We start from the raw sequence: 58,897 nt of genomic DNA, 5'->3' as shown, positions 1-58,897 counted from the left end.
TGGGCATGTGCAGAATCTGTCAGGGAGAAAATTCCAGAAAGAAGCCAGTTGGAAACTGCACGAGGAAAAGCAATTCTCTTTGGAGGAGCATGGGGGCCAGGGAATGGGGAAGGGGAGAACAGGAAGGTAGTGGAGGGTAACGTGAACGGGCTTGGCATTCAGGAGCCCTGAAATCTGATTTCAGCTCTGTCAGTAAGTCACTCCACCCCCACCCCCCAGCCTCAGTTTCCCCATTGGCAAAATCTAGGGGCTGGACAGGTGCTCCATCATCTCTATAGTTCCCTTCAACCCTGATTTTCTTTCATCCGAATGAATAGATGATTCCCCATAATGAGATGCCACGGAGGGACCCCCATAGGAAACGTTCGAGAGGTCCGAGGGACCCCTGGCCGCGGCCTGGTCCAAGGGCGGGCGCCCCCTTCTGGCAGCCCAAAGCCTCACCCGGAGAACGTGCGGGTCTGAGAAAAGGGGTGGGGGACCCCCGGGGGCAGGAGGGGGACCCGGCTCCAGGGAGCCTGAGAAAAAGTCGGGGGAGCTGGCTGTGCTGAGCGGAAGCACGGAGGAAGAGACAGCGAGCCCGGGTGAGACATACCTTAAAAAGCCTGTCGTGTAAAGTGTTGGCGGCACCCCCGTTCCCACCGCGCGCGCGCCCACGACAGACACTGGCACGTCCGTGTCCCGTTGTTCCCGCCCCCCGCCCTGTGGCACCGGCTTGGTGCCCATGCTGGCTGCCGGGGGGGGCGGGGCCTGCAAGCGCCGGCCCTGCCTCCCCTCCCCCGGGCTCCGGGGGCGCTGTAACCCCGGGACTGCCCCTCCCCCCGGGGGCACACACGGAGAGCCCCAGGGCTTCTCTAGTGAGAGAGAGGGAAAGAAACTTCCTGTCCGGGGCCTTCAATGCTGTGTCTGGTTTCCGCCTCAGAGCCGGGAGATGAAGTAGGGGCTGTTTTTTCCGTTTGGGGCTCCCCCACCCCAACTACCATGAGCCAGCCTCAGCGACCTTCCTGCTCTGGGCCCAAGCTCACTCCTCTTGGCTTCAGAGAAAGGAGTTCAGGGGCCCAGATGAGAGGGGGGGCTGCCCCCCCCCCCCCCCCCCCCCCCGAAGTTCTGGAAGGCATAATTACGCCAGCCCCACAGCCAGGGGCAGCTGGACTGCACTGCGTGTGCTGGGCCTGGGAAGGGCATCTGGGTGAGGACCTGAGAGGCCCAGGGTAGGAGCACAAGGATATTCTGGAGGAGTGTGGCTGCCCTGTGTGGGGCCTGGACAGGGAGAGGACGAGACTGTCCTATAGACAGAACTTCTGGGGCCTCCTGCCCCCAGGGAAGCCTCTCCTTCTAGGAACTGGAATCCGGGCCCAGTTGAAGAGCTGCAGGGAAGAGGAGCAGGGAGATGCCTTAGGGAAAGGGATCCAAAGTAATATTTATTGAGCACCTACTATATGCCAAGTCCTGCTCCAGGCACTCGATGTTCCCAGTAACCTAAAGATTTTAGAACAGTTGGCTCTATCTTGATTCAGTGAGAAAACAGGCTAAGAGAGGTTACAGAGGTCACACGGCAACACCTGGAATCCAAGTCTTTTAGAATAAAGGTTCAGAGACCTGAGACTGGGGTGGGGAATGGCGGTACAGAGGCAGGTATCAATAACAGAACCACAGTATTGAGAACTGCAGAAGGACCCTAGAAATCATCTCCAGCATCATTATTTTCCAGATAAGGATGCTGAGCCTCAGAGACAAAGTTGCTTTATCAGAGTCTTGCTGCAGTGGCCGTGTACCCCATTGCCCCCCAGGACATCTCTGCCTCACTCCATAGCAGCATGCAGCTCCCTTCCAGGGCAGGGGGAGACAGTGCCATCTAGGCCCCTCCTCTGGGAAGGGAGCTGTTCCTAGACGACCCCATTTGTGTGCCTGAGACAGAGTCAGTGGGCCAGAAACCGTGGCCCTGGCTTTCCTATCGTTCTTTTGGATTTGGGCCTCCGAACCTGCCCCAGTCTCTTCTCTGCTCTAGGCCATGCTCTGAGTCCTTGGGGCCAGCATGGTGCCTAGCACATGGTGGGCTATCAGGTTTGACACATGAACAACTGAATGGTTGGAGGACCCCTGTCCCTGTGGCAGGGACCCCAGGCACAAGGTGGGGCCTCTGAGCCACTCCCGTAACTCTGCCGACAGTCCCTTTGTTCTTCCCTCTCCACAGGCAAAGAACAGAAGGAGACCAACATCGAATCCATGAAAATGGAGGCAAGTGTTTTGCTCAACCCCCAGGGGCTCTGTGGATCCTGATTCTAGAAGAAAGCCACCTCTCTGACCAACTGTGGCGAATGTGTGTGAGGGGATTCCTGAGGTGGTCCCGTCCCCTTCTTTATATGTCCCCGTGTAAGGAGGAAAGGAGATGGGTGTGGAGGTTAGAAGCCCCCCAACAAGGCAGCCAGCTGGTCCCCGTCTGAGACCAAGCGCCTCCCCTCATGGTTCACGTCCATGTGCCCCCCTCAGCCCGTGGCTCACTTCTCCAGCCCAAACAGGGCCTTGCCCAGCACTTGCAGGGTTGACATCTCTGGCCAGGAGTCAAAGCTCCTGTGTTCTGTTCGAGGTGAGTGCCTCCTCAGTTTCCCCTCAGGAGGAGCAAACCTTGCAGTGGGACTGTCAGTGCCCATCTTAATGCCAGTCTGTCTCTCTGTCGTCTCTCTGTCCTAGGGCTCCCGGGGCCGGCTGCGGGGTGGCTTGGGCTGGGAGTCCAGCCTCCGCCAGCGGCCCATGCCGCGCCTCACCTTCCAGGCGGGGGACCCCTACTACATCAGCAAGCGCAAGCGGGACGAGTGGCTGGCACGCTGGAAAAGGGAGGTGAGGTGCCTTCTGGCCTGGGCCCCAGCCTGTCCCACAGAATTGGAAAACCAGAAGTTAGCTTCAGCCACCCTCTGGAGCTGTTGTCAGGCCCCGGCTGAGCCTCAGTTTCCCCTTCAGGTTAACCTCTTGCACTTACAGGGAACTGCTTAACTGCTAGGCAGTGACTGGTTTCTTTTTTTGTTCAACAAACGTTTATTGAGCACTTAACTGTGTACCAAGTAGCGTACTAGGCTCTGTGCATATGTAATTCCCGGCCTCGTGGAGCTGACATTCTGATGGAGGAGATAGAACAAGACAGAAAAGTAAAGGAGGGGCTGAAATAGAGGATAACAGAGGCCTGCTTTAGGTGGGGGTGGTCAGGGGAGGCTTCTTGGAGGAGGTGGCATTTAAGTTAAGACCTAAAGGAACAGGAGAGCTGGCTCTGGTCTGGTCGCTCCTTGGTCTTTCAGTTCTCCACTGCCTCAATGCCTCTTGCTGCTAAATCCCTCTACTAGCTAGCTTCCACCCTCCGACCCTTGCTGCTCACGACCCCCATGGAAGGTATCTGGTGAGGAGCGGGATGGGGTGGAATGTTCTAGGCAGAGGAAACACCACAAGCAAGACCCCAGCTTGTTTGGCAAAATGAGAGACCAGTATGCCCAGTGTGAAACAAGTGAGGGAGAAAGTGGGGTCAGACAAGGCTGGGAGGTAGGCAGTGGTCCAATCACGTGGGGCTCTGCAGGTCTTGGCCAGAAGCTGTTATAATTCTGAGTACATGGAAGGTTTCTGTGCAGAGGAATGATTTGATGTGGATTAAAGGGGCAGCAGTGGAGACAGGGCAGATTCAGGACGTATTTTGGAGATAGAATCAGTAGGGCTTGCTGATGGATGGGAGGGGTGAAGGAGGGGAGGAAATGGAAGGACCCAAGGACAACTCGGAGGGGTCTCACTTGAATACCCGGTGATGGTTGTGCCATGTCCTCAGATGGGGAGGGCAGGTGGAGAAGCGGGTTTGGGACTGGTGGGAATTGCCAGTTCAGTCTGAGAGGCCGAGGTGCCTGGAGCTCGGGGGGTGGGGGGGTCTGCGCTGCAGATTCAAAGGTGGGAGGATGTCAAGAGCAGAAGCTGGTGTTTAAGTCCAGGGAAACTGATAAGCTCATCTAGAGACAGGGAGAGAGAAGAGGCCAAGTCCCAGGATCGCATCCACAGAAACTCCACCGTTTATGGGCTGTGCAGAGAGGCCTCCAGGGGCTGAGAGGCATGCCCATCGCCTCTGACAACCTGGAGGTAGCCGGTGACTTTTCTTTTTTTTTTTTTAAGATTTTATTTATTTATTTGAGAGAGAGAGAGAACGAGAGACAGAGAGCATGAGAGGGGGGAGGGTCAGAGGGAGAAGCAGGGAGCCCGATGCGGGACTCGATCCCGGGACTCCAGGATCTTGACCTGAGCCGAAGGCAGTCGCTTAACCGACTGAGCCACCCAGGTGCCCAGCCGGTGACTTTTCTAAGAGAAGCTTCCATGGGGGTGGAAGCCAGCCCATGGCAGGCTGCAGCAGGGACAGGAGGTGAGGCCGTGGAGACTGAAAGACCAAGGAGCCAGCAGCCTATCAAGCCCGATGTGAGGGGCTGCTCTCCTGTCTGACCCTCAGAGACAAGGCAGTTGACCTCTGGCACCAGGAAGTGAGCGGAAATGTTGCTGAGTTGCCACCATCTGGGGCGTTTACCCCAGGCCTACAAAGGAAGGCGTTACATTGTGTGAGAGCTTGCTCTAGAAAAAGGTCAGAACAAGGTAGGGGTTTGGCTACTTGACTGTTTCCAGTTCCTTCGGGATCCAGGAAGGCAGAAATTTCTCTCCTGGAAGAGCCTGGAAAAGGAGCAGCCTGTCGAAGGTCCCAGAGAAGAGAGGCACTTGACCCTGAACACAAAGTGTGGTCTTTAGGACGAAATTCAGGAGCTGGGGCTGTTCTTGCCATCTGGTCAGTTGCCCACTAATCAGTCCCTGGCGGCCAGCAGGGGGGGGTTTGCTTTTTCCTGCTCTCCCTGAGCCCGGGGGCCGGAAGTGTAGGCATGGTGACTTTTAGACCTGGAACATTTATAAGTTCTGTGGTTCTCAAACTATGGTCCCCTAGAGAAGCAGTATGGGAACCTGCTTTCAGCTGCCATAGCAAAGGGGATCTTCTCTCAACTCGCAGGAAAAATTGAGAGTCGATGCATTTTATCGATGTTAAGATTCCTACTAAAATTTAAAAAGACTTTATCATGCACCTCTTGTAGTATACGCAGAAGTACATACAGTAATGTGCTGAACAAACCCCCACGTACCTTTCACCCAGCTTCAACAATCATCAAAAGCTTTTCTAGTAAACTTGAAGTGTTTGGCATCCGCTTCCCCAGCCCCAGCCAAGAAAGGTAATCAATGAGCATTATCAGAAAAACTTAAAAAGTTGATTTAATTGAAAGTGTTTGAGGTATATGTGACTTGAGATATAGAGACCTGCCCCTGCCCCCAAAATATATTTTCTGGGGCACCTGGCTGGCTCGGTCGGTCAAGCATGAGACTCTTGATCTCTGGGTCATGAGTTCAAGCCCCATGCTGGGTGTAGAGCTTACTTAAAAAAAAAAAAAAAGTATACTTTTTGCCAAACTGTTCCTTCCTTATTTATATTCTATGACTAAAGATGTCCGTAGAGAATTCTGTGACTGCCAGCACAGGTGTCAGAACTGCTGGTCCCCTCCCTCTCAGGCTTGGGGGGCAGGGGCCGCACTTAGGCGCTGGCCACGGGCCCGGGCTCCATTCAGGCTTCCTGCTGCCCTCCGAGGCCTGGCCCCAGTGCTGTACCCGCCCGCCTTGGGCTGGGCCAGCGGTCTCGAGGAGAGCTAGCTGCAGGTAACAGCAATGTTGGGGAAACACGGGTAGCTCTCAAGACTGCCAGGTTCCCTTCAGACTAAAGAGTAGTAACTGTCACCAGCAGAGTAGCTTACCAGAGGTAAAGAAACCCTTCCTCCTCTCGTAACCTCACCCCGTTCCCTGGCATCGACCCTTTCTTCTTCTTCTTTTTTTTTTTAAAGATTATTTATTTATTTATTTATTTATTTATTTATTTATTTATTTGAGACAGAGAGAATGAGAGAGAGAGAGCACAGGAGAGGGGGGAGGGTCAGAGGCAGAAGCAGGCTCCCTGCCGAGCAGGGAGCCCGATGCGGGACTCGATCCAGGGACTCCAGGATCATGACCTGAGCCGAAGGCAGTTGCTTAACCAACTGAGCTACCCAGGCGCCCTCGACCCTTTCTTCTAACACCGCCTCCCTCGGCCTTCCTGACCTTGGCCCTGAAATTTTTTTTTTTTTTTTAAAGATTTTATATATTTATTTAACAGACACAGTGAGAGAAGGAACACAAGCAGGGGGAGTGGGAGAGGGAGAAACAGGTTTCCCGCTGAGCAGAGAGCCTGATGCGGGGCTCCATCCCAGGACCCTGGGATCATGACTTGAGCCGAAGGCAGACACTTAACAACTGAGCCACCCAGGTGCCCCTTGGCCCTGAAATTCTTCCCCATTTCCTCCAACTGCATCTGCTCAGCCTCCTCCTCTGCCCCATGACAATGGCATCCCCAGATCTCTGCCTGCCACTCTTGATCCCCTTACCACTTACGTGCTCTCATAGATCCTACTACCTGCCTTCCTCCCAAAAAGACACCTCCCCTCCCAGAAGCATGGTTCCAGCTGTTTCCTAGGCAGTGTCACTTGAAGGCCCAGCCAGCACGTCCTAACCTCAGAATGCAACACCTGCTCTTTAAAACTTCCTCCAGGGCACTGTTACTGGGCGACCAGAACCCTCCATGTCTGAGCGCTGGTGGGTACTGGCAGTACCAGAAGCCTGGAGAATTCCTAGTTATCACAAGATGGGATGAGGTTTCAGGGCACCTCGGGAAGAGCATCACCCCAAGGGGCTTAGATCTCAATTCTGCCCGGATCATCCATGCATCAGCAAGAGGTAGCTTTTGGCTTTTGGCTTTTAAGGGATGAACTAGAATTTCGGGAGTAGGGAAGAAGGGCATGGCAGAAAGGTGTACAGCCTGTGCAAAGGTCCTGGGGCACAAGGCAGCATGGCCTTTTCAGCATCAGGAAGGGAAGTTGGTGGTGGGGCATAGGATGTGGGGCCTGAGGACTGTGTTGTCCTGTTGTGGGGTTTCCACCTGACCCCAGTCTGCACCTGCCCCTTCCCTGGTCCACATGCCCCACCTGTGGGGCCTGCTTCCCTCAAAATACTCCGTCAGCTAAATTTCTTTTTGCCATGACACCCTTGTCAGTCCAGTTATTGAGTGAGGTTTACTTTTGACTTTTACATCTGAGATTACCGACCTCCCCAGGCTTTCCTCCCCCAGAAAAAAAATGTTTAAGAAGGTTTAGAATATCACAAAAGGAATGAAATTTAAAATAACCAGGTGAGGAAAATGAGACATTTGCTCCTTCCCTGGGGCTGAGGTGGGAACTCCGGCTGGAGGTGGGGAGGTGTTATCTTCTGTCTCTCCCATCACGGATTCCCTTCACTTCCTCACTAATCCTTTTAAGGACTAAGCTCTGCTTGAATCATGACCAGGCCCTGCTCTATAATGTACAGCGGCTCCCCATTGTCTCCCTCGTGGTGCCAGAAATCCTCCGGCTGTTTCTCAAGGTGTCAACTCTTGCTGTGACTTCATCCCACCCCGCTTCACTATCATTCTCTAAGAGAAAGGTCCTCTAAGAGGGACCAGTCCCTGCTTTATATTTGACTCTTCTTTCCTCCCTGCCTCTGTTCCCACTGGGCTTTCCTTGATCTGTTCTTTGGGAGTGAGTCCACGGAGGCCCTCCGGCTCACAGGGACCTCCTTCTCGCCACCCCGTAGCCCTTACTGTCAATATTTTTGGATTTAGCACTCCGTGATATCTCATAGGGTATTTTTCACTATTTCTTACGTGTTAATCGTGTCTTCCCCCATCATGCCCAGTTGGATGTTGGGCAGGGGAAATAGGCTCAACAAATGGCTGTGGGTTGGCCATGCGGTTGACAGGTTGGTGAATGTGGGACACCCCCTCCGAGAGCTCAGGCTGGGGATTTCTGCCTTGAGGCCCCAAGCCCTTGGTTTCCATATGGTTTTTTCCAGAGGCGCTGACAGTGTATCTGGAGAACAGCACAGAGCCAGGGGACCTGTGTGGTTAGGTTCTCATGGATAAGGTGGGGCCTTGATTCTTGTCCGCCCTGTGCTCCTGCTGTTTCTGCTGGGCCTCTGCTGTGCTTGAGCCCAGGACAACCTGCCCCGCCCTGGTGGGCAGAGGGGCCTGGGCCCTGGCAGCGGGGAGGACAGGTGTGAGGCAATTCCTCCTTCCAGGGAGGGCGAGGCCTAGGCTCCTCTTTCTGACAATTAACGGAACAGAAGGACCCACGGACTCTGGGCTTAGGAAGGGCTTCTCACATGTGGTACTTCCTTGGTTCTCGCCACTGTGAGGAAGAGGGGTGAGGAGGGCTAGTCAGGCAGCTGGAACAGTCATCCAGCCAGAGGGGCTGTGGACTCCCCTCTGCTTATGGTTTCAGGACTCACTTGCAGCTGGGGGATGTTGTGGCTCTGTCAATAGTGTCTTCCCTGCAGCCTGATTCTAAGTTCTGTCAAGGCAAGGATACCATGTGCTGCTGATCTAGGATCTGGTCTCTTTCCTGGCTCCCACTCTGAAGGGAGGGACTTAGGCATCCTTACACTTACGGGATGCTTCGTACACATTCAGTAGTGATGATGACAAATAATCTGTGGCTCAAGGCTAGTCTCTTGTCCCCTTCCATCCCCCTCCTACATCGGGCAGCTCCCCCATCCCCTGCCTCCAGGCTGCCCTACAGGTAGCAAAACTTTCATATTCCTGAAGGGAAGGGTGCCTTTGGAGGCTAGTTCAGATGGCACTTGGCGACTTACCAGAGGTGGGACCTTCAGCATCACTTTTAATCTCACCGAGCCGAGGTCCCTCAGCTGTCGCTGGCCTTGGGCTATGCTGGGCACTCCCAGGCATATCGCATGTCCCCGCGAGCAGCACTTGCCCGTGCTTGCTTTCTGCCTCTCCCCAACCCGAGCCTGGTAGATGCAGGCACTCTAGGCACCTCTGTCCCCGGGGCTGGCATTCAGAAGGAGCTGGGTAAAGGTGTGCTGAATGAATCAATAATTCTAATCTCAGAATTGTGTGGCTTGATAAAGTAATCCTTAATATCTAAAGCTCCTAGGGCAGGACTAGCATATAACAGGAGCCGGGTGATTTTTGAAATGATTCTAAATGACACAAGTATTACCCAAATACGTTCTTCTTGTAAAAAAAACTCATCCCTCCCCCATGGTTTTAATTCCTCCAGCAGAGGTGCCTGATGTTAGTTTGGTGCATATATGACGTGATTTTTTTCTATCCATCTATCCAAAAAATTGTATAATTTTGCTTCACAGTTGCTTTTGTTTCTTTTCCTTTTTTACATAAATGGAACCACATTTTAGTTTCATTTTACAGCTTGGTTTTTCACATACGATAAGTATCAATAATCTAGCCATGTAATTACGGTTCTATCCCACCGTATGGATTACCATGATTTTACTTAACCGCCCTGAGTGGGGAGCGTTCATGTTGGTTATAGTATTTTGCTGCTTGAGTACCTGCAGCGGTGAACATCCTTGGTCATGCCTCTTTGTGCATCTGTGTTTCTCTAAGACAGACACCCAGGAAGAGAAATGCTAGGTCGAAGGGAATGTGTATTTTGCTTTTTGTCAGATCTGCCAAATTGCCCTCCAAAAAGGGCAACTGCCAGTTTATGCTCCCATAAACAGGGTATGAGAAGACTTCCACCTTTGCCAACATCAATGTTTTGCTAATCTAACGGGTGGGGAAAAAACGCTTTCTTGTTATGATTTTAATTGGCATTTCCCAGATACTAAGTGAGGCTGGACATCTTTTCATATGGTTATGGGCCATTTGTCCTATGGCTTCTGTGAGCAGAGCAAATGTTGCTTCCTCTTGCTTTATAACCCTGCAGTCTCAACAGACTGTGCTTCCTGTCTGTCCTGGGAAGAACAGCCTGTGAGTGTCCAGAGGGTCATCTCCTGCTGTGCTATATTCCATTTAATAAGCAATCACTAAGCACCTACTAAGCAGGGGGCCATTGTGCTGGGGGCTTTGGGATGAATTAGGTGTGATCCCCTGGGCTTTAGTACAGGAGACATGAGAAATGGTGGCAACACAAAGTAGATCATTAAGCACTAAAACCAAATTATTAGCAAAGTATGTGGCTAGTAGATTTAGGGTGTTCTGGCCAGTAGGCATTCCTCACTTATCCACCATATATAAATGAATGACAACCTGAACTTTTGCAGGATGGCCTCAAAAATAACATCTCCCTTCAAGGAGGTGAGGCCATTTGGGGGCAGGCATGACAAGAATACTTCACCAAAAGGCTGAGCACGTTTTTAAAGGCATGCCTGTGACAGCCTGTAATCAGAGTGACTTTCAGGGCTGGCCTTTAGCATGGGCTGTGAAATTGTCATCCTAGCGGCTCCCATGGTCTCCCAAGTGGGTGGGCCATTTGCACACTGGAGGGTTCACTTCATCCCCGGGACACAGAGAAGAGCTTTGAGAACAACCCCAACTTTTTAGGGATGAGAAAGCAAGCAGCGGGGCTGGCCATAGTAGTGGGCGGGGTCTAGCGGGGGCGGGGGCCCGCACCAACCCTGGAACCAGGCTAAAGGGGTCGGACTTGACTGAGCACCTATTTCATGCCAGGCACTGTGCCAAGAGCATTCACTTTCACCCCAGAGCTAAGTGAATTTGTGTATCGGGACCCACAAAATTGAGTCCGCTCCAGGGGCCCAGCCCAGGGCAGAAATCTAAACCTCGGTCCCTCTGTGCTTATGGGAAACACCTGTCCCCGAAACCTCACAGGCACCAATCACAGTTGTCCAGCTCAGCTTTCACGCTAGCTCACCTTACCCTAGAAATCAGCACCTGCCAGCCTTTTAAGGAAATTCCCAACGTCCTAGCCAATCGTGCCCTGCTTCCGAGTTGCCTCTCCTAATATTCTGTCAAGCTCGATCCTATCCAGAATCCCTCAGGAAGAGTGCTCCCTTTCTTGTTAGGCTCTGTACTCCCCAAACCGTGGATTGTTCTCCCTTGAACAAAGGACATCAAACTCATTACTAAATTGTATTATTTTTGTCATTTGACAGATATATTGTCTGCAATTACTATAAGAACTATTTTTATCCCTGTTTTACTCGTAGGAAACCAAGATTTCCCCTAGATAAGGCGGTAAGAGCCACATGGATATGCTTGTAGAACATTCCCAGGGGCAAAACTGATCTCAGGCTGCTTCTGTTTTGCACCCAAATGACTCACCTAGAACAGGATCTTCCTGGTTTGCAGTCGTGACTTCTCCTCCAACTAAAGTATGGGGCTAAAAGAGGGATAGAGCTAGCTGGCCCAGCAGCCCCCAGCTGCCTCCGCTCCCCACCTCCTGGGCTGCCCACGTGCATGCAGGCCACTCCATCTTTCCAGGTTTGGGTCCTTTTCAGCCCTCCGGACTGGTCCCCTGCTCCGCTCCTTTGGTCCTGAGCCCTTCCTTCCCTTGAGTTGCTGTTTTCTTGTGACTATCCATTTGACATTGTGAGATTGGATTAAAACAATGTTGGGATGCGATTCAGGAGGCCTGGTTTCTGGACTCAGCCTCTGCCCCTGATGCATTTGAGAAGTCTTTCCCCTCTCTGCACTTTAGCTTCCTTATTTGTAACGTGACGGAAATAGACGTGGCTGATCCCAGAGATTCTAAAATTTTATAATTTGCGGGGAGGAGGGCTGAAGTCATGCTCCGTAGCGCCTTTGTCTCCCATACTACCTTGTACGTGAATTCCAAATTAAATATCCGAGTGCATCCTCAGACCTTACATACATGCCTCTTCAAGAATCGCACATGTAAAGTATCCTGATAAGGATTCTTATAAAGACTTCCGTAACATTTACGTGTTTGGTGCTAGAGTCTAGCTTTCCTTTCCTCTTCACTACTATCCCTCTTTCCTCCTCTGCTGTTATATACCTGGATCAGAAATGTTGACCGTGGTGCTCATCTTCAGGCACTAGGCCCAGGCCGGAGAGGGGCTAAAAAGGCCATGTTGCAAAGCGGGCCCTCCTCCCCACAGCGGTTGACACTCATGTCTTCCTGGGGCATTTCCGCAGCTCGGGCATTCACGTTCCAGCTTCTGGCTTTGGTGGCCATCTACTTAGATCTGCCCCTTATTGTTAGTTTTCTTTTCGTGAATCACATAATCATTCATTCATTATTTTAAAGACTTGTCAAACCTTAACTGAGCAAGGTTCAGTTAAGGCGTGCCCAGGCTTTAAGATAAGACCACATGTGTTTGGGTATCTACTGCATGTCAACATTTTCTAGACACTAAGGAAACGAATGCGAAGGAAAGCCAGAATCCCACCCTGGGATTCCCCTTCCCCCCAGAGAGGTAGGCACGTAAGGGAGTACCTCATGCTGTAACCCAGTAGGACCATTTTAGAAAAATGAGCAAATGGGCCATGGGAGCAACTAACTAGCCCTGCCTGAGGACCTTGGGGCCGGCTTGCCAAAGAGAAGAGACAGCCTGCAGGCCTTCCACGGGAACCAGGAGTCTCCCTGGCAGGGATGGTGGGGGAAGGGCATTGAGGGGGGATCCTAAGGTAGGTGCCGAGAAATCTCTGGCAGTTTGGAGCCTAGAGCACATCAAGATAGCTTGCATCGTTAGTTCAACTTTGAGAAGAATTCTCGTAGTACTTTCTATGAGGCAAAGGAGAAGATACAATGGTGATGTTCTCTCTGCTTTGCTTTAAAGACCAGCCCATTTGTCCAGGGGGCCCCAGGGATGTTCAAGCATGGGGAGGGCGGCTGAACTGTGTGACGCTAGTAAGGAGCCAATACGCTAGACAAAGGGGGTAATGGGCTTGAATTCGGTTATTACTGAACACACAGCACTGTGCTGTGTGTTGGAGGATTGCACATCCCAGAGGCGCAGGTGGCTGGTGGAAGAGCCTGGAATGTTCACCGTGAACCTCGGTGTCAGGTAGAGCGTGGGGCTTGTTCTGTGCTTCTGGCACCAAGAGTCTGGTGAGCTACCAAGGAGCGGGAGGGCGCTTCCTGGTGGAGGCATCCTTTGAGACTTCTAGTAGGGATACACAAGGAAGGTATTTCAGGGAAAGGATCACTGAGGGCAAAGAGAAGGAGGCATGAAGCTTCTGGGTTATTTAGAGAACAGCAAGAGATCTGGTAACTAGGGTGTGAGAGTCAGGGAGGAAGCGTAAGAAGAGATAAGACTACAAACGAAGATGATCAGATCGGCAAAGGCCTTCCTGTCACGGTGAGAAATTTAGGCTTCATTGTGCAGGGGAGAGCAGGAATGTGAGAGAAGTGAATGTGGATTTTAGGAAGATAGCCCTGGCAGCATTGCAAGGGAGTCCAGAGTGGAAAAGTTGAGAAGGAAGATGAGTTAGGAGGGCATTCCATTTGGCTTTGACTGAGGGTCCAGGTAACAGGAGGCAGACATGATAGAATTGTCTCCAGTTGGAGGGCAGGGAGAAACCTGCTTCCTATCCAGGGGCTGGGGGTGATGGTCATTATCTGAGCTAGAGAATCCTGGAGGAAGAGCAGGTTTGGGACCAGAAGGTGGTGTGGGGCTTTTCATTTCCTTAAGGATGTATTCTGATCAGCAAGAGCTTTTAATTTTAATAAGGTCCAGTTTATCCATTTTGTTTTACTTTTATTAGTTCGTGTGCGTACCTCTAAGAATTCTCTGCCTACCCCAAGGTCAGGAAAATACTCGCTTGGGAGGGGCTGGACCTTTGAGTCAGGCGTTAGACAAGCTGCTTCTTGGCAGGGTGGCTGTGCACAGGGAGAGGTGTAGCAGGCAGCTCAAAAGGTGGGTCGGGAACCAGAGTCACCGTTGTGGAGGGCAAGTGCATGCTGCAGAGCGGGGAGGGGAGGGCCCGGAGCATGGAGGGCAGCCCGCATTGACAGGACCCGGATAGGGAGGGGCAGGGACACGGAGCGGACGTCCGGGACCTGAAGGAGTTCTGGAAGCCATTAGAGGACCATTCAGGCCCCCCTTTTCCGCCAATCTGTGGAGCCCTTTCTAATATCCGTGTAGTGTCTGGCCATCCTGGTCTTCCACCTCTCCGTTTATACTCTCCCATGGCCACCAGGTCGTGTGTGTGTGTGTGTGTGTGTGTGTGTGTGTGTGTGTGTGTAATTTTCCCAGTTTTCGGACTTGCCATTTTTTAATTACAACTCTTTGCAGATGCCTTATGACTCTTCCCCTATTCCTCTTTAGTCAGTAGAGGGTGGGCAGTATAAATAATTTTTCATTTCCAACTCAGATGGGTTGAACAAAAATAGGGATGAAACAGCTCAGTCTCCTGTGTATTTGCATCTAGATGCTGTTTAAAGGGCAACTTTGTGGGGGTAAACAAAAACCAAAAATTGAGTTGGACTTGCTTTATACGTAACAAAAATGCGATCAGAATTCAGTGTGTTTTGAAGGGCGAGTTGGTGTAATAATACTGCATCAGAATCACCTGTGCCGTGCATTCAAAAGGCACATTCCCAGGCCCCTTTTAGAACCTATGGAGGCAGAATCTTTAGGGCCGTTCCTGAGAAAGCTGGTTTTCTAGCCAGCTCCCCAGATGATTCTGTGGCTTACAGAAGTTTGAGAACCACCAAGCTTTGGATGATTCCAAGTAAACTAAACTCGGCAGAGAAGTGATTCCCTGAAAGATGCATTTATTGTAGCACCCACATTGCGGGCGGGGGGGGGTGTCTCTGTGCACATTAGGATCACTTGGGAGTTTTGTTTTGCTTTAACCACCACGGCCTGGGCCCCTCCTCTGGATTCATTCATTACATTTAGAATTTAGTGATGGGCCCTGGCCCACATAGTTTCTGAAGCTCTCCAGGTGATCCTAATGTACAGCCCAGGGTGCGACTCTGATCTGGGACCACTGAGCTGGGAAAGAAGTGCGGCCTCTAAGCAGGCAGAGCTAGGGAACTGTTTCCAAACATGGGTGGGGGAGAGAAGACCGGAAAGGACTTGGTACAGGAATTCAAATTTTCCCTTTGGGATGGAGATGGTAGGCGTTCCTGCTGTTTTCAGCAATAGTTTACCGCAATGCTGGTCTGCCGGGCTCCTCCTGGGGCTTCTCTTAGGACTCTGAAACTTGAGAGGGTCTGCATGCCTGAATCTGAATGGTGGTCCCCAAGGCCCCTCCCTTTGACCCCCAGGCCTGGAGCAGGGGTGGGGGGAGGGGAGAGCAGCCCAAGCAGTTTGGGTTTACCAGGTTCCTTTTGACCCGTACCCCCCAGGTATGAAATTTACACTTCTCTCTAGGGTCAGGTTTCTAAAGCAAAGGGACAACATCGACAAGTCCTCAGGCCAACTTGTCATAGGGTTCTTTCCACCTCTCCAGTGCTGTGCCCCCCCCCCCCGACTTCCTTCCGTCCTCCCTGCAACATTCAGCAGATATTCGTGGTCCCATCAGACTGATTAGGGAACCAGGATCCAGAGAAGCTAGGCATTTACAGAAGGTCCTGGCATCCGCTGCTCAGTCCCTGCTCAGTCCGAGACCTCATATCCCGCTCCTTGTGCGGACGTGGTGAGGTATGGGGACCAGCCACACGGCCACCCGCACCCCTGCTCCCGGCCCAGACCCCGCCCCCCACTCACTGGCGGAGCCCTGCACACCCAGCAGCTCTGGGCTAGGGGATGAAAGTGATCCAGAGGGGAGAGCTGGCTTTGCGGGGAAGCCTTCCCCTTACGGAGCAGACCTGGAGCTGGAGGGAAGGAGAAGGCAGATGGGGGCAGTGAGGAAGGAGGTAGCAGCTGCGGCTCCGGGAGCCTCAGGGATGCTCTGGAGAGCTGGGGCTTCCAGGCACATGGCATTAGCGAACGTGCAGCAGTGACTAGAGAATGACGGGGACTGGGGAGGAGTGAAGGCTGCGGGCAGAGGTGAGGCGAGGGGTCAGCCAGGAGGTGCCGCCCCCACCCTTTCTGTGGCTCTCTGGGTCCGAAGAATGCATGTGAGTGATCGGAGTGCGTGGATTGTGCAGCAGGTGCCCCGGGGCGCCTCCTCTCTCACAGCTAGGCAGACGCTGTGCTTGCGCCTTGCACCCCTGCCTCCATCTGCTGGGGGGCCGATGCAACTGCACACACCCCCAAAGATGGGGCCGCTCCCGTCTGAAAAACCTGGGAGGTCGTGCCCACTCCTCGTTCACCCTCTGCCATGCTCCCACTGCTGCCCTTACGGATCTCGGTCTCCTCCGATTTCCTTCAGCACATGGAGACAGCATCCCTACCACATAATTTACCATCTAATTGCATGCTGCCTTGGATGAGGGCTGTGGTTCCATGTGCGGTGGGTCTCGGGCACACGATTAGGCTGTGAGTAACAGAAGGGTGGAGGCCCGTCTCCCCCACCTCCACAGTGCCCTCCCCTGGCCCAGCTACTGCAGGTGCTCGGGACGGCTGTGCTCCCAGATTGTCGGTTCCAGAGCACAGCACAGCCCCCCTGCGGGTTCTTAGACTGGCGGGGGGGTGGGGTGCCCCTGGCCCCCAGCGTTTGCCTGAACGCTGCACCTCTCCTGGGCCCAAGTTTGGGAGGATGGCACGGAGCCCAACCAGGCCAGAACAGTGCAGGTTGCCATGGTGACCCTTTTGGTTTCCTTTCCGAAGAAGGATAGTTTCTTTCAGCCCAGATCATCTGCCTGGGCTGCAACCATTCTCTGCACTCTGGGAACCAGGCTGCCCAGCCCCATTACCTCTGCTTTGTGCCACGGGGGACGGCTTGTCGAGAGAGGCTCGGTTCTAAGTCACGATCCAGTATCAGCTGGTAGCGTGTTCTGGCTTGAAGGGGAGCAGGAGGGAAAGGCCCCGGAGATGCGGCCCCAGTTCAGACACGGGCACTGGGGGAGCTTACCTCTGCATCTCCTTCTACCTCCAGACCTCTACCCCCTCCTCTCTCCAGACCGCTTCCTCTTCAGTTAGTGGCTCTGACCCTTTGGGTGGGCTCAGTTCCTGCAGGGTTTCAGTTTTCTCATTTGTAACAAGGACAGCCGGGGCCTTTAGTGGTTTCCACACCTGGCAAGAATCAGAATTACCTAGGGAGGTTTCGGAATAGATTCCTGGGCCCTGCTCCAAGCCTGCTGATCTCCATAGGAGGGCCCAAGAATCTGTATTTAAAAACCTCCTTGGGTGATCCTAATACAATTAAACCCGACCGACTTTGGGATTCTTCTGGCAAGATGATCTGTGGGGCCCTTGCAGGAAGAAAGGGAAGCTCTGCCCTGTGCTGAGGACTGACCGGCCTTTCTGGGTTCTCAGGAGCTTCTGAAGAGCCTCTCGCAGGTTACTCTTGTCAGGAAGCGGGTGTTTCCTGGTCATGCTGGCTAAGCCAAGACCAGGCCCCCACCTTTCCCCCACAGGAGAAGCCCGGAGAGAGAGAGAATGACAGGAAGGGGGGGGGGGGAGATGTTGCCATAACAACCAGCTCTAGGCAGAGGCCTTCCTTCCAGGGGCTGGTACTTCACCCCAGTAATGGTGGTTTCCATGGAGATGGGTTACTGAGGGACAGGGGGAACATTTGCCCCACTTAGAGCATTAGTCAGGAGCTGCCAGAAGGCAGAACATCTCTAGGTGGGAGCCTTGGACCCCTGTCAACTTCAAGCCGCACCCCACCCCCCAACTATGGCCTCTGCTCTCCAGGTGCAGGTCTGACACTCTCCTGCTTAGTTGCTCTCTCTGCGATTGGTCTCCCTAGCAACAAGTCCTGCCAACTCCTTGCTGTTGGCTCCGTGGCTATTTTTAGCTTCACCGCCAGCAGCCCAGTCCTGGTCATTCGCTTGCAACCTCCATGTGGATTGCAGGGGAACAGGCAAAGATTCCTGGCCTCTTTGGGGGGCCCTAGGCCTGCACCTCTTAGCACCTATTAGAAATTTGCTCTGGAAAGTATCTGTCCCCCACTGGGAACTTGGGCAGTGGATTCTGGAAGAGGCTCCCAAGACAATGTTGAATTCAGTTCAGCAAACGCTGTTTAAATCCTCTACAATGTGCAAGGAGCACTAGTCCTCACCGCTTCCATAGGAAGCTGAATAAGGTCCAGGCCCTGCCCTCTAGGAATTTTTAATCTTGTGGAGGAGAAAGATGAGTACACAATCGCCTTAGTGGGCAAATATGGGCAGGTGCTGAAAGAAGATTACAAGGTGCTATGGGAGTAAGGTGGAGGAAGGGCAGGGTAATTTTTCAGTGAGGGGAAGGTAAGGGGAGAGGCCAGAGCAGCGCTGTCCCCACAGAACTTTCCGCAGCGATAAAAATGTTTTAAAATCTGTGCTGTCCAGGACAGTAGCCCCAGCCACGTGTGGCTCTTGGACACTTGGAAGGTGGGCCAGTGCAACTGAGGAACTGAACTTTTCGTTTTATTTCATTTTAATTAATTGAAATAGCGCATGCAGTGAGTGGCGGCCCTGTTGGACAGTTTGGGTCTAAAGAAACTTCCCTGGTGGAGGTAACTGGTGAACTGGGCCTGGGAGGACGATAGGATTTGGGCTGGTGGGAGTTGAAGGGGAGGAGCAAGGAACAGCATGAGCAAAGGCACAGAGGCAGGGAAAAGGGCATATTTTGGGAATAGCAAGTGGGTGGGCAGAGTGTGGGCTGTGTGATGTAAGCGCTCTACAGATTGTGGGGGCCTTGAATGCCACGCAGAGTGTTGACTGTAACCAGCAGGTAGTCAGAGTCTCCTGCACGGCACAGAGGCTTTTGAGCTTGTAGGTAAGAGAAGGGCAGGATCAGAATAGACATCCATTTTGATCTCATGGCCTTTTGTCTGGCTAAAGCCTCCCTGGCCTTGGGATGGCTGGGAATGCTCGTGTGGCAAAAAAAATACGAGGTGCCTCCTCGATATGTGCCTTTGCAGATGGCTTCAGAGGGATCCTGACTTCTCTGGTTTTGAGTAAAGGGACTCTGGTGGTTAAATATACTGTTTCATGGAAGCCACATAACCTCCCCCCTCATTCCAGCACTGGATTTCATGTCAAAGCAGACCACAGAACACCCAGCCCAGCTGACATGGCATTCCCACCTTGACATGTGGGAATTCCTGCTTGGGGGGGGGGGGAGGCTCTCAGTTCTGTGAGCTGGAAAGTCAGATTAACCACACTTACTGCGATCGTGTTCTTCAGAAACACAGGAGCACGACATATACCAGAATGTTAAATTTACCAATTTCTAACAGGACGTGACCTCCTTGCCACACAGATCCTACTGCTTGTCCTGCTGCCTTTGGCAACTTAGTGGTATCAGAGTCACTGGGAAATGTCATTAAGATTAGAAGTTTGCTTGATGAATCCAGGATCAGGGCAAAGAGTCAGGTGTCCTGAAAAGAGGTAATTCATCAGGCCTGCTCTCTGCCTGTCAAACAGAAGTGTGCCCTCTCTTTCAGGTCACCCTCTCTTTGAGGCCATCCTGGATACTTCCTCTCCAACACTTCTTTTAGGCTCTTGACATCCACCAGATCTTCTTTTCATCCAGGAGTTCCCCCTTTCAGCATACTTTTATCACGTTGCCAAGACCCTGCCTGGATTTGCATGACCCTCCTACTTCAGGCTGACTATCTTTATCACAAAGGCCTGTCTGCGGGCACCTGGCTGGCCTGGTTGGAATTGATCTCGGGGTCGTGAGTTCAAGCCCCACGTTGGGTGTAGAGATTACTTAAATAAATAAACAAACTTAGAAAAAAGATCTATCTCAGGAACCAGCCCAAAGGGTTACTTTGGACGGTCGAGGACATACATGACCTGAGGATCCTTGAAGCCTGCCCTATTTTGTTCCTGACCTTTTGCTAAAGTCACCTCTTGTAACTCTGAGGTCTTTTCTGTTTTGGGGCCTGTCTCTGCCCGCTGAGCATGAAGAAGACACGAATCTCTAAGTGACTCAGGCATTGTACAGAAGAGGGGGAACCCTTCCTGTCCACATAGCTACAGGAGAGGGACGGTGTCTGAGGTTGGCGAGGGGACAACCTTGAGTTTGGGCTTTCTTTTGCTTCAGCTGGGAGCTGCATGTAAGACATAAGATTTGAGCTTAATTTCAAAGGATGAGAATAAGGAAGTTTGGCAGCTGGAGGGAAAGGCTACTTTATAAGTGCGGCAAGAGAAAGTGAAACTGATGATGGCCCTGGTCCACTCTGACACCTTGAGTCCTGGCTGTGTGCATAGGCGTCATTACTTACTGTCTGAAGAAGTCCCAAGACCAAAGAGTTGTAGAGTCTAAGGTGTTATAGCCATGTAGTAATGGAAAAGGAGATGTCAGAGAGGAGACAGAGTATCTTTAAAAAGAGCCAGCCAAGCCAGATCAGAAACTTCATTTTGAGAAGAGGCTGGGGGTGTGGGGGGGGAGGTCTACAGGTCTGCTCAGCATCCAGGTCTTGTTTACCAGCCCTGGATGCTGAGCAGACATCAGGGAGAGAAGCAGCAAAGCAAGTCCTATTGCATTCCTTAAAGGAGAGCAGGTGAGAGGTACAAATTCAGGGCTTCCCGTCTCTGCTTGGGGCTCTCCTGAAAAATTGTACCAGATACCTTAATAGGGTTGAAAGATGGGTTGGAGCAGAAGAGCCTGTGTTTTGCAGAACGGCTCCTTCTCCTGGCTGTATGGATTCTGGGCCTCCCTTGGGGTTGGGAGAGGGAAGTTTGAACTCCCCAAGTATTATCTGGAGAAAGCCCTCTCTGATTTGGCGTCCTCCTCCCTCTTCAGGGCTTGCTTGCTCTGATGGCCCTCAGAAGGATGCTCAGCCCCAGGAGGGAAGGTGGGCTGTCCTTCACAGCACATCTCTTGACCTCATTCTCCGGGCATGGGTTCCAGCTGGTATGTTCCCAGCTGACTGTGGCTGGAAGCCAGGCACCTGGGGCATTATCTCTTTTAAGAGATGCTGGTATTCCAGGGCCTGGGAAGGCAGATGTTATCACTTCTGTTTTGCAAATGAGAAAACAGACCTCTTGGGGTTAAGTGACTCGTTCAAGGTCATGGTGGTGGAACCAGAACCCAAGTCCAGCTCTTCCAACAAGTGCTGCTGGCTAAACAGCCGTCTGCTGCTGAGAGTGATGGCCTTCAGTTCCTCTGCTCTTCCTTCCAATTCATCTTGCAAACTGTCTATGGCCATACCAGCCTGAAGGCGCCGGATCTTGTCTGATCTCATCTTGCAAACTGAAACCAGGCTGATCTTTCCAAAATACCCATTCATCTGGTCTTCTCAGAAAGTCTGCCGTTATCCTTCGCTGCTATAGGATGTATCCATTGACCTCTTTGCACCCTTTAGCCTTAGTTGTATTGGGAGGTGGCAGGTGGAGGTGGGCAAGATTTTACTCCCATTCCAGCCTTACCTCTCTTTATTTCCTTCCTGTCTGACCTCATTCCAAATTTGATTCATCTCTGCTCCGCATTGCCCTCCTTAACCTCATTTATCATTCCTACTAGCCATTTGGTTTTTGTTGGCTTTGAAGCCAACCAGGTCGGTGGGGCTTGGTATTTGTGGTATAGTTATCTTTACAGATGTTTTTCAATGACCTTTTCCTACCTCTCCAGGTGTAGTTGAATCTGTCAACTCATTGAAGGCAGGGCCAAGAGGGTCTGCTTCTTTATTTGATGTGGGTGCAGACTGTGAGTGTGTGTGTGTGTGTGTGTGTGTGTGTGTCTCCGTGGGGGGAGGGGCCTCTGCTAGGGAGGAGGGAGCTTGAATCGGTTGAGGCTGCACCTGGGGGCTGCACCTGGAGGCTCCAGGAGATGAATGAAGTCTCCTTGAGCTGCAGATGGTTGTGTCCAGGAATGAGAAATTGCAGAACTTTTAGAGTGTGCCCTCCCCACCACCACCTTGCACAGAGGAGAATGGGACGTTCAGCGCAGATCCTGACTGACCTAGGGGACCCAGGGACTTGGCCAGGAAGAGGTTTTCAGAGCCTGAACTCAAGCCACGCTTTTAAGGGACCCCTCTCTATCCACCTGTAGCATGAAGAGGAGAACCCTCTCCCCAGCAGTTCTTGCTCTGGAGCGCTCCCAATTTCCGCAGGCGCCTTCTGTCCGCCTCTGTGTGCTTTGAGTTTTCCCTACAGCTTCCTGGGCCTCTACGCTCATCTGTAAGCTTTTTCTTGTTTTCTTTCCTTTTTTTTTTTTTTTTTTGGTTGTGCTGCCGAGAGACTGACTTTTAACAACTTTCTCCTGGCTCTCCCAGGCTGTCCGCAACCTCCTCTCTTCTTTTGCCGGCGCTCCTGGCTCTCTCCGCGCTCCCGGCTTACCTCCGCCGCTGCACAGCAGCCCCTTCCCTCCCGGTCCCCTTCCCTGCCTCCGCGGGCTCCCCGCCTCGCCCCCACGGCGCCCCTCGGAGCTCTGGCAGAGTCGGGGGGAGAGGGGGCGGGAGGGCCAGCCCGGAGGAGGGGGTGGTGCCGCCTCCAGCCCGGCCTGGGCGGGGTCCTGGGAACGGGCGGAGGCCCAGCCGCGCCCCCAGGCCCCAGCGGCGGCCCGCGCCCCTCGGACGGGAGGAGAGGGGCTGGCCCACTGCCAGCGTCTGAGAGCCGGCCCCCTCCCCCGGCCCGCTTGCAGCCAACCAGGCACTCCAGCGGGGCCCACGTGACCTGGAGTTCTAGACAAAGAAAATGTTCAAGCCCTCCCCCCCACCGCCCCCCTCCCCCTCTCTCTGGCCCCCTCCGCCCCCAGCCCCATCGCCCCCTTCCCCTCCCCCCAGACGGGCAGCTACTTACAGAGCTTCAGGGCCGGGGCTCACACCTGAGCCGGACCACAGAGGGGCTGCACCTGGCCTTATGGGTAGGTTCCTGGACGGAGCCCTGGGGAGACTGGGGGCGGGGAGGCGGCAGGGGCCGGTGGGAGGATCTCTGGGCCGCTGCAGCCCTCTGGATTTGCGAAGAGTCAAAGTATGCCTCCCTGGCCCGCAGGAGCTGGTTGCTCTGCCTGGCCCGAGTTCTGGAGATGCTGAGTTAGTGCTGTCCCACCCACTCCCTCCTCAGGAGCCCCAAGCCCCGCTCCTCCCAGCGCTCAGGTGGGACCTGGCGGTGCAGAGGCCAGAAGAGCAGCCCCAGCGTGTGAGCCTGGGGCAGTAGTCAATGAAGGCTGGGGGGCAGGCCCTGGCCCAGGGGGAGCTGGGAGACCAGGAGTTGGGCTGCAAGGAGCGCCCCTGCTGAGCTGGCCGGCTCATGGGCTGTTGGCATTTCCTTGCGGACCTGTGCTCCTGGCTGGTGGACCATGCTGTCCTTGGGCCATGCCCACCTTGCGGCCTCTTGGGAGGGACAGTTCCTCCCGTGCGTGTCCCTGGGAGCCAGCGGGCAGGCCCGCAGAGAGAAGTGGTGCTGGGTGGGAGGGAGCAGTGTGACCCTGACAGGGGCTGTGGCACATCAGCGGGGGCCGTGGGGGGTGGGGGCAGCCTGACGACGCCCGCCTGTGATGGGAGAGGTGCCTGGGACAGCCTGGGATCCACTGCACCAGCGGGGAGTCCGCATGGGCGCCCAGACCTCTGACCTTTGGAACGGGAAGCAGCCTGTGTCGCAGAGGAAGGCGGAGGCGGGACAGCCGCCCAGGAAGATGGGACTGGTCGGGGAGGCCTTGCCTCTACTCGAGTGGAGTTACCAATGGCTTTCCAGGCTGGACAAACTCCAGACGAAGTGGCTTCCTTGAGCCACGGTAGTGGGGGCTGGGGTGGTGTCTCCCTGGGCCTGCCCCATCTCTGGGCCGCTGTGGAGTAGGACCTCGTAGGACCTCGAGAACTGGGGGTAGGAGCCTTTAGCCCAAATGCCAAAGCCCTGAGTTAACCCTTCTTTCTCCCATTGTTTGCCTGGGGAGGAGGGTCGGAGTGAGCGTGGAAAAAAGGCATTCCCACACTGCCCTAGGCAGACTATTCTAATGAGGCCCCTCCCCCACCCAGCCACCATCTCTGCCACTTCTTCCCCTTTCCTCCTGCCTCCCGCTGCTAACCCACCCCCTTCCTCCTTCCCCCACCCCTGCTGGCCTCGTCCCGACGGAGGCCCCCTTCTTCCTCCTCCTCCGCCTGCCAAAACCCTGCTGGGTGCGTGTTCTCCTGCACCTAGTGGGCTGGGGGCGCTTAACAGCCGTCAGCAGCAGCGTCTGACAAGCTGGGGGAAGTTGTGGGGGAAGAATAATGTTTAGGAACTCGCTGTGGAGAGGTTGAGAAGAGAGACAAAGGGGCTGTGGGGGAGTGAGGAGGGTGGCATCAGGCACGACTCCCTTCTAGACCTGGGGAGCCCGGCACCCGCTTGCTGTGCAGGTGACTTCACCTTTCCTCAGAAGGCCCCTCCCGCCCTCTGCCACCTGCACCTTGTTCTGGCCGAGGGGCCTCATCATCCCTGAAGCGGGGTCTTGGGGTCACCCATGGCAGCACTCTGGTCTAGGTCAGTCAGCCATGCCTGAATTTCAAGGAGGTGTGGAGTTTCTCTGTGAGCGGATCTGGGGCTTTAATAGTGCATCCCTAGAAGAGGATGGGCTTGAGAGCACACCTAGGTGCATCTTCTTATGGGGGAGGGGGTGGTAGATAATTGATAGTGGGAAGGGGAGGGCAAAGTCCCAGCAGGTGAGAGAAGGGGCTTGGGAGGGAAGAGCAGTTGCTCTGTATTCTCCCACCACCGGCTTCCTGCTCCTTTGCCCAGCTGTTTGTGGGCTGGGGGCAAAGGATGCATTATCCCATCTTAGAATTTGTTGAATCACGGAAAGAACTAGGATTTCCATCCTCAGTATTCAAGGACTCTCCCGGAAGCAGGTTTGGTTGGTGGCCTGGAGGCAAAGACATGAGACTGAAACAAAAATGACTCTACAACACAGTAGACCTTGAGCACAACACAAAGGTTCTTAACCTGGGGCCCTGGGATCTGGGAGTCCATTGGCAACTTGGGAGAGTCCTTGGCATTCTTGATACTTACATACATCAGATTCTTAAGCCAGTCAGAAAAGTGTAACGGAAATCCTTTAGATGAAAGGCTTTTTTAGGTTGAAGCAACTTGGAAGAGCAAGGACTGCTCCAGAATCTGCTGTTCAGTGAGTTGCAAAGCGAAGACAGGAATGCAGATCCTCTGCCTTCTAGCTTAGAGTTTTTATACTCCCAGTTACTTTCTGATGTTCTTGTTTAGTCTTGAGGGTGGGCTTTGCATTCCCAGCTCTAAACTCTCTGGGAAAGCTTCATGTTGAAAGCCATGTTGAAGATGGGAGGTTTTTCACTGAATGTGGTGGAAACAGGTGCAGAGCCTTAAAGTTTGAGTTCACGGGTCCCTCGGATTCAGTCGCTGGGGTGAGATTAGGTTGAATGATTCTCAGGGCTAAGGAGCAAGGATTTCATTCTCTTCTGTAGGGTGATGGGAATCCTGGAGCAGGCTTTGGGAAGGATGAGCGTGAGACAGTGAATGGATGGAGGCTGCCCAGATGGGAGCACGATTGGGTGTGGATTGTTAATTTATCAGGATAGCAGAGAGGATGTGTGGCCTGTAGTGTGTTCTCAGTAAACTGTTGTTGAAAGAATAAATGTATTGATGGATCTGAAAGGTGTGTGTAGAAAGAATGGGTGAATCTGATAACATATATTTGATAGAATCCTAAGATTCCAGAATGGCGTGGGAGCAGGCAAGCTCTTTAGGGGCTTGTGGTGGTGTTTGAGCAGAGGGGGACATGGAGCAGTGATTTCATCACTGTAGACATCACGACCAAACTGGATTTGTGGTCTGGAAGCCAAGACCAGGAATAGAAGGGGTTGATTGCCCGGGAAAATTGTGAAAAGGACGAGAGGATCCAATTCGTGATTGGGAAGTAAGATAGGAGAGGACGGAGCCAAGATCTGTGCCTAAGCTAAGACGCACGATTACTCTTTGATTAGAATTACTCTTTCCATGTCAGAGGGTGGGCAACTGATGGAGGCTGACCTATGGAGGAAGATTTCGGGAGAGGCACAAGAGAAGGTTGGAAACCAGCCAAATGATTTGCGTTCACCGACCAACTTCAGATTTTCCCATTTTCCATGGGAAGCCAATTGAGTTGATGAGCAAAGAACTCAGTCCTTTACCTCCCGTCACTGTCTCCAGAGCACAAAGAGATTGAGAAGAGCAGACACCCCCCCCCCCCAGTATCAAGCGGCCTTGCTTGCTAATACCTGGAGAGGTCAAGGTAACTTCTGTTCCTTGTTCCTCCAGGCTGAGAAGAAAGCCAAGGTGATTGCAGTAATGAATACTGTGGAGGAAAACCAGGGGTCTGGCGAGTCTCAGAAGGTGGAGGAGGCCAGCCCTCCTGCAGTGCAGCAGCCCACCGACCCTGCATCCCCCACCGTGGCCACCACACCTGAGCCCGTGGGGGCGGACGCTGGGGACAAGAACACCACCAAAGCAGCCGACGATGAGCCGGAGTACGAGGTGAGCGGCTCGCTTCTTCAACTGCCTCGTCCAGCTCTTTCCTGGGTCCTTCCACTACCAGCTCTTCCCGTCCTGCTCTCCTCTCTCCACCTGACCCCAGGCCTCTTCGTCTGCCCAGTCTTGCTCTGTCTCGGGCGGTTCAGATGCAGCTCCCTCCTGGCTGTCCCGACCCTCAGATGCCCAGGGCTGGGGTTGCCATGGGGGGGTCAGGGTGGCAGGGCCTCGTGACCACCACGTAATGACTTCTGCTCCTTGGGGCTCCAGGACGGCCGGGGCTTTGGCATTGGGGAGCTGGTGTGGGGGAAACTTCGGGGCTTCTCCTGGTGGCCAGGCCGCATTGTGTCTTGGTGGATGACGGGCCGGAGCCGAGCAGCTGAAGGCACCCGCTGGGTCATGTGGTTTGGAGACGGCAAGTTCTCGGTGGTAAGTCCTGGGGTCTGGTGGTAGCCTCGGGGAGGGATGGGTCTTGGTCCCAGGGCCTGTGGTTTGGGGCTGGGGACTCGGTCCAGAACTGCGGTGGAAGAAGTGGGCTCTGCTCGCCCCCACTCTCCACATGGGACCAAAAGAAGCCCTAGAGAAAAGTGGGCTGCCCTGGGGGGACTCAGGGAGCTGGGGCGCCTGCCAAGCTCTTGCCTTCCAGGACCCTTTCTCCAGAACTCCTTTCCTGCTTGCATTCAGGTCCTCCCCCACGTTTGGGTTGGACTCCTCCTTTGAGCATCATAGAATTATTTATCAGTCCATCTGGTCCTCTCAAGGGCAGAGGTTGGGTCTCAGTGCCCCAGTCCCTGCCCTTTGCCAGGCACGTGGTGGGGGCTTGATGGGTGTGGCAGAAGGAGAAAGCGAGGGCGTTGGTCGTTCCTCCAGGTGTGCGTTGAGAAGCTGATGCCGCTGAGCTCCTTCTGCAGTGCTTTCCACCAGGCCACCTACAACAAGCAGCCCATGTACCGCAAAGCCATCTACGAAGTCCTGCAGGTGAGTGCCCCTCCGGGTAGAGGGGGCTTGGACAGCAGGGACTTCTAGTTGGTCTAGAAGCTGGAGTGCAGAGGTCCACCTGCAAGGCCCCCGGGACTCCCTTTTGTCCCCCGTGTCCCCCCCATTACTCACCCCTTTTCTGCACTCCCTTCCTCCGACACTCTCCTGTGACCCTCCCCTGCCCCTTTCCCCAGCACTCGCCTCAGGTCGCTGTCCTCCAGCCTGTCCTGACACCCTCCCCCATACGTGCTGCCCTCCAGGTGGCCAGTAGTCGCGCGGGGAAGCTGTTCCCAGCATGCCATGACAGCGACGAGAGCGACACAGCCAAGGCCGTGGAGGTGCAGAACAAACAGATGATCGAGTGGGCTCTCGGAGGGTTCCAGCCCTCTGGCCCCAAGGGCCTGGAGCCACCCGAAGGTAAATGCAGGTGCCCAGGCCAGCCTTCTGGGAGAGCTGCCAGCTCTTTGGTTGAGAGGCCCAGGGGGCGTGGCCACAGTCTCCCTTTCCCTGGGGTCAGGATGGGGCAGGGGCGCTCGGGGACTCAGGATAAGCTCCTCCCATTGGTTTGCTGGCACTGGAGAGCTGGGAGCTAGAACAAGTTGGGGACCAGGCTGCGCCCCTTTGTAGGCAGAATAGAGGAGGGGAGGAAGCCGGCACTGTGTGTTGGTGGTGACCATGATCTCGTCATCTGCTTTCTCCATCAGAAGAGAAGAACCCCTACAAAGAAGTTTACACAGACATGTGGGTCGAACCCGAGGCAGCTGCCTATGCACCACCCCCACCCGCCAAAAAGCCCCGAAAGAGCACAACGGAGAAGCCTAAGGTCAAGGAGATAATTGACGAACGCACAAGAGGTAGTTGGCCTGGCTTTGGAGAGAGTGGCGCGGCGAGGCTGGCATTCAGAGGCGCGGCCGTGGCCCTCACGGCCCCCTCTGATGCTGGGCTCTCCTCCCCCCCGCAGAGCGGCTGGTGTACGAGGTGCGGCAGAAGTGCCGGAACATCGAGGGTGAGTCCCGACGGCCGTTGACTCCCTGCGAAGTCCGTAGTCTGTTGCCCCCGGGACTGGCTGGAGGGCTTGGCTCCTGGCGCGGGGCCTGGTGCAGAGTAGCCTAGGCCCTTAGGGAGGTTTGAACGTCATGGGACGTCTGTACCCAGTGAAGGCCTCTGTCCTGCCCGTCCCACCACCCGCACCCCGCTTCACCCACATAGCTGTCTTCCTGGTGCCACCATCTTACTTTCCTATCAATGGCAGGCACTGGTCATTAGGGTTTGGGACACTCCAGTGGGTCCGAGAAGGGTGGCCTCTCTTGGATTTGCTTGAACTTGTGACCTTTGGCCTTTTACCTTTCCTCATCTGTTCTCCAGTGGTCATTAGAGCATCGCAGGGCTGGCAAAGATGGGGGCAGGAGCATAAGATTTAAGGACTGCCCAGGGACTGTCTCCAGAGTCCCCCAGGGCCCCGGCCCTCTTCTCAGACGTTCCCATCCTCGAATTATGCCTTTCCTGGGTGGGTGGCATTGCCGCTCTGAGAGCTGAATGGGCATTGAGATTGGGGCCACAATGCCCCCCTGCTCCATGGGGCACCCTCCCAGACTCCTGTCTGCCTCCTTTTTGGGCTGCTGCTCCAACACGCCCTTTTCCTGTAGCCCTTCTTGGAGCTGGGCTTAGGCGCCGAGGTGGGAAGGGGCCCTTTGGAGACATTCACTCTGCTTTCTCCACGCTCCCTGCTTTCCAGACATTTGCATCTCTTGTGGGAGCCTCAACGTCACCCTGGAACACCCTCTCTTCATCGGAGGAATGTGCCAAAACTGTAAGGTAGGGGCACAGCCCCCGGCGGTCTATACCTTCTCCCGTCTTGGGGCTCGCTGTCGCCTGGCGTAGCTGCTGTGGTGACCCTGCGGTTTGCTCTGGACGCAGAGTCCTGATCAAACAGGCCCGTGGGCTTCGAAGTGTTCGACTTGCTGTTATTTGTCCTCCCTGGAAAGATTGTCCCCCTCGAAAGCCCGTTCTGGTCCACAGATGTGGGCTCACCGTGTCACAGTCCCTGGTGTGGGGCAGGGGGCTGACAGATGGGTGGGTGGGTTGCCGCGTCCTTGGGGTCCCGGGAGGAGAGCCCAGGGCTGTGGCGAGGGACAAGGGGGTGCAGTTGCCTCTCTGGCCTCGCTCTGGGGCTTCCCGATTCTGTGCACTGCTCTGGGTCGGGACACCCGCTGGCCCCTTCCCACGCGTGTGGCTCAGTAGGCGGCAGGCTCACGCCTGCAAGGACGGATTATGGTTCCTGGGTCGGGGCCCAGAGGCCGGGCGCAAAGCCTGCCGTTGCGCTGGCCGCGTGGGGTGCTGCCCGGTGGTCTCTGACGTGCCCCCCCCCTGCCCCCGCCCTCTAGAATTGCTTCCTGGAGTGTGCGTACCAGTACGATGATGATGGCTACCAGTCGTACTGCACCATCTGCTGTGGGGGGCGCGAGGTGCTCATGTGCGGGAACAACAACTGTTGCAGGTGAGGCTCCCCGGCCCGCCCCCTCCCCCCACCCCCGGCCAGGCTCCCTCTGGGGCCGAGAAGCCCCCCTCTCCCCCCAGCTACACTGGGCTTCCTTCCAGGTGCTTCTGTGTGGAGTGTGTGGACCTCTTGGTGGGGCCAGGGGCTGCCCAGGCAGCCATCAAGGAGGACCCCTGGAACTGCTACATGTGTGGGCACAAGGGCACCTACGGGCTGCTGCGGCGGCGGGACGACTGGCCCTCGCGGCTCCAGATGTTCTTCGCCAATAACCACGACCAGGAATTTGTGAGTGCTGGGCCTGGGCCGTTCGCGGGGGCGGGTTCCGAAGCCAGAGCGGTTCTAGCGGGGCTGGGGGGGCCAGCCCTGGGTGCCCACCTGCAGAATCCTCCCGGGCACTTACCTGGCCCGTTGTGCTCGCCACCTAGGACCCTCCGAAGGTGTACCCACCTGTCCCAGCCGAGAAGAGGAAGCCCATCCGGGTGCTGTCTCTATTTGACGGAATTGCTACAGGTGAGCGTGTGGCCCCCGAGCCCCACGAGGTGCTGCCGTCCCTGTCCCGGGGCAGGGGAGCTCCGCGTGAGGGACCGCGTGTGTTTCTCACACGATAAACAATAGTTAACACGACAGCCGTTGAATTGGTACCCCGCCGAGGAAAATTTGTGTTGAGTGAGAAGTAAAATCGTGGTCAGCTGCTGTGTCCGGGAGGCACGTGTCTTTGTTGGGGGTTGGTGAGCTCCAGCATTGGACAGGGTGATCATTAGAGATTATTGAAGATTTTCACAAAGCCTCAAAGGACAGACTCGGCGACCAGAACGAAAACATAGGCAGTGTTCTGTCGTACGATGACTGTAAGTCACAGTAAAAAAAAAAAAAAACCCCAAAAAACGATAAACAAGAGAGTAAAGAATAATATATAATTCTATAATTAGCATTTTGGTGAATATCCTTTGATGTTTTTTTTTCCGTGCATATATGTATGTGTGTTTCTAGAATCCTACGTAGCTAGAAAAATAAAACGAGAGTATAGTAAAACGCACACTGTGTTGTAACTCGCCTTTTCATTTGCTGTCATGACTGCTTTTTCATGTTAACATGGAACTGCATCCTTTATTTGTAAATGCTGCATAGGATTCCATTGGGTGGAAAGTACCATGATTTATGTAACTAACCCTCTGTTGGGTTGTTGACTATTTTTCTCTGTTACGAGCAGCGCTGTGACAAGCATCCTTACACACACATCATTATATACGTAAACTACTCTCTTGTAGGGAGGGCTGGGGCACAGCGTAGGAAGTTTGTTTCATATGGCTCTTGACCTTGCCCGAGAGCCCTCCCGCAAGGTGCTCCTGACACATACCCACCCCCCTGCCATAGCCCCAGGCCGACGGCTTCTCAGTTCTTAAGAAAGGAATAACCTCCTCAGAACAGGTGTCTTCACGTGACCGGAGGGAGACGGGCTGTCAGAGGGCCCGGGCGGGGTGGCATCCCAGGCCAGATGTTTATATTCTGTTCTCGGCTTAGTGTTGAGATTCTATAAACCTAGGGAAATTAATTTACAGCCTTGGTTTCCCAGGCCAGAACCTGGAGGCCCTCTAAACCACGCCACACCCCGAGAGGCTGGAAAAACTCCTCGGTGGGGAGGTCTCTGGGAGCAGGAAATGGTGCTGCTGAACCCTATTTCTCCAGAGGCTCTCAGGGTCTGTTCTCATGGTTTCCTTGCCCTCAATCCAGCAAACATTTGTGAAGGGGTCATGGTAAGGAAGCGAGTGTAGTTTGCTCAGGAGGAAACCTGGGTGAGCTCCTCTGTTCTGAAGAGCATTTGCAACCTAAGAGGAGAGCTGAATGAGGAATACACAGGGTTCTGAGGAGTTGGAGAGAGATGCAAAGCGCGGGGGGCTTACAGCGGAGGGGGTTGCTTCCAGGGGGCTGCAGGGTGCGGTGTGGGGGTGTTGATGAAACCTTCTTGGAGCAGGTGGCATTTATGTTGAGTCTTGGAGGATGAAGTGCAGCAGGAGGCCATGGGTGGGGGGTGAGGAAGGAGCAGCCTATGCAGGATGTAGGAACAGCAAAGAAAAGGCCACCCAAAAAGTCACCTGCTGTTCTCTCTGGTCCTGGAAACCACCTATTGTCTGGTCTTGACGGCCTTCTAAGTAGATCAGAGTAGGTATGAAATGGGATCCAGAAGGATCCTGCAGCTCACTGGGCAGGGTAGGGCTCAGGCCTGTTGCTGACCTATGTGTCCGGCTGGCCGGAGAGCCCCCTGCGAAGACCAGGGTGCTGGGGAGGAGCCCCAGTGACCGTGCCTTTCGCTGGCTGGCACAGGGCTTCTGGTGCTGAAGGACTTGGGAATTCAGGTGGACCGCTACATCGCCTCAGAGGTGTGTGAGGACTCCATCACGGTGGGCATGGTGCGGCACCAGGGGAAGATCATGTACGTCGGGGACGTCCGCAGCGTCACGCAGAAGCATGTACGTCAGTGTCGTGGGTCCCGTCCCACTTCTCTGTGTCCCTTGCACCTTGCTCCTGGGGGCGGCGGCGGCCCCCTGGCATTTTGCTCATTTGCTCTTTTCCTTTCTCCTTTTTCCCAGTCTCTTCTCTGCCGTGTGGAATGTGGGCAGATTCCAGTGGGAACCGGGAGCTGGCCTTTTGAGGCTCCGGCTGCCCCCTGACTAGCTTGAGGGCCTTTGTAGCAGAGCGCTTTGGTTCCCATTTTCCCAGTACTTTTGGCAACAGCTTTACCAGCCTCCGTTTCTGGGGGGGACTCTGGCAGGGTCTTGCCCAGGTGACCCTTTGCCTTTCCAGTTAACTGTGTCTACGACCCTGAAACTGCAGGCCCTCAGGGATCCCCAAGGGCGTTTGGAGGGCATTCAGATGGCCCGGACACCCTGCCCAAAGTGCACAGAGCGCAAAATGCCTTCATGGTCAGCTGCCCGGCCTGGACCGCCTTCCCCCTAAGTGGCTGCTTTTCGTGTTGGGAGCACAGCTGTCTCCCTGCTGGCCTCCGAGATGATCCAACTGGATCCCTTCCGTTTGTTTAGGAAACTGAGCTCAGAGAGCCTCAGTGACTTGCCCGTGGTGCTGTGTGTGAAGTATGTACTTATGAAGGTATATAGTGAGCATACCGAGCAGCTGGGTCTCCTCTCTCCGGTGCCAAAGTACTTTTTTTAGCCAAGTCCACGGATAACTTCCTTCTTCCTTTCTGCCTCTGTCCCCGGACATCAGGCCATCCCATTACCTTTATCCTCCCAGATCCAGGAGTGGGGCCCGTTCGATCTGGTGATTGGGGGCAGTCCTTGCAATGATCTCTCCATCGTCAACCCTGCCCGTAAAGGACTCTACGGTAGGTGCCGTGCTCACCCCTCCACCTTCTGAGCTGGTGCTTCCGCACGTAGGTTTCCTACTTGGACATTTCTGCCCTGGGACAGCTACTCCCGATGACCCTGTCCTCCCTTGCCCTCCCTGTGCCCGAGCCACACCACTGTCTCGTGCAGACAGCCCCAGCTGATGGCTTTCTCTTCCGACCTCTCAGAGGGCACTGGCCGGCTCTTCTTTGAGTTCTACCGCCTCCTGCATGATGCGCGGCCCAAGGAGGGAGATGACCGCCCCTTCTTCTGGCTCTTTGAGAATGTGGTGGCCATGGGCGTTAGTGACAAGAGGGACATCTCGCGATTTCTCGAGGTATAGCCAGCAACCTTGGTTTGGCCAGCTCACTAATGGCTTCTACCTTGGACTGCTGCTTTATCCCTGTCTCATCTGCATTGTGGAGCTGGGGACTGGTGACTTCTGCTTTGCAAGGGGCCTGTTCGGGAAGCTCGAGGGCTTCCCAGTTAGACAGGGAGGAAACACTGGTCGAGGCCTGCTCTGGACAGAACCTGTGGTCTGACTCTAAGAGGTAGTGTGTGGGTGTGGGCCTCAGGGCTTGAAGGACTTGACTGTTCCTAATAGGGTGGGGTGCCAGGCTCCTAGAGTTTGGGGTTCTGAGTGGTGTTTCCCTAGGGGCGCCCTTTGAGGTGGCCACGCCACCTCAAATCTTCCCCGACCAGAATGGCTTGCCCTCACTCCCTGGCACCATGACAGATGCGCTGCGCTGTGGTGCCTGGGAAGTAAAAGACACGGCTTACCTGTTTTTATTCCCCATAACGTGGGTCCCATGTCCGTGCTGAGCCGGGTTGGAGGCATGCACAGAGGGTCTCTGTGGCCAGAGGCATTCTCGGGGTGGGCGGTCTGGGAGCTCGAGCCCATGCTCCAGAGTCTTGGGGTCAGTAATGCCTCGAGCTGGTGTTCTGAAGTGTGAGCAAGTGTCTATTTGGCTCATGATCTGGACATACAGTGAACACGTCTGCACTCATTGGAACTTTCTTGCTCAGAGCCTCTGGGTGAGCTAGAGCTACGTAGTCCAGTTAGGGTAGCCCTCAGGCACGTGTGGTATTTAAATTAACATTAAAATTCGTCTGTCGCTCGAGCCTCATTTCAAGTACTCATTAGCCACCTGCAGCCACTCCATTGAACAGTGCAGACAGAAAACCTGTCCATCATCACAGAATGTTCAGTTAGACTGCAGTGGTCTAGAATGTTCTAACGAGAGCATGTGGAATGTGGCTGGGTTCCATTCTGGCTTTTCCTGGAGGCTTCAGGCTGTCCCACTGCGTGGCTTCCTGAGAGAGGAGTAAGCAAGAGCCTCTGAGGCTGTAAGGCTCCAAACTAGCGTAATTTCCTGGCACCGTCTGCTATTCCTCTCTCGCTCATCTTTAATCTTTCTCCTGTTTTATAGTCCAACCCTGTGATGATTGATGCCAAAGAAGTGTCAGCTGCACACAGGGCCCGCTACTTCTGGGGGAACCTTCCTGGTATGAACAGGTTGGTGAGAGTGCTCGGGCCTGGGGAGGCAGTGGGTTGGTGTCTGCAGGCAGCTCGGCCCAAGGAGGAGGCGATCACTGAGTGGGCGCTCTTGGGCACCCTCCCCCGCTGACTAGCTTGCTGCTCTACCATGTTCTTCTGTTTCCTTCTCCTTGAGGGAGAAGGGGAGTGAGGGTATAGAAAATATTTGCCTGAGAAACCAATGGCTAGTGGTTGAAATAGGAGAATCACCATGCTGCTGAGTTACATCGTTGGTTCTCGTGCATTGGTGACGTATCTGGAGTCAGCTTGTCCTCGGTCTCCAGAGGTGAAGCTGTGGAGGGTGGAGTTGGGATGGGGAAGAGTGGTGCCCACAGCTGGGCCACACCTGCTGGGTGCAGCTTAGAGAATCCTGCTTTGCTTATTAGCCACACACTTTGTGGCTTCGGGTCCATCGTTGGGAGGAGGTTCTTTATTTAGGTTACACAGGGAGAGATGTTAATGTCTAGGGACGAAGATAACTTCATTTCTTCAGTGTCATAGTTGGATTATAAAAAGGCCTGTGAGGAGAAAGGAATTCTGATTGAGAGTCAGCAGTTCAAGAGCAGAGTGAGATCCACCCCATCTGGATATCTGTTATGCAGGGAAATATTTTCCAGAATGTTCTAAGAGTGGATTGTCAACTTTGTTGTATCTATAAATTGTTCACATCATCTAATCTGGCTTCAGTCTTCTCTCCCTCTCCGCCATTAGCGTGAAGTTGTAGGAACATCCCAGTCTCATACCCGCTTTACAAAGCTGCTGTCTTTTGTGAAGGTTTATTGATGGGAAGGAGACCTGTCCGTGGGATAGCTGACCTACAGACCGTTGAGTGCCCCCTCCTAGGTTCCCCAGCTGTACCTGTGTCCTGGAAGAGTAGACTGGGTTATGTGGTCCAGTATTCCATGGAGCCACGAACTCAGTGTCTCCTCACAGACCTTGGTCCTATGGGATTGTTCTCACCTGCTTCTTCCAACTCTAAAATTCTAGAACTCTGAGCTTCGAGGTGGAGCAGAGGTACTGTGTGGGGCCATGTAGGGGGTGTGTGTGTGCATAAATAGGGCGGAGGCTGGAGGCGTGCACTTTGGCCACGGGTCCCTATGGGTCCCATGCTGAGATGGTAGACTGCTGTGTGAAATACCAGAAAAGGTCAGCCCTAAAGGTGACGTTCAGTGATCTGCTCCGCTCTCTGAGAAGTGACACATTCAGTGTCACAGAACTGTGGTCTTCTGGGCACTGTGCAGAAGTTAAAGCCTTTTAAACTGTACAGTTCAGGTGCACGCTTCGATGAATTTCATCCAGCATACACCCATGCAGCCATCCCCGTATTCAAAGGTACAGAACATTTGGTCACCCCCAAAGCTTGCTTCGTGACGGACACTTTTTTTTTTTTAAAAAAGATTTTATTAGAGAGCCCGTGGGTGGGGGGAGGGGCAGAGGGAGAGGGACAAGCAGCCGGCCTCACTCAGTGCCGATTCCCGAAGCGGGGCTCAATCCCAGGACCCTGAGATCATCACCTGAGCCCAGGTCAGACGCTTAACCAACTGAGCCACCCAGGTGACCCTGTGACAGATACTTTTAGAACTCAGTATGTTTTACGATGACTGGCATAAAAGTCATTAGGTTTTCCTTCCTTTTTTTTTTTAAGATTTTTTTTAAATTTGTTTGACCGAGAGAGAGACAGTGAGAGAGGGAACACAAGCAGGGGGAGTGGGAGAGGGAGAAGCAGGCTTCCCGCTGAGCAGGGAGCCCGATGCGGGGCTCGATCCCAGGACCCTGGGATCATGATCTGAGCCGAAGGCAGAGGCTTAAGGACTGAGCCACCCAGGCGCCCTGGGTTTTCCTTCTTGTGGACAGGTGGTATCTGCTTATTTATAGATTGAGACCACTGTGGAATTTAGGTTTAAGGGTTAACGCTTGGTGTGCTGTCCGTGGATGGCTGCAGTGTGTGTGCGAATGTTCTGGGGGAGTTTGAAGGGGGTTTCAGTGTGTGCGGGTGACGACAGTCCCCTTTTACCTCTCCGTGTGAGTCCTGGCTGCTGGCTGCATCCCTGCTGGTCTCCTGGTCTCTGTCATTACCTCTCTTTCTGCTTCCTAGGCCGTTGGCATCCACTGTGAATGATAAGCTGGAGCTGCAGGAGTGTCTGGAGCATGGCAGAATAGCCAAGGTTAGCCCCAGTGCCAAAGCCCTCTCTCTGCTGGGGGGTAGGGAGAAGGGCAGAGAGGGCAGGATGAGCCCGAGTGCTGTCCAGGCCAGTGTCCGCTGCTGGTGCGGAGAACGCAGTTTAGGAGGTGGCTCGGGCTCGTACACCTAGCCGGCCAGAGGGGAGGGCCCAGGGGAGAGCCCGGAGGGCAAGGAGAGAGATCAGAAATCCTTCCCGGTCTTCAGTCCCTCGTTGAGCATCGCCTGCTGGTCCTGTGAGAAGCAGACACTTAAGAAGTCTTTGCCAAAGTCCCTGGATCTGCTAGGGCGCTTAAACGTTTTGGCCAGGACCTATTGCACAAGCCTTCAGGACGGCGCATTCTCCTGTGATGTGGAAGCTGCATTTCTCTCTGGAGAAATCTCCCGGAGTGAGTGTATCGGGCGTCAGGTTCCATGAGTGGGGGCGCCAGCATCCAGCCCTGCGGGCGCCCCTCAGTAATTTGGGATCCTTTTGCCTGAAGTCACTACACGTGTGCAAGAACCCATTCTTAGAAGACTGAGGAAGTTCAGTGGTGCGAGCTGCTCCCTCTCAAGTCCTTGGCCAGCGAGCCTGGACTGAGGATGGCCGAGTGACCTCCAAGTGGGGAGAAGAGCAGGGCAGTGGGGTCTGTGGAGGCCCGCGCTGGAGCCTTACCCCGGCCACCTGTGTGGACCAGGCCTTGTCCGTGTTAGATTCACCCGTCCCGGCCCATGCCTGGCACACGTGTTGGATGCATGGCCAGCGAACGAGTGCTCATTCCTCTTTTCCTCTCCTCATCTTCTAGTTCAGCAAAGTGCGGACCATTACTACTAGGTCGAACTCCATAAAGCAAGGCAAAGACCAGCATTTCCCTGTCTTCATGAATGAGAAAGAGGACATCTTATGGTGCACTGAAATGGAAAGGTAGTACCCGAGGCCATGTGCTGGTGTCGTGGGATGCGTGGCTCGTGGCGGTTGCGGCCTCTGAGGGAGGGATCGCTGCCCCTTCCGGCCGGGCTCGTAGCTTGCCCAGATCCCACGGGAGCAGTGGGTCTCCCCGAGCATTTCCCAGCAGGGCAGGTTCCTGGAGGTACGGGGACACTCCTGTGCATTGTAAGGCCGGGCCCAGGGTCAGAGGGATCTAGGAGTGGGCTCGGGGGGCCGTGGCTCCCAGGGGTCCGGCTAAACTCCCAGGAAACAGTGCTGCTCATTTCGGGAACTGTGCAAACCAGGACAGCACAGGACCAGGCGGGCCGCGCACCCTCATACCCTGACTGGGTGCAAACCAGACTCACAGTGTGCTGCTCACACTCCTGCAGTCGGGCAAGAGTTCGGCTCCTTTGTCGAGTTCTTGCTCTTGTGGGCGAGGTCCTAGGGATGCGTGTTTATTACGGATAGACTTCAGGTACCTGCTGCGGCTCCGTCTCCGGCGGAGCACGCCCCGAAGGTGTCTTTCACCGATGCTAACTTTGTGTCTGTCATGTGGCCACTCCGGGCGGCGGTTGGCTTCCTTCCCTTCAGGCCCACGGCAGGTGGCAGGGTGCCTGAGTCGTGGTTGGCGACACAGGACGGAAGATGCAGCCGGATCGCACCCGCCCGCGCTCACCCCCGCCCTTTCTGCCTTTTCTCCCCAGGGTGTTTGGCTTCCCTGTCCACTATACCGACGTCTCCAACATGAGCCGCTTGGCGAGGCAGAGACTGCTGGGCCGGTCGTGGAGCGTGCCGGTCATCCGCCACCTCTTCGCTCCGCTGAAGGAATATTTTGCTTGTGTGTAAGGGACATGAGGGCAAACTGAGGTAGTGACACAAAGTTAAACAAACAAAAAACACAAAACACAAAACACCAACAACATGAGGATCGAGAGGAGTATCAGCACCCAGAAGAGAAAAAGGAATTTAAAACAGAAACCACAGAGTCGGAAGTACCGGAGGCTTTGCCTTGCACAAAGGGTTGGACATCATCTCCTGATTTTTCAATGTTAATCTTCAGTCCTATTTAAAAACAAAACCAAGCTCCCTCCCCCCCCACCCCCCACCCCCCACCCCCCTTTTTTTTGTTTTGGTCAAACCTTTTGTTTTCTACTCTTTTCAGAGGGGTTTTCTGTTTGTTTGGGTTTTTGTTTCTTGCTGTGACTGAAACAAGAGGGTTTGTTGCAGCAAAAATCAGTAACAAGAAATAGTAACAATACCTTGCAGAAGAAGGGTGGGAGAAAAGGAAAAAAGGAAATTCTATAGAAATCTATATATTGAATTTTTTTTTTTTTTTTTACTATATATCTTTTTTTTTTTTTTTTTCGTTGTTGTCTCTAGCCTGATCAGATAGGAGCACAAGCAAGGGACAGAAAATAGTGACACTCAGCGGCAGAATTCCCTCCCAGCCACTGAGCTGTCTTGCCAGCACCATTCCTGGTCATGCAGAACAGAGCCCAACTAGCAGCAGGAAGACAGAACACACAAGACCCTTTTATACAGTATTTCAGGTGCCTACCACACAGGAAACCTTGAAGAAAATCAGTTTCTAGAAGCCGCTGTTACCTCTTGTTTACAGTTTATATATATATGATAGATATGAGATCTATATATAAAAGGTACTGTTAACTACTGTACAACCCGACTTCATACTGGTGCTTTAAACAGCGAGATGAGTAAAAACATCAGCTTCCACGTTGCCTTACGTGCAAAGGGTTAAACCGAGGATGGAGAAGGGAGGCAGCTTGAAGGTGAATCGTTGCTGCGGTGGGCTTTCCCCCCCGGTATTGAACAAGGTGAAGGGGGAGAATCCGGGACCCGCGTTCTCCTGCTTCTCCCTGTCAAAAACGGGGGTGAGGGGAGGTGGGTCGGACCGTGGAGAGCTGAGAGTGGGATTCATCCAGGCTCACGCAATAACCTTTTGATTTTTTTTCAAAAAGGAGACTCCCTCGGCAAGATGACAGGATAAGGGGTCTTCCTTCCCAATTTCTCACATTAGCCGATTCGAGGGCTCCTTGTGGTGGGATCAGAAATAATCCAGAGTGTGGGCAAGTGACCGTTAAAACCCCACCTGGAGCAAATAAAAAAACATACAAAACGTACTGGTGCTTTCCTGTCTAAGTCGCCTTTTGTGTGTTCTTTTATGAGGCCCTCACCATCCACCCTCTGTGCACAAGGCGGCTTCCGGCCCCTGGAATGTGATGTTTTTGGTCATCTCCAAAGGCTGCAGTTTTATACTGGGAGGCTGATGACACCTTTTGTTAATAATTATTCTTATGGTTCTGGTTATAATTATGTTTGTTTTCAGATTTTTTCTTTAAGAAAACAAAAACCCAACCCCCCCTCCCTTGCGGTTTCAAACCGAGGTGCGGGGAGCAGGGTGCTTCTGAGTTAGCGGTGGCCCTGGTGCCCTGGCTCCCCACCCCTCGGGCCAGGTGGGCCACCGGGCGCAGCGAAAGCTGGGCGGCCAGGGGAGTCCCCGAGGCCGGCCTTCCGGGCGCGTCCCTCCTCTCTTCTACTTCCCCTCCTCTGAGTCGTGCGTGTCAGGGCCGGAGGGAGGACCAGGCCATCTCTCTCCTCGTGTGTATGATTGGAGTGGTGTGTATTTCTTTTCTAGTACTTGGTCTGATGATAGCTGTGCTCTTACCCGGAGCCGGCAGCACCTGGAGCCCCAAGGGCACGGACACTTGGTTCCACCTCCTACCGAGGCAGGCGTTGGCGGTAGGCAGGGCCAGCATCAGTGGCTCCAGGGTGAGGGCCCAATGGGCAGATGCTTGCCTGAATAGATGGGGTGTAGATATGTGGCATATAGAGATATATATTTTATAATGGGAGGGGGGATGGCACCTCCTGGGACGGGCAGGGCTGGGAGGTGTGCTGTCAAGCACATGGTCCCAAGTTCGCATCCCTAGAAGATAGGGCCTACGGTGATAGGCGCTATATAAATACATAGATAGGGTCATGTATAAGAAATATTATGTAGTGGGGAGCGGGGCGAGGGGGCTCAGAGTGCTGAGCCTCGGGTCCCACTGCAGACATAAGCCCCACACCAATCAATCAATCCCACACGCATACACAGGAACCGATCTCTACCGATGCGGAATGGGCGCACACACACACACACACACACACACACAGCCGGGGGGCTCCCAGCGCTCTTCTCCCCAGGATTCAGGACTTTGTGGCGTCGACCCTGCAGCTCTTTACCTCTGTTGCCCTGATTGCAGGTAGACTCTCAATCCCAGAAGTTGCTAGGTGCTGAAGGCAGGAAAAGGAGGAGGTTTTATTCCCGCAGGTGCTCTCCTCTAGCAGGTAGCATTCTATCTCTTTTGCCCCTGGTGATGTCAAAAGATTCTTCTGTTAGCAACCTGTGATACTGACCTGCAACTCTAGGCACCAGTCAAGTCAGCCCTCGACTCCCCCTACCTATTCTCCCCCAACCAAAATAAAATTGACATCCAGGTCTGTCTTGGCCAGGGGGCTTCCATTGGAAAAAAAAAAAAAAAATGGGACAGTGAAACTCATCTTTTGAATAAAGTAAATTAGTAATTGGTGACAAAACTAAACCAAGGCTTTGAATCCCTCGCTCACTGCTCAGGAGTAAGCTCACAGCTGGTGGCCACGGTCTCCCACTCCTTTTAGAGGTGCTTGGTCCTGGGCTTCAAGCTACGTGTTTCCTTGTCAGATTGGTTTTTAAGATCACACCCAGTTTGCTCCCTGCCAACTCTGTGACTTGGCGGCAGGTGGCCACGGTGGGCCCCCTTGGGGCTGGAGCAGCTAGGAGGGGGAATACCTCTGCCCCTCCCTCGTTGGAATCCCTGTACCTAACCCGTGGTGCTCACCCTCGTCCCTTCCTTCTCCAGCCGGGCTCCATCTCCCTGGCCTGGGTCCACCAGCACCACTCCAGGAGGGCTGCGGGGAGGAGGGGCTGCCTCAGGCAGTCCAAGGTGCTCCCTCCCCCACTGGCCAAGGCTAAGGTCTTCGCAGCCCCCAGTGTCAGGACCGGCTCTTCACGGGCCTGCCTCTGCAAACAGACTTTCCAGCTCTCCTGGCCCTCCTAGGCCTTTCGTCCACTGCTTACGTGAAGGAGTTCGCCTTTCCCGATGGCCCAAGCTTCACCGGGGGGCTGGTGTGGTAGCCGTGGAGGCAGCAAGCCTGAGGGCTTAGTGTGGGCTGGCCAGCTTTCTGGGGGGACGCCTGCTTGTTGTGACTGATCCTGAGGAGTACTTGTTTCTCCTGGTCCAGCAACCTGACTGGGCCCCAGAATGGGCCAGATGACCGTTAGCAATCACCAGCTTTTCTTCCAGCCCGCCCCACGGGCTTGGTCCCCCCAGTAGAACTTGGGAACGTACCAGCTTGGCCATGCCCGATGCTTGCAGCAGTCTGCTTCTAGCCCTGGTTGGGGTGCTTCTGGGGACATGGATCTGGTCGCCTTCTAAAGGAGGGCTGTGCTTTGGCCGAGGCAGGGTTGTGTGAGGATTAAGGAGGGGATCATTACACTTGCTGTGGGTGAAACCAAGGGTAGAGGCGTGGAGTAGGAGAAACCAAGAAGGCCCAGGGAAAATTCTGGAGTATGTCCCCAGTGGGATTTTTCTTACGAAATTTACCCCTGGAAACCAGGGCTTCTGGGTACTGAGGCTGATGCCTCCCCATTTGTGGCAGGTGCCAAGTAGAAGGTGGTGCCAAAGAGATGGGTGGCTTTTGTCTGGGGGAGGTTGCCGGGGGCTTGTGCCAAGGTCACAGAGCCGACGGTCGCCTGCCTGGGGAGGAAGTGAGTCTCCCGCAGGCAGCTGCTGAGCCCTGTGGGCCGGGCCTCAAGCTGGCCTGTGCTAAGCCCCTTCCCCGTGGGATTGGCTGGAGAGCAGTTGGCTGGGGGAGCAGCAGGTGAGGACTGGGGCGGGGAGAGGGTTCTTGCAGTCAGCAGATCACGCCATGAGTGTGTTACTATCTGTTTTTCTCTCTAGACCTCAGAAACTTCCTGCTATTGAACATTCTTCTAGAAAGCAAACTTCCCCAAAGAGCGTCCAGGACCTCTTAGCTTTTGAGACAGGCCTGGGAGTGGTTGGCTGGTGGAGATGCCCGTGGGAGTCTTGGTGAGTCGCTAGGGTGTGGATTGGGACAGGCAGACCGGGCAGCAGGGAAGGCTGCTGGACATTGAACTGGTCTCTTGAGGGTCGGCTCCCCCTCCTCCCCGCTTCGCCGGTGGTTCTGGGAAAACCTAGATGAGAATACCTACCATCTCCAGCACAGGAAGGTCTGTCGCAGGAGCAAGGGAAGGAGCCATCTGGGAAGCGTGTGCTCCAGGAAAACTGCAATCCAGAGTCCTCCTGTGTTTGACGATCTAGGTATACATAAAGTTGATCTCGGAGGAGGTTTTGAATTCCTGTCGCTGTTCTGCTTGGCCAGAGGTTGCTGTGGCTTTCGGAGCAGTCATTTTTAGGAAACTTGCAGGAGTCCCCTCAAACTGTGGATTAGGGCCTTGGGGCCTCCCCTGGCGCTGTGATCTACAGAGGGCTGGTTGTTCCCTTTGGTCAGGGGAACAGCAGACCCAAGATTCTGGCGAGAACAGAATTTCTAGCCAGGCCCCATTCTGATCCCAGGAGGTAAGGGATCTGAGTTTGTCTTCGGGCATTGTCTAGTCTGGTTGCTCCCAGTGCTTGTGATTAGAGGTGACATCGGAGTTGTCCTTGGCAGGAGAGCTGAAGGCTTTCCTCCAGCACAGGATGGGGGGCTGTTGTGGAGGCCTGGCCCGGAGCTAGCACGGCCTCCCGGCCTGACCCTGCTGAGGCAGGGATTCACGACACATGTTTGCAGGATCTGGGAGGAAAGAGGGGGAGATTGATGGCAAGGATAGACTCTGAGGTTCTAGCAGAAGCTCTCGAATCTTTACATTTTGGTAAAGGAAAACCTGGGTGTCTTTGGGAAGCGAGGGCAGCCCCTCCTGTCCCCGTGTGTCTCAGAGACCTGGCTGAGGGGGGCCTTTGCTTGGTGACCTCTTGCCCATCACGGACCCTAGGCAGTGGAGCTTCTGGGGCGGGAGAAACAGGCAGGTCTAAAGCAGCGAGGACAAGGACACAAGGTCCCTTTGCTATTTGTGACTGTGGCTGAATTGCCTGAACGGAGGCCCATGGACTCCTGGAACTCTGGTAACTGGAAACCCCCCCCCAGTCTGCTCCACCGGAGGGCTGCAGGAGGGCAGGCGGCTCCCCGCTCCCCGCTCCCCACCCCAGTCCCGCAGCCTCCAGCCCCTGCACCTGAGGAGATGAGCAGGGATCGAAAGCCTCACACCAGTCCCATTTCACTTCCCAGACTGATTCGGTCGCACAGCTCTAGAATTCAACATCCAACCAAAATGCCGAAATTTCTTAGAATACGCAGAGGGAGGAGGTGACTCAACAAGGTGCTAAAAACATTTTATTAAAAATATATATTGTTAAATTAAGTCTGCTGTCTGGACAATGACTGTTTGTTTTGTTTTCTTGTAGTGGAGTTTAAAAGAGACTATTATTTTACTCTGATATATTATTATTAAAAAGGCATTTTAACTTTGTACTTGAAAACTAAATGAGCGATTTCATGTGTTTTAGCTGAGGCATTGAAGTAGCGGGTGCTTACTTATTTGTGGGAAATCATGTATTCATACTGAAGAATAAACTCTGTAGCTGATTTGGTAATACCTTTTACTGTTACAGACGATTTCGCTTTGACCCCCCGCGGCAGAGCACTTTTACTCCACATTCCACGCAGCTAAATGCAGGACTTCCTCCCCCGCCCCTCCCCCACCCCAGCCTTTCTCTTCAGTTCCTCTTTTTTTTTTCCTTTGGGGTTTTTTTTTTTTTTTTTTCGTTTGTTTTCCTGGTTCCAGCATCCTTTCCCCCCTGTTTTTTTTTTTTTTTTTTAGGGTTGCTTCTCTATTTATTGACAATAATAATGTACATTTCACAGTCTGGTTCTGGGACATCCAAGGAGGGGCGCGGGAGAGGGGGGCCCCCCCACCCCGAGTGGGTCCCCAGCCCCGTCCCCCGGTGTTCTGTTGTATCTCTGTGTAAGTGATGCTCGTGACATAGCTGTTTATGAAATAATTAAAGAGGTCAATGCGTACAGCAGATGTAGAAAGTCTGTCAGTTCCGCCTTCATCACATTTTTTTTGTGCCCAGAAGAATATAATAAAGCTCCTTTCTAATGTACTTGTGCTGGAGAACACTTGAATAAATGGACTGTTTTTGTGCAAAAAGAAAAACGGAAAAAGCACCGTAATAATGTCCTTTTGTCTTGCGTCTCCTTCCCCCACCCCCCCCACATGACTGTTCACAGCCTTCCCGGAGGGGTCAAGTGCCCAAGTGGGGAGGGACTGGCATTGGGTCCAGACAGTGCAGTTTCTCCCTTGAAGATATCACCTGCGTGAGCATTAAATAGGGGCTGTAGACTGGATGGAAAAAGGGACAGTTTTGTCATCTCGAAGCTCCAACATAAGTTACGGAGTGAGACGAGGTCGCTGAAGGAGCAAAATCTGTCCTGGGCTGAGGGGTAGGAGTTTTCAGGCTGCCGGGAGACGGGGGACCTTGTGCCAGTGCCTGGGTCAGACGAGTGGAGGGCTTTTGGTTACGGGCACTGTTCCCCTCCCTGGGGGGTTTCTCGGAGGTAGACAGTCTGGACAGTGCAGGGGACCCTGGAACAGACTGAGGCATTTGGCCTAAAAAAGAGAGAATCGAGAGATGTTTGCAAACACTGACAGGGCAAGGCCGAGGGGCTGCGATTGTTCTGGGTAGTTCCAAAAAGCAGGCAGAAGTGGGGCCAGTTTGTGGGAAGTCAGCCCATTTCAGCTCAGCTGAAGATAGATCCTTCTTGGCCCCTGGCCAGCAGTGCATGGGGCCTCCGGGAATGGCAGTGAAGAAGTACTGGGCAGCCGTTTGGGGATCCTACTGGGCTTCCTTGACACCCTGAGTCTGGGCTCCTCTCGCTGCCCAGCCCCTTCTCAGAACTGTCTTGCAAGCAGACAGTGCCTTATGGCTTGAAGAGTCCATTCGTATGCAATGTCCCCTTCATCCTCACAATTCTTTGTCTATGAGTCACTCGGTGACTCCCAGTCTCCACCATCTAAAAACCGGAATCTGAACACACATAGGAACGGGATCTTCCTGCCACATCTCAGCTCTAAGACCCTGGCGTTCCGTGTGGTGTTTCTATCTCCCAAGTGCCAAGCAAGTCCCTGCCAACGGCTGCTTCCCTTAAGGGTGGATTATTCAAGGTTTCTTTCCTGCCTTAGACTTTGGGAGGGGTTTAGGACTGCACCACTTTGTTGGCTGCTTTGAAAGAAATCCTAAAGGGGAAATTTGAGAAAAAGGAGAAAATAAACTTTTCTCATGGGCACTTCTCTTTACAAAATTGTAAATGTACATTTAACTTTTGTCCTACTTTTTTCTCTATTTTTCAGTGTTGATGTAGAATGCTTTTTTTTTTTCCCTCAAATGGCTGCATGGTATTTTCTTGTTGGATATCTGTTTCTATATATATGCATTTTATTTTAGCTATAAATAGAGCTGTAATAAATATCTTTATGTGTTGGGTTTTTTTTCCCCCCTATATTTTGTGTTTTTTCTCCTTAACTAGATTCCCAGAAGTGAGATGTACTGGGACAAAGAGAGAAAGATTTTGGTTGGCTCCTGACACATTTACCTGATTTCCTCCAAGTGGTCAGCAGACCTGTAGTAGATCTTAAGCTCTGAGGCTCTCAGTCCAGGAAAAAAACAAACATAGTCCTTAGTTGGACCAACTCAGAAAAGTGTTAATCCCAGTGGGGAAGTGAAGGCTCAAACAGCCCCTGCCGAAAAACTAGAAATCTGTAGCAAGAAGCTGGAGGTAGAAACACTGGTCACTAAATTGTGCCCATGTGGAGGAAGCCTGTGGGGGATGGACTGCACCCTGAATCTTTGAGACTCGGGTTCCAAGGCTAAGGAGGAATGGGAGGATGTCATCAGTATGGAGTGCGCCAGTGTCATCTGAGCTGGATGGAGATGGGTGGCATGGCCAGAGCATACAGGAAGGAGCTGCGGGGGTCGTTCCATTAGTAAAAACCATCTCGTGAAGTTCCTGCATTTAAATGAGGTACCATTTAATGGTGGAGGAGTAGGGAGAGAGAGGGGTCAGGGCTGGGCAGGAGTGAGGTGACAGGGCCCACAGCCCAACGGGACTGCCCAGGTGGGTCTTCCCTGGGGCGGGGGGTGGAGACCGTGCACACCACCAGGCCCAGACTCGCTGGTTCAGGAGAAACTTCCCCGGACTTGGCAAGATTGACGTGGTGAATGTGGGGTGGAAGAGAGGAGGGAGGGAGACAGGCTGTCTGGGAGGTGGCTGGTTGTGGGGGCCAAAGGCATAGGCCAGAGGTGGCAGGCACGAGCAGTGGGGTGTTAGGTGGGGGGCTTCCCTGAAGGGAAGAGAGTATATGTTGAATATGGGGGCATAAGGAGGTCACATCCGAGGGGAACAGGGCTCCCCTGTGATGGGCTCCTGGCATCACCCCCAAAGCTCCCTTTCTCTTTGCTTCCAATACACTTTAAAAGAACAAGGCCCATTCACCTCAGTTGGCATAATTTGCTCCTCTCTGCAGGAATCCTAGGGGGGTACAGCTGGGTTGGGAGGAAAGGGCCTGGAGGTTTGGGGGTTATGAAGTTGCAAGTGCCCTAAACTGTCTCAGAAGGAAGACAACAGCATTTAGAATGCTGGGATCTGAATGCTGTGTGACCTTGGGTGGAGTTAGCTACCGGTCTTGAGCTCAGTCCTCTGGCTGGAAACCTGGGTCTCGTCTTTTTGTCTGTCAAGCTTGTGGCTCCTGGCAGGTGTGGGAGGCAGTTTCGGGGCCTGGGGAAGCAAGGAGCCCGGCCTGTGGAGACATGCTGCCGCTCGGCCCTCGCTGAGCCCAGGGCTTCGGCCAAAGAGGGTGTGTGTGGGTTAAGGGAGGGAACCTAAAGCCTCTCGGAAGCTTTCACTCGGAGGGAAACACAAGGCCCCCGCCTCTCGCTGCACGACCATCCCTGGCCTGGCCCCAACTTGGCTCACGAAACTGTGCCAGGAGCTGTGTAGATCACCTGGGTTCTGCCTGGCCCGGTGTGAGGACTTCTGTGATCTCCCTGTCCCTTCCTGCCCCAGCCCGTCTCTGCTCCTGGTTCAGGGACCTCCCTCCACTAGGACCACCCTTGTCTGGCTCTGAATCCCACTCTGTCCTCCTGCTTGGCCATGGCTCCTAAGTCTGGCACCATTAATCTCTGTTTTTCCCTGAGCATTTCCTTAATGGCACCATCGATCTTAAACACACGTGCACACTGTCCCTTGACCTCCTCCAGATGCCCTATTTCTCTGCTCCACTTTACAGCAAAACTTGAAAGCACTCCTGAGATTTGAGGACTTTGCTTTTGTGCTCCCATTCTCGTCCACCTGCCCCAGCGGGGCCCACACCCCCCCCACCCCATGTGCCTTCTCAGGAGCTGGGGCCCGGGGGGCCTCTCTCCTCCCTGAAACATCTTCTTCCCGGGGCTCCTGACATCATACCCCATGTCTTCTTACCCCCTGGCTTCCTTGGCTCTTTCCTGTTCTCTACATGTTGGAGGGCTTGGGGATCGCTCGTCTGCTTTCACCCTGATGTCCCCCGAGGCCCAGGTTCTCCTGTCCAGCTGCCTGCTTGGCCTCTCCACTTGGGTGTGAAACGGGCACTTCAAACATGACCTGTCAAAAACAGAACTCTTGGGGCGTCTGGGTGGCTCCGTCGGTGAAGCATCTGACTCTTGATTTCGGCTCAGGTCATGATCCCAGGGTCATGAGATGGAGCCCTGTGTCGAGCTCTGCACAGGGAGTGGAGCCTGCTTCAGATTCTCTCTCCCTCTGTTCCTCTCCTGCTCTCTCTCTCTCTCTCAAAAACAAAACCAAACCAAAAAACCCCCCTAAAATCCCAGAACTCTTGGTCTCCTCCCAGCTTGCTCCCATACTTCTGTGTCTTAGTAGCTGGCGCTTAGTTGGTGTCAAGGACCCTGGGGCTCATCCTCGATTCCCCTTTCTGTCACATCCCACTTCCAGCTCGCCAGCTTGCTCTGACACACTTACCTCTAAATATACCCTCATTTGGGCCATTTTTCACTATCTTACTTTTGCAGCTTTTCCCCAAGTCCTCATCATCTGTCCCTGACTGGTCTCTGTCCCCATCATACCACAACAGATCTCTTTGTTCCTGTCCCTTCCAGGCCATCCAACACACAGAATAATCTTATTAAAAATCAAACCCTTTAGGGCGCCTGGGTGGCTCAGCTGGTTGGGCGACTGCCTTCGGCTCAGGTCATGATCCTGGAGTCCCTGGATCGAGTCCCGCATCGGGCCCCCTGCTCGGCAGGGAGTCTGCTTCTCCCTCTGACCCTCCTCCCTCTCATGCTCTCTGTCTCTCATTCTCTCTGTCTCAAATAAATAATAAATAAAATCTTAAAAAAAAAATCAAACCCTTTAAAAACCCATCAGCTGTGTGCCCCTGCAACCAGGATAAACCCTTCTTGCCCTTCTTGCCCTGGCCTGCGTACCCCGACCTCCTCAGACGCTCCAGCCGCCGGCCTCCCTTCCCTGGAACGTGCCAAGCTCTTTCCCGTCACAGAGCCTTTGCACGTGCTGTACCCGCCACCTGGAAATCTTGCTTGCCTTTCTCCTCAGCCTCTTTCCCCTCGTTCAGGTCTCAGCTCGGAGAAACCCTGGCTGACCACTGTTTCTTCTGTGCCCGCCCCTTTCAATTGTATGTATTCTCTTTGTAGCCCTCACCGTCTGGACTTCTTACTCAAGATTTGGCCTACCTGTGTATGGAGGAAGCCAGGGCATAGGGGAACCTCAGTAGATTTATTTTATAGCTCTTCTGTGCGCAGACATTCCTACTGGTACCGCTTCCCCAAGAGAGGCTACCCTGGGCTCAGAGTAGGATCTCCTCTCCCCTAATTTTCTGTTTCAGCCTTTTACCTCCTTTGCAGTTCTTACCGTAATTAGTAATCATTTTGTTTACTCATTTATTGGGTCTCCCTCACTAAAATGGAAATGCGGGAGAGCGGGAACAGAATCTGTCTTGTCCTTTACTGTATCCCCAGAAGCATATTACGTGTTTGTGGAATGAATGGGGAACCACACCCAGCCCCACACCTGTGGGGATCTCCAGGACAGGGCTCTCAAGAAGCCTCCTGCTGGGCTGAGCAGGGTTTCAGGAATTGTTTTATAACATCTGGGCCTTTGTTAGTTCCAGGTGGGCTGCATGAATGTTGGCCGTGCCCCCGGTGCTCTCAGGGCCAGGAGAAGGGAAGCAAAGTTCATTATTGAGTGTCTAGCAGATCCAGGAGTCCTGCCCCCGCTGCCACTGCCAACAGTGACCGAGCTTCCCATGGGTCCAGACTTGTGCCAAGTTCTTTACGTGCATTAGCTCATTTAATTCCTGTGCAAAGACCTCGTGATTGTGCGCATTTTATGGAAGGGAAAATTGAGGCTCATCAAGGGTACACAACTTGCCAGGTGGAAGCTGGATGGGGGTGCGTCTGACATCCCAGCCCGGCGGGCTGCTTCCACTGTCCCGGCTCCCTCAGAGAGGGCGTCTGCCCAACGGGGGGGGGTGCCTGTGCTCTCCAGGCAGCCTCCACATTGAAGAGAATGAACCAAGGGTTTTTAAAGAAATCAATATGACTCCCCAGCCTAAAATCATGTGAATCGCACCTTTAAAATAATGAAAAAGGGGTAAGTGAAAACTCATTCATTACCCCACTTCCCAGAGATAACTGCTTTTGGAATCTGTTTCTTCTCTTTGCATGAGACACATCTACAACTTTACTAATTTCAGACCACATTATTTGTCAATATACTGTTTTGAAATAATTATTACTAACATTTTTTTGAGAATTCACTGTGTGGCAGGTATTATTTTCCTGTGAGCATTTTCCCACATCACTGTTCTTTGAAAACATTATTTTCAATGGCTGCATGTTATTCTGTCTCATAGATGTAGCATAATTTATTTGATCCAGCTTTTCCTCCAGAGGGTGGGCCCCCCCCACCCCGTGGGCCCTGTGCAGGCACCTGGCGCCCTCATCTGCTACAGTGACCCTGCTTCCCCCGTTACCCAGGTGCACCCTGCCTGTAAGGAGGGGTCTAACGGGATCCTTTGTTCAGCCTGGTGTCCGTATGTGATCATCTTCTAGCATAAATGTTTGAGATGTAATTTCTGGTAGAAGGACTCAGGACCCGTATGAGTAAATTGGTCCCAGAGAGATTGTGTGCTCCCGTCAGTGGCAAGTGAGGACCCCCAAGCCCCCCGCTCCACTTTTTGGCAGGTGGAACAGCGAATGGAGAAAGGGCAGGGGCGTTAGGGGCTTACCTTTACCACGCAGTTCTCAGCGGCCATGTGGGGGGGTGGGCACAGGGGTCGTCGGTGGTGGTCAGTGGCAGGAGTGTAATGGCTGGGGGTCCTGCACAGTTAGGTTGCAGCCTCCCAACCTAGGAAGGTTATTTTGCTGCTCTGAGCCTCAGTTTCCTCACTTAAGGAAATGGGGGCAATAATGGGGTTATTGTGGGAATTACAGTGATACTCGTGTAAATGGTCAGCACCAATGGCTGGGCTGGCCTACACGGAAGCACAATAAATGCTGTGTATACGTGTGTGTGTGTGTGTGTGTGTGTGTGTGTGTGTGGTAGGTCCAGGAAAGGGCACAGGTTTGGGATGTGCACAGGGTCCCCCTGGCCCGCAGCCTTCTCCTTTGCTGCCCTGAGGCTGTGAAGTCCCACTGTTTACTGTGCAATTTTCTCCATATTAGTCCTCCACACCTGGGCTTCTAGGTGAACTGAGTCAGAGGAGGGGCCGTGGGAATGTCTGAATTTGCAGCCCCAGGAGACTCTGCTGTGGTGGGAGCCCGTCTTGGAGGTGGAGAGGAAGTGTGTGTGTTGTGGGGGATAAGGGGTGCAGCTCTCCCTGTCCTAGCTTGCCATGGAGGGGAGTTGGGGGGACAAGGGCAAAAAGTGGGCCCTGCTGGCAGGTGTTCACCCCTTTGGAGTTTGGGTGCCGTGTCCAGAGGTCTGTGGAGGGAGCAGGCCTCCTGGTCTGGGCCAGGATCACCCTTTGCCTCCTGAATCCGATGTGTGGCCAGTGGGAGGGGGCTGCTATAGCTGAACAGGCTGCTGGCTCCATTCCCTGCAGCTCTGTGGAGCCAGGGACCCCCAGAGGCCTGGAGAAAGTTTAGTCGGGCTCTCCACGCCTGGCGGTGTGGTCCCTGTTGAGTATGGCATATGGAAAAAGCACTGGACCCGGGGTCCAAGAATGTCCCCTCTTGGTTCTTACTGTACACTTTGTGGGCAGGGTACTGGACCTCTCTAAGCTGCAGTTCATTCACCTACAAAATTCGCTAACTTTCCGCTTTAACCAGGTCAACAGGGCATGACTGTGGGAAGCCACATGAGGCGACGGCTATTGAAACCCCTGGTCAACCTGCACTAGAGTGCAAGGTCAGAGACATAGGAACCCCCCACCCGTCGGTCCAGGTTTTATCCAATTACTCAAGTCACACTTGTCTGCTGAATTAAAAAAAATTAGAAATTACAGAAAGGCACAAAGTAAAAAAAATATCACACACTGGTTACCTGGGTGCGTATTTTTGTCAACATGATTGAACTGTACTCTTAAAATAGGTAAAGCTTATTGTATGTACATTATGCCTCAATAAAGTCTTTATTTTTAAAACATTTATTTTTAAAATTCCCACCATTGTTGGCATTTTAGTATATTTGCTTCTAAATTTTTACTTAGACATAACATATATTCTGTCGTATGTATGTGCATATAAATGTGTGCGTTTCTCTATATAAATATTATGTACACAAAGGCTAAACAACTTTCAGACTCTAAATGTATGTGTGTGTGTGTATATCTATATATTTATTTGTTTTTTAAATAAAAATGGATGAGGACATGTGTGCTGTTTGTGAGGGGAGGCTTGCTGGAGCCGAGGCCGCTGGCTGGCCGCGTCTACCTTGGGGCGGCCTCACCCCGCCTTCATAAGGGAACCGGGCTGTGCTCACGGGCCCCCATCCACAACGTGTGCTGTCTGACCCCAAGGCGCTCAGGGTGGGGAGCCAGCCCGCCTGGCGAGAGTAACACTCCCTGCACTCAGCAAGGCCTCTCTCGGGCCCTCGGAGCCCTGGGCAGAGGAGGTGCAAGGCCTGTGGACGAGGCTGGGGAAGGAGGTAACACTGGTCGAGCGAAGTCGAAGTGAGAATGTCTAGAAACTCGGGGATGGCGTAGGTAGAGAGGAAGTCCCACTTGGAGGGGGAGGGATGGGAGGCAAAGATGCTTGGATTGATGTGGGGTTTACCAGAGAGACAGGGTCCCAAGAACTGCCATAGGGATTTCTGTATGGCTGGAGCCCATACAGGGAAGATCTGATATGATAGGTGTTCTGAGCCTCGGAGTCGGCCGGTGTAGAACATACTATCTACGTCCGAAGGGCAGAGTGGACAGATCAAACAGGTGCTAGGGGTGGACTTTACGGGGCCGGCTGTCTTCTCACCGTGAGAGAAACTTCCTGGTCAGTTCAGCCTCCATCCCTCGAGCCCCCGGAGCAAGTTTTCATGGTGACATATTACAGAACCACATGCTTAACAAAAAGGAAACGGTCCCACTCAGAGTTAGGAAGGATATGGGACTGGTCGCAGAATTGAACAGACGTCAGGACCTGGCCTGGAGAGGCTTCGCCGCCTCTCTTTTGCTTTCTCTCTCCTTCTTGATTTCTGTCTCTCGTGTTCTTTCCACTTCTCTCTTTTGTTTGGCTCTGCCTGGTTTCCTTCTGTAAACAGACCGATTCCAGATGGGGGAATGACAGCCACGGACATCTCGTAGCTCACAGCCTCGGTGGAATTCTGCCGATCGCCTTTTAGCTCACTCCTTACACGGACAGTGTCTGTGTCCAAGGAAGCTGGATACTCTGATTGGCTAAGCCAGAGTGATATGGTTGAAGGGGATGGGGTAGAATCTGCTTCCAGAAGGAAACGGGGTTGACAGGGGCTGGCCAACCAAAAGCCGTCACACACGGTTTTCAGGATAAAGTTAACAACGAGGAAGGCAGAGGGTCTACATGGAAGAGCACAGTCTATTCAGGATGATGGAAACACAACAGAGGTCCGTAGAACATACTAGTGGCTGGCTATCCTCAGCCCACTATGAGACTGCTTGGCTCTTGGAAAAATTAGAGTACAGAACTGTTACCCCTACTCCCAACCGATTGACTCACATTGCAAGGCCATAGCAGTTGGGGGAATCAAGCCTAGAAATATGGGTCTTAATTATGGTAACAATACAGTGTGGCAAAGCAGAAAAAGCACGCAGACCAGAGAAAGAATACTTGCTCTTTACTAGCTGCGTGATAATCAATGTCTTCAAAGACTCAGTTTCCTCACCTGTAAAATGGGAACAATGAATGGCCTCCTTCCCAGGGTTGTTGTGAGGATGAAGACATGCACCTCAGGTGTTCGAGAGAGCATGTACACAAGCACTCAATAAATGAGATCCAACATTATGGTACTAGTCTTTGACCCACTGCAGCTACCAATGAAATGATTGGAATCCCAACCCTAGCTCCCTCCCTCTATTCTGGGGGGATCCTTACTTCCCAGAACCCCAGATGTCTTCCTTGGGCAGAAGTAAGGCATCCCAGCCCTGGAAGGTGGGTGGAACCTCCTCGGATGGAGGAAGATGCCTTGACTAGCTGCCTTGGGCTGGGCCCACCCTGCCTTCCTTGTGAGGAACCTGAGGCAGCTGGTTTGGCTGCAAGGTCCAGAAGCCCACCTCAGCTACTTACATCAGGGGGACCTGGAAGAAGCAACCAGGCACTGGGGCACCCAGCTGCAGGAAGCAGAGCAGGTGTCCCAGCAAGGAAGGACACCAGGCAGCCACTCTCTCTGGGGCCCTGTGCTCTCTGCCTGCTGCCTTCTTGCTTCTCTGTTCCCTTTCCTGGCCTCTGGCTGCTCACTTAAGCGTGCCTCTCAAGGCCCCTCTAAAGGGCCTGTGGCCCCACATTTCTAACCTTCCAATCCAGGCACCAGTCCTGGCTGACTCAGTCTCTCCCTCCACACCAGGTTTCTGGGACAGGATCTGGTTGCCCAGCTTGGAAGGGGGGTCACCCCAGGCCAGTGAGCTCTGACCGGGGAGTGGCTCATGGGGGGCTGAAGCCCTTCTTTCCCCTGGGAAGGGGACGGCCGGCTCTCTAAGGCGGATCAGTGGCCGGGAGATGCCGTCCGTCCCTGGAGGAACTACCTGCCGTGTCCGTGCTGAGCCCCGAGGCTGCCTTGTGTTCTCTACAAATGACACCAAGAAGTATTTGGTGACCTGTGAACACCATATAAAATTCCAGTTCAGGGTTGTATTCGTTTCCTGGGGCTGCCGTAAGAAAGCACCGCAAACCGAGTGGCTTAAGACGGCGATTTCTTGCCCCAGAGTTCTGGAGGCTTGGAAGTCCCAGACCAAGGCACTGGCTGTGCCATGCTCCCCCTGACGCCTCGAGGGAGGATCCTTCCTTGCCTCTTCCCGCTTCTGGTGTCCCCCCGCATTCCTTGGCTTGTGGCAGCCTAGCTTCTGTCTGCTCCGTCCCCACATGGCTGCTTCCCTCTGTGTCTGTGTCTTCACGCAGCATTCTCTGTGTGCCTATGTCCAAATGCCCCACTTCTCAGAAGGATGACAGTCGTGCTGGCTTAGGGGATACCCCGAGGACCTCATCTTGACTTGATGACGTCTGCAAAGACCTTATTTCCGAATCAGCTCCCATGCACAGGGACTGGAGGTGAGCACTTCAAACGATCTTTCTGGGAGAACACAATTCCATCCACAGCAAGTAACTGTAAGTAAAATGTAATGTAAAACCCTCGTAAGTAAAGCCTCCATGCTAGCTGGGACAGAGACGGTAGACAAAGCTTGAACTATTTCCCATTTGGCCTTTACAGGAAATGTCTGCAGTCCCCTGCCCTGGGGGAGCGGGGTGGGGTTCACAGGAGGAGAAGGTGAGGGGCGTCCTGGGCCCAGTGGCCGGTCAGGGAGGCCTCCAGGGAATTGTGACCCCGGAGCGCTCACCAGCAAGACCTCTCATGAGCTAGAGTTAAAATACAAAGTGTCTTGAGTGGAAACCCGTTCAGAAACAGGCCTGCAGTTTTTTCTTCCCCGCGGGGAGGGCAGTGTGGGAACCAGAACCTTCTGTGTGTGCACCCCCTGCCCCGCCCCCAGCTTCGGGGATCCCACTGGAGGGACAGTGTCTGTCTGTCCGGGTGGGTGAGTTGATTGTGCTCAGGGCCTGGATGAGGGTGCCTGTGTTCGGCAAAAAACCACCTCACAGTAGCCTTTTATTTATTTATTTTTTAAAAGATTTTATTTATTTATTTGACAGAGAGAGAGACACAGCGAGAGAGGGAACACAAGCAGGGGGAGTGGGAGAGGGAGAAGCAGGCCTCCCGCTGAGCAGGGAGCCCGATGCGGGGCTCGATCCCAGGACCCTGGGATCATGACCTGAGCCGAAGGCAGACGCTTAACGACCGAGCCACCCAGGTGCCCCCATAGTAGCCTTTTAGGTAGACAGGGCAGAGGAACGATCCCCATCTGACTGCTGGAAACTGCAGCTCCAGGCATGTTCCTTGAATCACCAAAGGTCACGCAGCTAGGTGAGGTCTGGCGGGACGGGCACCTCGGCCTTGTGCCACCCCTGGCGGGCCTCCCTTCGCTCTCTACCTGCCTTATCCTGCCCAACCTTTCCTCCTCTGTTCCTGGATCACGTAACACGGCCTCATTAAAGGGCGACATTTAAAGAAAATCTCTCAAATCCCAGCACCTTAACTCACTGCTACATGTGCACGTGTTCTTTAAAAAAACCATTCCTGCATGATAAAATTGCATATTACTAAACACACACGCACACGACTGTAAGTAAAACTGGATAACTCTGAACGAGGTCAGTGGATTCTATCACTGTCAATATCCTGGTTTTGCAAGATGTTACCATGAGGGGAACTGTAAAACCTGTATTTTATCTAGCGATCTTGATTGCAAAATTAAATTAATAAAATGGAAAAATAAAATGATAAAACATGGCGATAAAAGAAAAGATAAAAAAGAGTAAAATAAAGTTTAAAACGAATACAAAATATAAAATTTAGAGAAAGAAATTAGATATACTATAAAAATTAGAAAATTAAAGATTCAAAAATATAATAAAATGTGTTTGTTTATTTAACAGGTGGGTGAAGGCCTGCGCCGGCCCTCGCTCCTTCACCGTCCAGCAGTTTGGCAAGGGTCCTCAGCCACCTGGTGGGGAGGATTCTGGGTGCCAGGTGCCTATTTCTCAGGGGTGATCACTGCCCAGGAGGCACAGTGGGGCCAGCCAGGGGGACCCGCAGGGGGGTGCTTGAAATACAGAACGCCCAGCTTAATTTGAATTTTAGATAAACAATAGATAATTTTTTAGCCTATGTATATCCTATTTAGTGCATCCAATTTAGTATAAATATGTCCCTAGTATTCTGTCCTGTATTTTTATTTATTTAAATCTGGCAACCCTATTTGCAGAGGAACACCTTCTTTGGAGGAAATCTGACCGAGAATCCTAATACCTACCACAGGGAAATCGAGGCAGTTCGTGTGAACTGAGGGCAGGGTGGGAGGATGAGTGTCATCCAGCGTCTCCCAGGCTGACCTCAGGAGCCCCGCTGCACAGGACCCATTAACCTGACCTCTCCCGCAGGGGTTAAGCTTCCCAGAGGGCAAGATAGCCAGAGTCATAGCTGGAACCTGACAGAGCCTGCTGTCGCTGTTCCTGTCTCTCCGGATTTTAGAAGGGGACCCACTGGCCCCCGCAGAGGGAGCCACGACCTCTGCACGTCAAACTGTCGCAACCACGACTAGCCCACATCCTCTGAAAATGTCCCTCAGGCCCATATCCTGTGAGCAACAAGCTCTGAGGGTGGGGCCCAGGTGGGTCACTGTGGGAGATGGGCAAGCCACTGACACCTCAGTTTCTCCATCTGTGAAATGGGGCTATTGCTGGGGTTACACAAGACGAGCACAGTGAAAGCGGTGAACTGCAAAGCTCAGATACTCCGGGACGCTCTATGCTGTAATTCACAAGCAATGACGTCCACCAATTAGTGTAACATTCATGGAACTCTGACCTGTTTACAATCGTGTGCTTACCGCAATTACATATATCCCCCTTTTTCAGATCGGTGAACATTTGTTGAGCACTCTGTCCTCGGCTCTGCCAGGCACTCCGGGCACAGAGATGAAAGCCGGAGTCCTCCCTTGAGGAACCCAGGGTCTGGGAGAGGCGACGGGTCACAAGAAGTACCACGTATAGGCAGTGCACCAGTCACAGAGGCCCATCGGGGTATGAGGGTGCCAGTGTGACTAGAACTCCCTTGAGCATTTCACCACCTGGCTGCGTCCACCGCAGCCCCCTCAAGCCCTCAGCCCACCCTGCCGAAGCTCACTGGGCCCCATGTACCCCTACATCCTCTTTTCTCCTCTTTATCCGGCAGGAGCTCATCCCTCTTCATGCTGCAAGGCCCAACTCACATGTTGCCTCCTCTGAGAAGCCACCTTGACTTTCCTCGTGGTTCTAGGACAAATCTGTGGCCCTCTGCTCAGTGGATCTGGGGCCTGCAGTTGCTTTGGGTTCGAGGGAGGCCCAGCGGGAAGGGCGCAGCGTAGGCCAGAGAAGGATCACTTCCTGTAAGCAGCAGGTGCAAAGGGCAGGGCAAGGAGTGTGGGGGCCGGGGCTCAGGGGCGCAGGTGGGGAGTCTGAGCAGCCTTCTTCCCGGACCAAGTCCACCCAGCCAGGAGAAGCTGCGGGGCAGGAACCAGAGTTCGGGCATGGGGGTAGTGAGCGGTGTACCCGCTGGGAAGGGGCTCTGCTTGCACGACCTTCTGGATCGGGACGACGTGTACCCATTCAAATAGTCACTCGACAGGTGCCAAGCAGGCTCCTACCTGGTGCTGAGGCCTGTACGCGTGAGTGTGTGTGTGAGAGTCAGTGGGGTCAGTGGGCAGAACCGGCTCAAACCGTCTCCCTGCTTTAGCCCAGGCTCTGTTCCAAGTAGAGAAC

At 53.6% G+C, this 58,897-nt stretch overlaps 1 protein-coding gene across 1 annotated transcript; it reads left to right on the top strand.

The window, feature by feature from the left end:
* The first annotated feature begins 2,479 nt into the window (after positions 1-2,479).
* On the top strand, positions 2,480-38,756 carry DNMT3A (DNA methyltransferase 3 alpha). The gene is made up of 18 exons (XM_021697698.2): positions 2,480-2,835; positions 26,079-26,294; positions 26,559-26,717; positions 27,159-27,266; positions 27,527-27,683; positions 27,971-28,120; positions 28,228-28,272; positions 29,002-29,081; positions 29,651-29,763; positions 29,865-30,048; positions 30,189-30,273; positions 32,086-32,231; positions 33,013-33,103; positions 33,293-33,441; positions 34,535-34,620; positions 36,737-36,806; positions 37,606-37,724; positions 38,435-38,756. The coding sequence occupies exons 1-18, from the start codon at positions 2,749-2,751 to the stop codon at positions 38,574-38,576; spliced, it is 2,187 nt and encodes a 728-aa protein (XP_021553373.2). The 5' UTR covers positions 2,480-2,748; the 3' UTR covers positions 38,577-38,756.
* The last annotated feature ends 20,141 nt before the right edge of the window (positions 38,757-58,897 follow it).

The sequence above is a fragment of the Neomonachus schauinslandi genome, chromosome 10 (assembly GCF_002201575.2).
Source record: "Neomonachus schauinslandi chromosome 10, ASM220157v2, whole genome shotgun sequence".
NCBI classification, from domain to species: domain Eukaryota; kingdom Metazoa; phylum Chordata; class Mammalia; order Carnivora; family Phocidae; genus Neomonachus; species Neomonachus schauinslandi.
The sequence above is the reverse complement of the archived record's forward strand: the minus strand, read 5'-3'. Positions and strand labels throughout refer to the sequence as shown.

Coding starts and splice junctions, on each gene's coding strand:
- DNMT3A (XM_021697698.2), top strand. CDS start 2,749: ATGCCGCGCCTCACCTTCCAGGCGGGGGACCCCTACTACATCAGCAAG. Junction 29,082..29,650: donor GAATGTGCCAAAACTGTAAG/GTAGGGGCACAG, acceptor CCCGCCCTCTAG/AATTGCTTCCTGGAGTGTGC. Junction 29,764..29,864: donor GGGAACAACAACTGTTGCAG/GTGAGGCTCCCC, acceptor GCTTCCTTCCAG/GTGCTTCTGTGTGGAGTGTG.